Source organism: Muscardinus avellanarius (genome assembly GCF_963383645.1).
Source record: "Muscardinus avellanarius genome assembly, chromosome: 18".
NCBI lineage: Eukaryota > Metazoa > Chordata > Mammalia > Rodentia > Gliridae > Muscardinus > Muscardinus avellanarius.
The window spans coordinates 8,201,705-8,262,652 of NC_137804.1; the positions used below are offsets into that span (position 1 = coordinate 8,201,705).

A 60,948-nucleotide genomic window follows, 5' to 3' on the forward strand; every position below is an offset into this window, starting at 1 on the left:
GGTAACTGAGTTAAATAAATGCCTTACATACATTTAGCTCACTTCATCCTAAACCTATAAAGGGTATACTATTTTTATTGCCACTGTACAAATGAAGAAACCTAAGGTCACAGCTAGTGAAATTTCAAGTGTCAAAAGGCTAACAAAGCCCCTGCTTTTTAAATCAGATGTGTACAAGATACCACAAAGAACTCAGACCAAAGGATAAAAAGGTTGAGAAACAGATTTTGACTCAGTAAACTAGTAAGTGGATCTGCCTAGCAATAGATAGTGTTAGCAATGTGGGGGTGGAGCTACTCAAGAGTCCCGATGATTGCGTGTAAGCAGTACTCAAACTGGATACAAGAAATCACTGTTCTTTTGTGTTTTTCCCCTCCAGTTTTATTTTCTCCAATTTAGGACAGATTTCCAGTGTCTCCACCCCTTCAATATTAAGGACCAAACCCAGGGGCACTCTACAACCAAGCTACACTCAGCCCTTTTTATCTTTTTTTTGCGAGTATGGGGATAGAACCCGGGGGCATTTGACCTCCGAGCCACACCCCCTTGCCCTATTTTTTTTTGGGGGGGGTGGTAATGGGGTTTCTGGAAGCCCTTCTACCTCCAGGCTACTACACTCCCAGACCTATTTTATACTTTATTTGAAAACAGGGTCTCTTGAACCAGCGCGCTGGCTTCGAACCTGCACACGCTGGCTTCGAACCTGCGCGATCCTGTCTCTGCCTCCCAAGCACAAGCCTGCACAAGCCTGCGCCACCACGCCCCGCCCCTGCCCTCTTTTTATTCTTTTATTTTGAAACAGGGTCTCACTAAGTTGCAGAGGCCCTCACTAAGTAGCTGAGGCTGTCCTCGAACCACATCCTTCAGCCTCCCTCCAGAATGCTGGGATTACAGCATGCACCACCACGCCCAGCCTCAACCCTTTTTATCTGAAGACAGTGTCTGGCTAAATTCCCAAGACTGGTCTCAAACTTGCAATCCATCTGCCTTAACCTTCCAAGCTGCAGAGATCAGAGGTATGCACCACTGTGCCCAGCAAGACAGTTTTTTGTTTTTTGGTTTTTTTTGGTGGCACTGGTGATTAAAAAATTCTACCTCTAGGCTATCCTCCCAGCCCTATTTTATTTCCTAATTTGAAACATGGCTGTTTCACTAAATTGTAGAGGGTCTTGCTAAACCTGTAATCCTCTTGTCTCAGGCCCCTCAAGTGCTGGGATTAAAGGTGTGTATCACTATGATTGGCTTTAACTTTTTTTTTTTTTTTTTTTTTTTTGAGGTACTAGGGATGGAACCCAGGGGCATTCTACCTCCAAGCTATACACCCAGCCCTATTTTTTTATTCCTTATTTTGAAACTGTCTCACTGAGTTGCAAAGGGCCTCACTAAGTAGCTGAGGCTGTCCTTGAACCGAGATCCTCCTGTCTCAGCCTCCCGAATGCTAGGATTCCAAGTTTGTGCCCCCACACTGGCCAACTTTTTTTTTTTTTTTTTTTTTTTTTTGCAGGTCTGGGGATGGAACCCAGGGGCATTCTACCTTCCGAGCTACACCCCTGCCCTATTTTTTTTTTTTTTTTTTTGGCGGGTCTGGGGATGGAACCCAGGGGCATTCTACCTCCGAGCTATACCCCCTGTCCTATTTTTTATTCTTTATTTTGAAACCGGGTCTCACTGAGTTGCAGAGGGCCTCACTAAGTAGCTGAGGCTGTCCGCGAACTGCCATCCCTCCAGTCTCAGCCTCCCGAATGCTGGGATTACAAGCGTGAGCCACCACGCCCGGCTCCTATTTTTTATTCTTTATTTTGAGCCAGGGTCTGAGTTGTGGAGGGCCTAAGTACCTGAGGCTGCCCGCGAACCTCTGGTCTCAGCCTCCCGAATGCTGGGATTACAAGCATTTGCCATCACGCCCAGCTTCGGTCAGCTTTAACTTTTATGAATGTGGTTGTACTAATTGCCAACTTGTTATACAGTTTTAATAGTTTGATTACAATTTTTAGAAATTTTCACTTTTATTTTATTTTCTTTATTGTTTCAAAATAAAGAATATAAAATAGGGCTGGGGGTATAGTTCAGAGATAGAATACCCCTGGGTTCAATTCCAAGTATCACAAAATATAATAAATTTAAAGTGATTCCAAAATGTCTGCTCAAGACCAGAATAGATGGATTTCCACCAAAGGGTTTTTGCAGCTATTTATTTTATTTATTTATTTATTTTGTAGTACTGGGGATTGAATCCAGGGGCTTTCTACCTCCAAGCTACACTCCCAGCCCTATTTTTTATTTATTTTGAAACAAGGTCTCACCAAGATGGGGAGGGCCTCATTTAGTAGCTGAGGCTGCCTGCGAACTTTGCAATCCTGTCTCAGCCTCCCAAGTACTGGGATTACAAGCATGTGCCATCACACCTGGCTTCACAGTTATTCATTAAAAAAAATTTTTTTTCTTTTTTCTTTTTTTTGGTGGTACTGGGGATTGAACCCAGGGGCATTCTACCTCTGAGATATACCTCCAGCCCTATTTTTGTGGTACTGGGGGTGGAACCCAGAGTCTTTCTACCTCCGGGCTATACTTCCAGACCTATTTTTATATTTTATTTGGAAATAGGGTCTCACTAAATTGCTGAGAGCCTCACTAAGTAGCTGAGGCTGTCTTTGAACCTGTGCAATCCTCCTGTCTCAGCCTCCCAAGCACAGGGATTACAAACCTGTGCCAACACGCCCAGCTCCAGCCCTATTTTTTTTTTTTTTTTTTTTTTGGTGGGTCTGGGAATGGAACCCAGAGAGATTTGAATTCCGAGCTACACCCCCTGCCCAATTTTTTAAATTCTTTATTGATACAGGGTCTCACTAAGTTGCAGAGGGCCTCACTAAGTAGCTGAGGCTGTCCGCGAACTGCAATCCTCCTATCTCAGCCTCCCAAATGCTGGGATTACAAGTGTGTGCCACCACTCCTGGCTTCCAGCCCTGTTTTTTATTCTTTATTTTCAAACAGGATCTCACTAAGTTGCAGAGGACTTAAGTAGCTGAGGTTGGCCACAAACCTGCAATCCTCCTGTCTCAGCCTCCCAAGTACTGGGATTACAAGCAGGCACCATGCCTGGCTTATTTATAAAATTTATGAAAATAGCCAGGGCATTTGGGAGGTGGAGAAGGAGGATCGCACAGGTTCAAAGCCAGCCTTGCTGGCTTAAGAGATCTGGGAGTGTAGCCCAGAGGCAGAAGAAGGGCTTCCAGGAACCCCAATACTACCAAAAAAAAAAAAAAGAAAATATTTTTTGTACTTTACATCTACTCAAACCTCATAAAAATTTAAACCTGGCATCGACTTCCTACTCAAATAGAATATACAAGTAATAACTATTCACCAAGAGGCCAAAAATAAGACAAAAGGCTCAAAATATAATTTAGAGCTTGGGTTGACAAAAGCTAATCATGAAGCAAATGTTGGTGTTTACAATTTAGCCCTCCCTAATGAGGAAGTCCAACTGCACTTGGCAGGGTAGTAGGCAGTAGGAAGAGCTAGTCAGAAACCACCACTTGCTCACGGTTCTTACAGCCCACACTAGTGCTCCCAGAGTGAAACCTTCCAGCAGCCTGCCAGCACAACCACACGCTCAAGACCCACACCATCCTTCCCAAGAATCTTCACGAGCAAGATGTTAGCAGTTGCTGGGTGTGGTGGCACACACTTGTAATCCTAGTACTTTGGGAGGCAGAGACAAGAGGATGGCAGGTTCGCAGCCAGCCTCGGCTACTTAGTGAGGCCCTTTGCAACTTAGTGAGACCCTGTTTCAAAATTTAAAAATATAAAATTAAAAAAATAGGGTTGGGGTGTGACTTGGAGGTAGAATGCCCCTGGGTTCAGTCCATAGTACTAAAAAAAAAAAAAAAAAATGTTAGCAGCTGACAGAAAAAGCAACCTGCAGTGAAAGCATCAAGAGCAGCTCAGACAAACAGACCTTCATCTAAACCACCAATTATTTGCTCAATTGAAGAGACACTAAAGTAAACAGTAGCCTGGCCTAAATAGACTGCCAAACTAAACATAAAGAACATCATACACGAACTCCAAAGTTAGGGGACTCAATTAAAACATTTTGTTAACATATGATAACCAAAAATCACACATAGTAACTGCCTCTCATTTGAATCCAGAAAAGTAGAATTCCAAAACTAAGTCCCATTATGAAACAACAAACGTATTTAGCTTTTTTTTTTCCTTTGCTTTGTTGGCCAACTTTAAACCAACCATTTACAAGAGACTGCCTGCTTAAAACCTTCAGTTTTCCTTTTTTTTTGGAGTGGTACTGGAGATGGAACCCAGGGGCCTTCTATCTCTGGGCTACATTCCCAGACCTACTCTATATTTTACTTGGAAACAGGGTCTCACTAAGTAGCTGAGGCTGGCTTTGAACCTACATGATGCTCCTGTCTCAGCCTCCCAGCGCTGGGATTATAGCGTGCGCCACCACGCCCAGCTTCAGTTTTTCTTTTAAAACAAGAAAGTAATGAAAATAGGACAGAGCCAGGCGTGGTGCACACACTTGGTAATCCCAGCTCTCGGAGGCTAAGACAGGAGGATCTCACAGGTTCAAAGCCAGCCTCAGCTACTCAGTGAGGCTCTCAGCAATTTAGTGAGACCCTGTTTCCAAATAAAGTATAAACTAGGTCTGGGAGTATAGCTGGAGGTAGAAAAGCCCCCGAGTTCCACCCTCAGTACCAAGAGAGAAAGAGAGGAAGAAAGAGAGAGAGAGAGAGAGAGAGAGAGAGAGAGAGAGAGAAAGAAAACAGGACAGGAATAAAAGTTATCTATTTAGCCAGGCATGGTGGCACACTCTTGTAATCCCTGCGCTTGGGAAGCAGAGACAGGAGGATCATGCAGGTTCCAAGCCAGCCTCAGCTACTCAGTGAAACCCTGTTTCCAAATAAAGTATAAACTAGATCTGGGAATATAGCCTGGAGGTAGAAAAGCCCCTGGCTTCCACCCCCAGTACCACCAAAATAAACAAATAAATAAAATAAAAATAAAAATAAAAATAAAAAATTAAGTGCAGGGCGTGGTGGTGCACGCTTGTAATCCCCGCGCTTGGGAGGCAGAGACAGAAGGATCACGCAGGTTCGAAGCCAGCCTTGCTGGCTTAAGAGACCCTGTTTCCAAATAAAAATATAAAAATAGGTCTGGGAGTATAGCCCGGATGTAGAAGGGTTTCCAGGAACCCCAGCACCACCAAAAAAATAAATGAATAAAAATAAAATAAAAAATTAGGCCAGGCGTGGTGGCACATGGTTGTAATCCCAGCATTTGGGAGGGGAAATCAGAGGATTGCAGTTCATGGATAGCTCCAGCTATTTAGTGATGCCCTTTGCAACTCAGTAAGACCCTGTTTCAAAATTAAGAATAAAAAATAGGTCAGGGAGTGTAGCTCAGAGGTAAAATGCCCCTGGGTTCTATCTCCAGTGCCAAAAAATAACAAAACAAAAAACAAAAACAAAAAAACTAAAGGCCAGATGTGGTAGCACATGCTTTTAATTCCAGTACTTATGAAACAGATAGGAGAATCACAGGTTCACAGCCAGCCTCAGTTACTTAATGAGGCCCTCTGCAACTTAATGAGAACCTGTTTTAAAAAATAAAAAAGACTGGGAGATCCAGGTACTGGAGTGCATGCCTGTAATCCCAGTACTTGGGAGGCTGAGACAGAAGGATCACAGGTTTGAGACCAACCTCATCAACTTAGTGAGGCCCTGTAATTTAGTGAGACTGTTTCAAAATTAAAAGTAAGCCAGGCATGGGGACACATGTTTGTAATCCCAACATTTGGGAGGCTGAGACAGGAGGATCGCAGTTCAAGGACAGCCTCAACTACTTGTGAGGCCCTTTACAACTCGGTGAGACCCTGTTCCAAAATAAAAATTAAAAATTAGGGGTGGGAAGAGTGTAACTCAGGGGTAGAATGCCATAAAATATGGTTTGACTGGGCATGGTGGCTTGGGAAGCGGAGACAGGAAGAATACAGGTTTGTGGCTAGCCTCAGCAATTTAGTGAGGCTCTCTGAAACTTAATGATACTGTTTCAAAATAAAAATAAAAATAGGGTGGGGTGTGAAAGGCAAATGTCTCTGGGATTAATCCCCAGAGCCACAAAAAATAAAGTTAAAAAAAAATATATGGTCTGGTAATTTCTTAGAACACAACTGTATCAACAGTTGCTTGATACTTTTTTCTGTGTATGTGTGGTTTTGGGGATTAAATCCAGGCTTCTACTTCCAAACTATACCCCCAGCCCTATTTTTTATTTTGAAACAGAGTCTCACTAAGTTGCAGAGGCTGGCAGTGAACCTGCAATCCTCCTGTTTCAAACTCCCAAATACTAAGATTAAAAAAGTGGGCCACCACACCCAGTTTGCTTGATACTTTTCTAAAAACATAATGTATCAATAAAGGGGAAGTAGTCCATCAGAAATTTAGAAAAAGCAACAAAGAAGGCTGTGAACACTGAAGAGGTCTACCCTACCTTCTGCATCAGGATAGTCAGTAGACTTTCCAGACTTAGCAGGAAACCCTCCACAGACTACTTTGGCTTCCTATGTTACATCCTCAGTAGTCCTAAAGAGCACCTTTGGACCATGGAACCATACCTAACTTACCACAGACCTATTCACTCTCCCTTATAAAATATCAAGAATTCTAATTCATACATTGGCTACACAGCTATTAAAGATCCAAATTTTAGCTGGACGTGGTGGTAACACCTGTAATCCTAGTACTTGGGAGGCTGAGACAGGAGGATAGTAGGTTCAAGACAAGCCTCAGCAAGTCTGAGACTTTTAGCAACCTAGAAAGAGAACCTGTTTCAAAACAAAAAATAGAAAGAGCTGGAGGTATTGGCTCGGAGACAGAATGTCCCTGGGTTTCATCCCCAGTACCACAAAAAATAAAAATTTTAAAAATCCAGAATTTACACAAAATCTGGTAACCACATTGTGACACTTTGTTGGCTTCCTACAGTACCTCTATCTCTACTCTAAGGAAAATTACGATAATCTGACTAACTTAACTGCTTTATATTTTATTTAAACATGCGGAAGATAGGCATGCATGGTGGTACATACCTGTAATCCCAGTATTTGGGAGGCTAAAACAGAATGATTGCTGGTTCTCTAGACCAGTCTTAGCAACTTAGTGAGAACCTGTTTCAAAATAAAAAATACAAAGGAAGCCAGGCATGGTGGCACATGCTTGTAATCCCAGTATTCAGAAGGCTGAGACAGAAGGATCGTAGTTCGTGAACAGCCTCAGCTACTTAGCCAAGCACTTTGCAACTCAGTGAGACCCTGTTTCAAAAATAAAAAGACTAGGCCGGGCGTGGTGGCGCACGGTTGTAATCCCCACGCTTGGGAGGCTGAGACTGGAGGATCATACGGGTTTGAAGCCAGCCTCAGCTACTTAAGACTCTCAGTAACTTAGTGAGACCCTGTTTCCAAATAAAGTATAAAACTAGGTGTGGGAGGATAGCCCAGAGGTAGAAAAGTCCCTGGGTTCCACCCCCAGTACCACAAAAAAAAAAAAAAGAAATTTAAAAAAATAATAATACTAAAAACTAGGGCTGGGGATGTATTTTGGAGGTACAATGCCCCTGGGTTCCATCCCCAATACTGGGGAGATATATATATATATGAAGGGCTAGGGGTATAGCTCAGAGGCAGAATACCCCTGGGTTCAACCCCTGGGACAAAAACAAAAAAGTCGAGTCAGGTGCAGTGACACACACCTGTAATCCCAGTATTTGGGAGGCTGAGACAGGAGGATTGCAAGTTCAAAGCCAGGCAACTTAAGTGAGACCCTTAGCAATCTAACGAGACCTTGTTTCCAGTAAGAAATAAAATCAGGCTGGTGGTGTAGCCTGGAGAAAGAACGCCTCTGAGCTCAATCCCCTGTAAAACACACATACACACACACACACACACACACACACACACACACACACACACACATCTAGTGGTGGATCTTACAGTCACTGTAATTTTAATATAATGAACAATTTTTTGTGTGTGGTACTGAGGGTAAAACCCAGGGGCTTTTCTACCTACGGGCTATACTCCCAGACCTATTTTTTATACTTTATTGGGAAGTTGCTGAGAGCCTCACTGAGTAGCTGAGGCTGGCTTTGAACTTGTACGATCCTCCTGTCTCAGCCTCCCAAGTGCTGGGATTACAAGCGTGTGCCACCATGCCCGGCCTATGAACAAATATTTTGAGATATCTACAATGACCGTATTATTAAAATATCTGAGGTCTATATTGGTACCAAAACTACTGGTAAGATGAGTATTGTGGCACACACCTCTAATCACAGTATTTGGGAGACTGCAGTAGGAGTTTAAGGTCAACACATGGTAATTTAGGGAGACTGTTTCAAAATAAAAAATAAAATCACAGGTACTGTTAACTACTACCATAATGCATCATTTACATAAGTACCTAAAAAGAAATGTTAACTTCTAGTTAGAGGTTACTGAAGAAGTAAACCCCCAGGCTCATGGAGGTCATCCATGTTAAGAACTTGATACTGGACTTTCAAAGGACCATCCTTGGTCCTTTTCTCTTTCTACACTAGGTCCCTAGTAATCTCATCCAGTTTGATGGCTTTGCATACTATGTAAGTAGAGACTACAAAACTTATCTCCAGTCCAGCCCTTTCCTCTGAACTCTAGACTTAAATATCAACTCAACCCAAATGTCACATTTACCATGTGTAATTCTGAATCGTCATGGAAGCCCCCAGACTTGCTCTTTCCAGTTATCTCCATTTCAGTGGGTGGCAAATTTTTAAGTGCTCAGACCAAACCCTGGGATCATCCTTGGGTCCTCGCACACACCACATATCTATGCACAAATCGTACTGGGCTGATTCTCAGGATTTATCCAAATCTACCTCTCACCACTTTTCTTCTACCAGCTTGGTACACACTGCCAGCATCTCTTTTTCAGGATTCCTAGTTTCCTTCTAAGCCTCCAAGCTTCCACTGTTGTTCCTCTCTACAACATGAGTGATCCTTCTAAAGCTCAAAAAAGACCATTTCATTCTTTGGCTTAAAACTTCAGCAACCCAGAGCAGTATCAGAAACCAGAGAGGCTGAAGTAGGAGGATCACATGAGCCCAGCAGTGCAAGGCCAGCCTGGGCAACACAGAACCTAATGTTAAGAAAAAAAAAAAAAGAAAAAAAAAACACTGGGCGTGGTGTCACACACTTGTAATCCCTGCGCTTGGGAGGCTGAGACAGGAGGATCACACAGGTTCGAAGCCAGCCTCAGCTACTTAGTGAGGCTCTCAGAAACTTAGTGAGACCCTGTTTCCAAATAAAATAGAAAATAGGTCTGGGAGTATAGCCCAGAGGTAGAAAGCCCCTGGGTTCCACCCCAGTACCACCAAAAAAAAAGAAAAAAAAAAGAAAACACCAAAGCCAGTCGTAGTGGCACACGCTTGTAATGCCAGCACTCAGGAGGCTGAAACAGGAGGATCGCAGTTCGCAGACAGCCTCAGCTACTTAGTGAGGCCCTCTGCAACTCAGTGAGACCCTGTTTCAAAATAAAGAATAAAAACTAGGGCTAGGGGTGTAGCTCGAAGGTAGAATTCCCTTGAGTTCCATCCCTAGTAACACACACACAAGGCAGGCGTGGTGGCACATGCCTAAAATCCCACTACTTGTAAGGCTGAGACAAAGATCCCAGGTTTTAGGACAGCCTCAGCAAATAGAGTGAAGACTCATCAACCCAGAGACCTTGTTTCAAAATAAAAATAAAAGCTGGGCGTGGTGGCACAAACTTGTAATCCCAGCATTTGGGAGGCTGAGACAGGAGGATCCGGGTTCATGGACAGCCTCAGCTACTTAGTGAGGCCCTTGCAACCCAGTGAGACCCTGTTTCAAAATAAACAATAAGGCCGGGCGTGGTGGCACACTCTTGTAATCCCCATGCTTGAGAGGCAGAGAGACAGGAGGATCGCTCTGGCTTAAGAGACCCTGTTTCCAAATAAAAATGTATTTTTTTAAAAAGTATAAAAATAGGTCTGGGAAGCCAGGTGTAGTGACTCAAACTTGTAATCCCAGAATTTGGGAGGCTGAGACCGGAGGATTGCGGTTCGCGGACAGCCTCAGTTACTTAGTGAGGCCCTCCCGCAACTCAGTGAGACCCCGTTTCAAAATAAAGAGTAAAAAATTGGGCAGGGGGTGTAGCTCGGAGGCCAAATGCCCCTGGGTTCCATCCCCAGAACCGCAAAAAAAAAAAAAAAAAGTCTGGGAGTATAGCCCGGAGATAGAAGGGTTTTCAGGAACCCCAGTACCACCAAAATAAATAAAGAATAAAAAATAGGGCTGGAGGTATAGCTCAAAGGTAGAGTGCCCTCGGGTTCCCTCCCCACTGCCATAACAAAACAAAAACTTCCAGCCAAGTCTTTAAATGGCCCCACAAGGCTCTGAATTCTGTACCCTATCCTACTATGACCCAATATACTATTGCTCTTCTTTATTCATTCCATTCTAGGCAGACTAGAACTCACAAGTCGGCCTCAACACCTTGACACTGTTCCCTCGACTTGAACTGCCTCCCCCAGACAGTAAAATGGCCACCCCTACTTCTTTACCTACATGTTACTCTTTCAGAGGGTTCACCAGTCCACTCCACTTTACAGTGCAACCTCTTCCTCAACAACCCCAAACCCTTTATTCTGCTTCACTCTCAAACCTGTTCATCACCCCTCAGTGGGATATCAACTTGAGGTCAGACACTAATCTGCTCAGTGTGCCTACATTTGGAATAGACACGCATATGTCTATTCCAGACCACAGCTGTCTGCCACGCTCAAGTGCTCGCTCATCTCCCTCATTGGGAGTGGTCCTTGAAGACTGACTGGAGCTAACTTACAGTATTCTCAACACCTGTCCCTCTGCCCTAGCTGGGACACCCAATACACAGATACTTAAATAATTACAGCCCTTTTCACCTGAAAAACAATGTCCTTTGCTGCAGGAAAAGCTGGGACTACTCACGGCTGTATCTCATTAAGAGCAAAAGACAAAGACAGAACTTCAGGTCCCAACTAGAGCATCAAAGGCAACTTAGTTCCACGCCACCTTTTTTTTTTTTTTTTTTTTTGGCCGTACTGTGGTTGGAATCCTGGGCCATTCTACCTCTAAGCTATGCCCCAGCCCTATTCTAACTATTTTGAAACAGGGTTGCACTAAGTTGCAGAGGGCTTCACTAAGTAGCTAAGGCTGGCCCCTAACTTGTGATCTCCTGTCTCAGCCTCCCAAATACTTACTGTGATTATAAGCATGCACAACCACACCTGGCTTTTTTTTTTTTTTTTTTTTTTTCTGGTGGTACTGGGATTGAACCCAGGGGCATTCTATCTCTGAGCTACACCCCAGCCTTTTTGTTGTTGTTTTTAAAGTCTCGCTAAATTGCTGAGACTGGCTGCAAATCTGTGATCTGCCTGTCTCAGCCTCCCAAGTGCTGGGATTACAGGCGTGCACAACCGCATGGAGCTCACCTCAACTTCTTTACATGTCTAAGAACCATTTCCAACTACCTGAAGTCTGAAAGGACCACTTGGTCATTCTCTCTCCCAACTCTGCTGCCCCACTGCCTCCACACAATCCCCCTCACCTGTCATGCTCAACTCAAGCACCATCTATGAATGTCCGTGGCGACTGAGCACATTCAGCGGCAAGTGCTTTTCATGCATCATCTCGTTCTGTTCTCCCACGAGCCCCAGTAAATTGCCAACATTAGGATAACTACTTCAAAGGTGAGAAAACTCAAACTCAGATGTACTCACTTGCCCAAGTGTTCAAACCCAGGCCTGACTCTGGAATTCATTTATTTAACCCTTGTACTGTGCTTCCTCTCTCCAGCGTTAAAAAATACTAATAGCAATCAGGCGTGGTGGCGCACACTTGTAATCCCGGACTTGGGAGGTGGAGACAGGAGGATCCAGCAGGTTGGAAGCCAGTCTCTAAGAGACCCTGTTTCCAAACTTAAAAAAATATAAAATAGGTCTGGGAGTGTAGCCTGGAGGTAGAAGGGTTTCCAGGAAGCCCAGTACCACCAAAAAGATAAATAAATAAATAAATACTAATAGCAGCCAGGAGTGGCACACCTATAATCCCAGTATTTGGCAGGCTGAGACCGGAGGATCGCAGGTTCAAGGACAGCCTCAGCAACTTATATCAAAGCTCTCCTCAGACCGGTGATAATGTAAATAAAGTATAAAATAGGGTTCCGGGTGTAGCTTGGAGGTAGAATGCCCCTGGGTTCAGTCCCCAGTACCACCAAAACAAACAAACAAAACAAAAAAAAAGCTAAGTAGCTTATACTCTTCCTCCTATAGGTTTGCTGTCACTTCTCATTTTCTTGGCAAGGCTCCATTTTCTCCATCTGTAAATCAGGTGATATTGTTCAAAAAGCCTATCAAGATCTCCAGTCTGAGTGTTATGAAAGAAAACATAACTATAAGCAGGAAGAAGAAAAAAAAAAACGCGTGTGTGTAACACACTCAGTCTCTGTCAGAAATTCTGAGCAGCGGAGCCAGAAGGGAGGCAAAAATAAGAACGCCAAGCCCTCGCGCAAACCTGCATCCTCAGCTCCTCCCCACCGGTGTCCACCAAGGCCGCGCTCCGGAGCCCGGCTGCTGCAGCCCGCCAGCGCCGGCCGCCCCGCCAGCGAAGGGCTGGGATCCTCAAAGTTTCTGCGAGGAGGACCCGAGAGCGGCGGCGCGCCGGGCCGGCCCGCTGCCCCCCGGGCCGCAGCCTCCGCCGGGCCCGCAGCCCCAGGCCGGCCGGGCGGGACGCGGCGGCGCGGCGCGGCGCCGGCGCGGTTTTGTTCGAGCCGCGTCCCGGGCCGCCGAGGCCGCGCCGCCGCCCTTTGTGCCGGGCCGGGCCGGGCCGCGAGTTTGACAGCCCCGGGCCGCCGCGCCGCGGGCGGGGCCGAGACAAAGGTGCGGCGCCCAGGCCCGAGCGGCCCGCGCCAGGCCGCCCGCCGCCCGGCGCCGCCGCCACGCGAGCCCGGGGACGCGCGGCCTAGCGCCCGCGCCGCCGCCGCGGCCGCCGCGCACTTACTCGGGGGTCGGGTGCTCGGGGTCGTAGAAGTCCCCCATCGCGGGCTGCCTCCCGGGGCGGCGCGCGCCCGCAGCGGCGGAGGAGGCCGCGGTGCGACCGGGCGCGGGCTCGTGACGCTCGCCGCCGCCGCGCCTCGCCGCGCCGCCGCCGCGCACTCCCGAGCGACGCGCCCCGCCCCGCCGCCGCCGCCGCCGGCCCCTTAAAGAGACAGGCGCCGCCGCCTCCCCCCGCCCGGCCGGCCGCCGACCCCGTGCCCCGAGGACCGCGGTTCGAGGGCAGCCTCGGCTACTTAGGCCCTCCGCGACTCAGGGAGACCCTGTTTCAAAATGAAAAGAGTAAAAAAAAACAGGGCTGGGGGAGTGTGGATCGGAGGTAGAATGCCCCTGGGTTCCATCTCCGCAGGGAGAACGCCTCTGGATCCAATCCCCAGTACCAAAAATAAAAATAGGGGGGCGTGGTGTTGGGGCATGCTTGTCATCCCAGCTCCAGGTTGCTGAAACAGGAAGATCCCGGCTGGAGGGCAGCCTCAGCTGCTCGGTGAGGCCCTCTACAACTTAGTGAGGCCCGGTTTCAAAATAAAGAATAAAATATAAGCCGGGCGTGGTGGCGCACGCTTGTAATCCCCGCATTTGGGAGGCTGAGACAGGATGATCACACGGGTTCGAAGCCACCCTCAGCTACTTAGTGAGGCCCTTTGCAACTCAGTGAGACCCTGTTTCAAAATAAAGAATAAAAATGGGCCTGCGAGTGTCACTTGGAGGTAGGATGCCCCTAGCTTCAAGTCTCCAGTGCCTCAAAAACAAAACAAGTAAGTAGATATTAAAAATTTAAAAGTATGCCGGACGTGGTGGCACACACTTGTAATCCCTGCGCTTAGGAGGCTGAGACAGGAGGATTGCACAAGTTCGAAGCCAGCCTCAGCTACTTAGTGAGGCTCTCAGCAACTTAGTAAGACCCTGTTTTCAAAATTGGTCTGGGAGTATATAGCCCGGAGGTAGAAAGCCTCTGGGTTCCATACCCAGTACCAAAATTAATAATAATAAATAATAAAATAATAATAATAATAATAATAATAATAATAAAGCGGGGCATGTGTTTGCATGCTTGTAATCCCAGCATTCCAGAGGCTGAGACCGGAGGATGGCGGTTCATGGACAACCTAAGCTACTTAGTGAAGCCCTCTGCAACTTAGTGAGACCCTGTTTCAAAATACTCCGAGCAGGGGTATAGCTCGGAGGTCAAATACCCTTGGGTTTCATCCTCATACCCGCGAAAGAAAAAAAGAAAGAAGAAAAAAGAAAAGAAAAAACGGGGCTGGGGGTGTAGCTTGAAGGTAAAATGCCCCTGGGTTCAATCCCCAGCACCACCACCAGGAAAAAAAAACAAAGCCATAGCCCACTGGCATTGCGCCCTGGTGCACAGAGCCTCTCTCCAGACTCACCTGTAAATGGGCAGCCTCACTAAGTAGCTGAGGCAGGCCACAAAACTCTGATTCTATGTCTCAGCTTCCCCAAGTACTGGGATTACCACGCCTGGCCTTCTGTTTTTTGGGAGGATTTTTTGTTTTTTTTTGTGTGCGTGGGTTTTTGGGGGGTTTTTTTTTTGGGGGGGGGAGGTTTTGGTGGTATTGGGGGGTGGTATTGGGACATTCTACCTCGGGGCAACACTCCCAGACCCATTTTATATTTTATATTTTATTTGGACACAGGATCTCACTACACTGCAGAGAGCCTCACTCAGCTGAGTCTGGCTCCAACCTGCAGTCTGGTCTCAGCACCCCAAGCGCTAGAATTCCAGGCGCGCGCCCCCGTGCCTGGCTCAGGTGCAGTATCCAGCAGATGAGTCTGGGGACTGGCACGGCTGGGGTGGCGCTGGGTGGCGCCTTCTTCCCACGCGCCCAGGATAAAGTTGTGCAGACCCAAACGGGAATCTGGCAAAGGCTCAGCGCGGAGAGGAGCGCCCTGCCTCGCTCCGCGTCCACCGGGCGCTGGAGGGCTCGTCCCGCCCGGCCGCCCCGCCCCGGCAGGGCGTGTCCGGGGCTGGGGGCGCCGCCATGGGCCTGGGGACAGGTGAGGCCCGCCCTCACCCCGGGCTCCAGCAGTTTCCTGTGCGGCCGGAGGGAGGCGGGTAGGAACCTCGTGACCGAGGCCCTGGCTGTGCTTGGCAGTGGGAAGCCTGTGTATCTCACGGGCTGCCTCCGCCTGGGCAGCCGGAGCCTGCAGTTCCTAGTGGTGGCGGAGGCACGGGAGGGCGAGGTTAGGATCAGAGAGGCAGCTGGGAGTCTCCGTGAGTAGTACACAGGGATGGGTTGTGACAAGGTCAAATAAGGTCAAACGTCTCGGCCTCCCGAGGTCTGGGATACAGTGCGCTACCACCCAGCTAATGATTATTTTTTGAACATATAAAGTTAGAAAATGCTCCAGATATTCAAACGGAGATCAGTTGATTTATCCCAGCCAGGATGTCATGAGGATTCCTCAGCATAAATGTTGGGAGTTCAGCCGGGCGTGGTGGCGCACGCTTGTAATCCCTGCGCTTGATGGCACAGGTTCGAAGTCAGCCTCAGCTACTCAATGAGGCTCTCAGCAATTTAGTGAGACCCTGTTTCCAAATAAAGTATAAAATAGGTCTGGGAGTATAGCCCGGAGGTAGAAAAGCCCCTGGGTTGCCGGGGCGTGGTGACACATGATTGTAATCCCCGGGTTTGGGAGGCAGAGACAGGAGGTTTGAAGCAAGCTGAGCTGGCTTAAGAGACCCTGTTTCCAAATATAAAAAAAGTATAAAATAGGTCTGGGAGTGTAGCCCGGAGGTAGAAGGGCTTCCAAGAACCCCAGTACCACCAAAAAAAAAAAAAAAGCCCCTGGGTTCCACCCCAGTATCACAAAAATAAAATAAATGTTGGTGTTCTCATATACAGGTGACATTTAAAGTTTTAGGACCACTTGCAAAAGCAAGCATAACTAGAGAAAAGAACGGCCGGGCATGGTGGTACAAGTTTGTAACCCTAGGGCTTGGGAGGCTGAGACAGGAGGATGGCAGCTTAGAGGGCAGACTCAGCTACGCAATGAGGCCTTATATCAAAATAAAGAATAAAAATCGGGCTGTGGGTGTAGCTCGGAGGTAGAGTGTCCCTGGGTTTAATCCGCAGTACTGCGAAGGGGGGGGGGGAGCAGGCAAAAGAATCAAGCCTCTGGGACAGCAGTGTTCACTGGCTGTAAGGAATGATAAACTCGCAAGGGGGCAAAGGTAACATTAAAAACAAACAGGACTCTGCTCTGGGATGCCTGGAGAAGCTTTGACAGGAAAGAATAAGAGCCAGGCACAGGCATGATGGCACATACCTGTAATCCTGGGATGGGGAGGCCCAGGCAGGAGGGTCAAGGTTCAAGGCCATTTGCAAAACAGTGAGACCATGTTTCAAAATAAAGAATAAAGAATATAAGCCAGGTGTGGTGGCACACACTTGTAATCCCAGCACTTGGGAGGCTGAGACAGGAGGATTGCACAAGTTTGAAGTCAGCCTCAGCTACTTAGTGAGGCTCTTAGCAACTTAGTGAGACCCTGTTTCCAAATAAAATATAAAATAGGTCTGAGAGTATAGCCTAGAGGTAGAAAGCTCCTGGGTTCCACCCCCAGGATCACAAAAATAATAATAATAATAATAATAATAATAATAAAAAATAGGACTCAGGGTGTGTCTCAAAGGTAGAATGCCCCAGGGTTCCATACAAAACCTAGGGTTAGGAGCCAGGCATAGTGGCACACACTTGTAATCTCAGTACTTAGGAGGCTGAGACAGGAGGATGGCAGGTTCATGGCCAGCCTCAGCAACTTACTGAGGCCGTCTACAATTAAGTGAGGCAGATACTTTTTTTTTTTTTTTTTTTTTTTTTGGTGGTACTGGGGGTGGAACCCAGGGGCTTTCTTCTGGGCTATACTCCCAGACCTTTTTTTTTTTAAATATTTTATTTGGAGCCAGGCGTGGTGGCACACGCTTGTAATCCCAGCATTCGTGAGGCTGAGACCTGGAGGATCGCAGTTTGCCGACAGCCTCAGCTACTCAGTGAGGCCCTCTGCAACTCAGTGAGACCCGGTTTCAAAATAAAGAATAAAAAAAATAGGGCAAGGGGTGTAGCTCGGAGGTCAAATGCCCCTGGGTTCCATCCCCAGACCCGCAAAAAAAAAAAAAAATTTATTTGGAAACAGGGTCTCACTAAGTTGCTAAGAGCCTCACTAAGTAGCTGAGGCTGGCTTTGAACCTGTGTGATCCTCCTTCCTCAGCCTCACGCTTGTAATCCCCGCGCTTAGGAGGCGGAGACAGGAGAATTGCGCAGGTTCGAAGCCAGCCGTGCTGGCTTAAGAGACCCTGTTTCCAAAAATTAAAAAGTATAAAATAGGTCTAGGAGTGTAGCCCGGAGGTAGAAGGGCTTCCAGGAACCCCAGTACCACCAAAAAAATAAAAAATAAGGCAGGCATGGTAGTGCATGCTTGTAATCCCAGCATTCAGGAGGCTGAGACAGGAATATCACAGTTCGTGGACAGCCTCAGCTACTTACTGAGGCCTTGTGCAACTCAGTGAGACCCTGTTTCAAAATAAAGAATAAAAAATAGGGCTGGGGGTGTAGCTTGGAGGTAGAATGTCCCTGGGTTTCATCCCCATTACTGAATAAATAAATTAATTAAATAAAATAAAAAACAAGCCAGGCATGGTGGCACAAGCTTATAATGCCAGTACTATGGAGGCTAAAACAGGAAGATCACAGGTTCATTGCTAGCTACAACTACTGAGTGAGACCTCTGCAACTTAGTGAGACCCTGTTTCAAAATAAAGAATAAAAAATTAGGCCAGGTGTGGTGGCACACACTTGTAATCCCAGCCTTTGGGAGGTGGAGACCAGAGGATCGTGCTTCACAGACAGCCTTAGCTACTTAGCGAGGCCCTTCACAACTCAGTGAGACCCTGTTTCAAAAAATTAAAATATATCTGGGTGTGGTGGCGCACGCTTGTAATCCTCGTGCTTGGGAGGCTGAGACAGGAGGATCGCGTAGGTTCGAAGCCAGCCTCAGCTACTTAGTGAGGCTCTCAGCAACTTAGTGAGACTCTGTTTCCAAATAAAGTATAAAAAATAGGTCTGGAAGGATAGCCCAGAGGTAGAAAACCCCTGGATTCCCCCCCTAGTACCACCAAATAAATAAATAAATAAATAAATAAATAAAAATATTTTAAAAAGGAAGTCTGTATTAGACATTCATCAGGCTTGCTGAATTGCCTTGGCTTGGATATATCTGCACACAAGCTTTCAAATGAAATGTGCATTCTTGTTGCAAGGGCCTAATTTAAAACTGTCCCAAGGGACATTCTCTACAATTGCTGGGAAATTTGCCATCTCAGGTTGAGATTTAAAATGACTAAATTTAAACCGGGCGTAGTGGCCCACGATTGTAATCCTAGTACTTGAGAGGCTGAGACTGAAGATCACAAGTTCATGGCCAGCCTCAGCAACCTCATGAGGCCCTCTGCAACTTAGTGAGACCCTGTTTCAAATTACAAAGTAAAATATAGAACTGGGGATATAGCTCAGAGGTAGAATGTCCTTGGATTCAACACACACACACACACGCACACACACATACACGCACACACGCACACACACACACGACTAAATTCACCACTGAATTTTTTTAGGCAAAAACATCAGAAAAAGATGAGAGCATGAACTCTGGCAGTTGATCTGTGTTACTGTCATTGCAACACTTAAAAATTGTGCCAGAGTGAATAAAGATACCTGAGCTGAGCGTGGTGCCGCACGCTTGTAATCCCAGCATTCAGGAGGCTGAGACCGGAAGATCGTGGTTCGCGGACAGCCTCAGCTACTTAGTGAGGCCCTCTGCAACTCAGTAAGACCTGGTTTCAAAATAAAGAATAAAAATTTTAAAAAGAGGGCAGGGGGTGTATCTGGAGGTCAAATGCCCCTGGGTGAGTTCCATCCCCAAACCCGCAAAAAAAAAAAAAAACTGAGAGCCAGGTGTGGTGGTGCACGCTTGTAATCCCAGCATTTGGGAGGCTGAGACAGGAGGGTCACAGTTCGAGGACAGTCTCAGTAGTGAGGCTCTCATCAACTTAGTAAGATCCAAATATTAAAATACGGCCAGGCATTGGTGGCACACGCTTGTGATCCCCAGCATTCAGGAGGTGGAGACCAGAGGACTGCGGCTCGCGGCCAGCCTCAGCAAGGCCCTTTGCAACTCAGTGAGACCCTGTTGCAAAATAAAAAATAAAACACTGCTAGGGGTGCAGCTCGGAGGTAGAACGCCCCTGGGTTCCATCCCCAGTAACACACACACACACACACACACACACACACACACACACACATTTTAAAATAGTAAGGGCTGGGAGCTGGGCATGGTGGCGCACGCTTGTAATCCCCGCACTTGGGAGGCAGAGACAGGAGGATCGCACAAGTTCGAAGCCAGCCATGCGCGCTGGCTTAGGAGACCCTGTTTCCAAATAAAAAAAAACTAAAAATAGGTCTGGGAGTGTAGCCCGGAGGTAAAAGGGCTTCCAGGAACCCCAGTACCACCAAAAAAAAAAAAAAAAATAGTAAGGGCTGGGGATATAGCTCAGAGATAGGATGTCCTTGGGTTCAATCCCCAGTACCACACATACACTAAATAAATAAATAAATGAATAAATAATAGAGCTGGGGATAATCAGAAATAGAATGGCCCTGGGTGAAAGAAAGGAAAAAAAGAGAGAGGAGAAAGGAGAGAGGAGAAAGAGAGAGAGAGAGAGAGAGAGAGAGAGAGAGAGAGAGAGAGAGAGAGAAACGAGAACGGACACAGGATTTCAGCCAGAGCTGAGCCCGGGCTCCTCCGGGGCAAGGTGGACAGTGCCTTGTGCACTGTGGACAAACTGTCAGCCACTGAGCTACACCCCAGCCTGGGCATTTCAGTTTGAATTCGTTGGTTTGTAGATGTCTATTAGACCTTCAAGTGGAGGTACTGAGCTAACTATGTAGGTCTGGAGTTGAGGAGTGAGTTCTAGACTGTGTGTATAAAACTGGGAATGGATATTAGATGTTGAATGCCCTGAACCTGGATGAGATCACCAAGGAGTGATCTCCCTTGGCCTGGGATCTGTGACTGATACACACTGGCTCTTCTCACTCTGCCAGCTATATCATTTACACACGAGCGTGCGTGCATTACTGGGGATGGAACCTACATTCTAACTCTGAGCTACACCCCAGCACTGCTTTATTATTATTATTATTATTATTATTATTATTATTAATTTATTTATTTATTTTTGGTGGTGATGGGGTTCCTGGAAGCCCTTCTACCTCCGGGCTATACTCCCAGACCTACTTTTACATTTTTATTTGGAAACAGGGTCTCCTAAGCCAGCGCGCGCGGCCGGCTTTAAACCTGCGCGATCCTCCTGTCTCTGCCTCCCAAGCGCGGGGATTACAAGCGTGCGCCACCACGCCCGGCCATTTTATTATTTTTAAAATTGGAAACAGGGTCTTGCTAGGTTGATGAGAGTCTCACTACTTGCTGAGGCTGTCCTCAGACCTGAGATCCTCCTGTCTCTGCCTCCCAAGTATTAGGATTACAGGCATGTGCCACCATGCCCAGCCTTTTTTTTTTTTTTTTTTTTGTAGTGGGGATTGAACCCAGGGACATTCTACCTCTGATCCTCCACACCCCCCAGCCCTATCTTACTTTTTGTTTTGAAACAGGGTCTTGCTAGGTTGCTGAGAGTCTTACTAAGTTGCTGAAGCTAGCCTCAAACCTGCAATCCTCCTGTCAGCCTCCCAAGCACTGGGATTGCAGGAGTGCACCACCACACCTGGCTTTGTTTCCTCATTTTCCAGTGAGGAGTTTTTCGTGGCTTCCCTCTTCACTGAGGCCAAAGCTTCAGGATGCCCCACCTTTCTCACACTCGCTTGGACAGTCCATTCATGCACCTTCTCCTGGCCCTTGCAGCCACAGCCAGGGTGCACGCTGACCACCCTGGCCCTCCACCCCTTTATCTCCCTTCTTTATGGAAAAAAGAACTTTGCATTCACAGACATGTCATAGCCTTTACCCAGCTTTGCCGTGGGCTGCAGCTGATTGGTGAAGCTGGAGAACCCTCCAGGGCTGACTTGGGTGGCCAGGCAGACTCAGGAGGGACTGTCTGCAGAGGGCAGACTGTGCGCTGGCCCCTGGAAATGGCGGGCCTGTTGCATAGGCTTCTCTGGGGCTGTGGCGCATGGCTGACGCCTGCTTGACCGCGTAGCTCTGTCTACCCTGGTGACTACTTGCTTCTGTTTGTGCAGAGCTAACCAGGGAGCTCTGTGATGCTAAAGATCCAGAGACAACGTGACGACACCGGGGAGCCGCCACCAAGGCCCGGCTGGCTAGCCCGAGGCTGCAGGCCCGCTGCCCGAGGCCTTTGGTGGGCAGGATGTCCAGCAGGGCCATCTCAGACACTGACGGGACAGAGAGAGGAGAGATGGGGCTTCCTGCGGCCCATGAGATGTCCAATTTTCAGAGAAGCCTGAAGACCAAGGACCCTCACCCCAGTGGGCAGCCAGGAGGGGAGGAGTGGAACCCTGTGAGTCATTTGAAGACCCTGCAGCCATGACAGGAGGGTGAAGAAGAGCCAGGGCAGGGCTCAGGGAAGCCTTTCTGCCCCCCCCCAAGGTCATCAGGCCCTCTGCCCTCTGCTCACTGGTGGGCTAGGGAGCACAGTTGAGAGGCCGTGGAGTCAGTGCCTGGACGGACACCTCAGCCCTTCAGCCCCCTGCAGCTCCCTTAGATGGCTGGCTGCGTGGCCCTCACCACCAACTTCACGTAGGGCCTCACATGAAGCCGCTTCGTATTTTGAGACAACAGTCTGCCCTTCACTACTTCCACCTTCTGGAGCGCAGGCGCCTGCTCCCTTCCCCGGCCTCCGGCTTCCATCTAGGAACCATGCAAATCAACCCCTGCCCGTGGCAGCCCACCTGGACGGCAGTGCACCGCCCTTCTGCAGCTAAGACAACCCCCACCTCTCCTTACAGAGTGGTCCTAGCACCAGAGCTGGCCAGCAGCAGGCGGCGGGGCCCGGCCACCTTTGCCACTCCATCCCGTACCTTGCACCACAGAAGCAGGCACAGGCAGGAGGAGCCTGAGCAGACGCTGGGGAGTGACCGGCCTGCCCCTTCCTCCAGGGTCTTCTCCTGCCTCCCCTAGCTCAGGGACACAGCACTGTGCCCTGAGGGAGAGGGAGTGGTGAGGAGCTTCCCAGGCACCTCCAGGCAGCAGAGGAAGGCGACCAGCAGCCAAGCTGGAGGAGGAGCAGGCCGACCTGCACACAGGGAGGGGCGCTTCAGACAGGAAATAAAGGTCTCAGAGGAGCACTAGGCATCCCAAGTAGGAAGTGGCTTTATCTGGTCCCTGCGCACACAACAGTGAGTTAAAAGCAAAGGGCTCTGTGGAGGCGGGAGGGCGTCCTTTGCAGGACCCTCGTCCTGGCAGGCAGGCCTCTGTGTCCTCTGGGCTGGGTGGCAGCTTGGAGCAGTACTGCCGGAGCTCTGGGCAGGTGGCTTAGCGGCTGAGGCTGTGCTGGAGCAGGGTGGACCCACCAGGTACTGGGGAGGAGGCTATTTTCTAAGTGCGTGCTGGAGGCCCATCATGGCTTTCAAGTAATTGTGCTAGACAAAGAAAAGAAGGGAAAGCAGCAAGTGAGCAGGAGGTACGGAGGCAGCGGGCTCAGAGCATGTCTCTTAGGCGCTGCAGTTCCCTTCCCGCAGCATCACGGGTTTGGACAAAGTCCCTCTCGCCAATTGTGTGAGGGACGATGCCACACTCAAGGGTTGGCATTTTTTCATCCTATAGAAGGTGTGGACCGTGGCATGGGAGTAGTCTGTGCTTAGAAGGAGCACCCCGTCTCAAGGACTGATGTAAAAGCATCTGGCAGGGAATGGGTTCCAAAGGAAAGAGAGGGTTCACCTGAGGAGTCAGGACCCCTCCCACGCCCTCAGCTGAGGCACCACAGCTATCCCTCAGGGCAGGTGGGCTACAGCGAGCTACCCTCAAGGCAGGGTGGGAAGGTGCTGACAGCCTGGCTAGCTTGGAGTACAGAGTGAGCCCCAAGTCGCCACAGGGCTCAAGACAGCCCAGAGCGCTATAGGTCCTGGGGTGCTTGCTGATGGTTTATGAAACATCATTTTTTTGTTGTTGTTTTGTTTTTGGTACTGGGGGGTGGAACCCAGGGCTATACTCCACACTATACTCCCAGACCTATATTTTTATATTTTATTTGGAAACAGAGTCTCAATAAGTTGCTGAGAGCCTCACTAAGTAGCAGAGGCTGGCTTCAAACCTGCGCGATCCTCCTATCTCAGCCTTCCAAGCGCGGGGATTACAAGAATGTGCCCCCACGCCAAGCTATGAGGACATCTTTTAAGGAAGGAGCTTCCCTGGGCAGCCCACACACACCTCTCCCTATAGCATGCCCTCCTCTGGACACAGTGCAGACCCAGCCCAGCCTGCCAGGCAGCAGGACCACAGGCCAGACATGCGGCTGACACCCCATCTCTCTCTGCCTTAGATGGCTGAATATGGCCTCTGTCCCCTGCCCTAGACAGGCAGCGACCTCAGGGCTTCCTGGGCCTTGTCCTCAGCATGACTCTTCGATGGTCCCACCCCATTCCTGTCCAGAACAGGCAGAGGATACCCTGACTGGGCAATGGACCCCCTGGGCTGGCCCGTTTCTGCCTGCCTCTCTCAAGCACGGAGTGAGATTCTGAAAGTCCTGTGAGGTCCCTCCCTGAGGCATGGCTCCCTGTTACCTTCTGTTCTGTCTTGACTTTGGCATTGTAGAAGGAGATGGAATCAGGCCCCTCAGGCAGCACCGTGTGCTGAAGCTGGCTGAACTTGTCCTGGTCATCTTCTCCCTGGGTGAGGCCCAGCACAGACAGCACAGTCCTTTCAGCCTGGTACATCCAGGACCCCACCCTGGCAAGCCCACCCAGGGCATCTCCCCGCCCTACAGCCCTGTCGATCAGCAGACCCTGTGACCTTCCTGTCTCAGCCTCCCGAATGCTGGGATTATAAGTGTGTGCCACCACGCCCGGTTCTTGAGTGACGTTTCTTCTGTCCCCATCCCTGTGTCTGCCTCCAGGCTGGCCAAGGAAGAGGCTGCAGCAGCCCACATGGCCAGAGCAGGAGCAGGGGCCCCACCCTGCCCCACCCCGCCCCTCCTGTGCTCACCAGAGACACAATCCTGCTGATGGGCACCATGCCTGGCCGGATGCTGCCACCCAGCCTCAGTGCCACCTGCATGTCCTCGGGGATGACAAAGGACTCGTTGTACCAGATGTCAAATTCTGCAAGGAGACGAGGACAGGCCAGGTGTGAGGGGCCCAGGAGCAGACAAAAGTGCCTGCAGCCACCTGCCACCTCCTGCCCAGGGTCTCCCAGTCCTCATCTCCCATCCAGGCCCTGCAGCAGCCTGCTTCCAGGCCTGTGCGCACCCATGAGCAGGCGGTGGCGGCACTGGTCCACCAGGCGCTGGCAGTACTGGATCTCAGCCCTGAGGTCGCGCAGGTCCTGGTACTCGCTGCGGTACTGCTTCTTGAGGTCTTTGAGCTTCAGGATCAGCAGGAATTCCTCCTCGTCGATGATCATCAGCCCCTTGTTCTCATACTCACCTGCAGGGTAGGGGAGGAGGGCATTCCAGAAAGAGGGCGCAGTACTGAAATCATGGGTGAGGGAGGCCCAGGCGGGCTGGGCCTGGCAAGGAGGAGCACACAGCATAAGAGGTCAGAACAGCCACACCCCTGGGAGGGAGGGAGGGCAGAGACCCTGTGCTGTGCATATTTTTGGGGGGAGTACTGGGGACTTAACCCAGGGGTGTTCTATCTCTGAGCTACACCCCCAGCACCTTTTTACTGCTTTTATTTATTTATTTATATTTATTTTTATCTATTTTTTTTTTTTTGCAGGTTTGGGGGTGGAACCCAGGGGCATTCGACCTCCAAGCTACACCCCCTGCCCTATTTTTTATTCTTTATTTTTAAACAGGGTCTCACTGAGCAGCAAAGGGCCTCACTAAGTAGCTGAAGCTTTCTGTGAACCTGGATTCTCCTGTCTCAGCCTTCCAGATGCTGGGATTACAAGCATGTACCACCATGCCCAGCTTAATTTTTATTTAGAAACAGGGTCTCAACTAGGTTGATATGAGTCTCACTACCTGCTGAGGCTGTTTTCAAACCTACAATCCTCCTGTCTCAGCCGCCGTGCTCAGCTCCCTCCTCCACTTTTCACAGTTCCTGCCATCACCCTCATCCCAACCCTACCAGCTGGACCCAGGCCTGTAGACCAAGGAGCAGTTCTCCACTGAGAGGAGCACGTACCGGGGGTGGGGGGGGGCAGCATAGAGGTCTGAGATAACGCAGTCCTGGTGACACAGACAGAGGCTGCCTGACCAGGCCCCAGAGCCCAGTGACAGGAGCCGGGGTGAGGCTGCACCTGGTGCTTCCCGGGCTCTGTCCGCCCACCCTCAGCTGCCCCCAGCACAGGAGAGCTCCCTGGCCTCTCCCTGCAGGTCACCTTGCTTCTCCCGCAGTGACTTCTGGAGACTCAGCGCCTCCTTGGTCATGTCAATCTCCCGCTTGATGACATTGATGCGCTGTGTGGTCTCGCTGGCCCTTTTTCTCCGCTCGTTCAAGATGGACTTGTTTTCCTTGAAGATGCGGTTGATCTCGCTGCCTCGCTCATTCTTAAACTCCTCGAAGGCCACAGGCTTGGAGGGTGGGGTACTGGGTCTGGGGACAGAACAGGAGTCCGAGAAGAAAAACACAGGGTGAGGGCTGCCTCAGACGCCTGGCCTTCAGCTCTCTTTCCTGTGGCTTTCGTGGGCAGGGCAGAGGTGCTGGGCACCGTCCACCCCAGAGCCGAGCTGGACTGGGCTCTGTTTGACTCAGCCTTCATACAAGGATGCCCATGCAGAAGACAAGGAGAGCAAGGGTGTGGAACAGGAAATAAGCCAGGGGTTGTGGTGTTCACCGAGAGGCTGAGACAGGAGGACCCGGTTCACAGCCAGCCTCTGCAACTGAGTAAGTCTTTGCTTCTAAATAAAAAATAAAATAGGTCTAGGAGTGTAACACAGAGGTAGAAAACCCCTGGGTTCCATCTCCAGAACCACACACACATACACACACACACACACACAAGAAACAAGGCAAAACACACTACCTCTAGGCAACTGTACTTTGTTGTGTCTCCTTCTGGCTTTAGTATATTTTTATTATTTACTTATTTGGCACTGGCAATTTAACCTAGGGGCATTCTACTTTCAAACCACACCCCCAAGCACTTTATTTATTTATTTATTCATTTATTTTGTGTGGCACTGGGAAGTGAACCTAGGGGCATTCTACCTCTGAGTTATTACACTCCTAGCCCTATTTTTTGATTCTTTATTTTGAAAAAAGGTCTCACTAAGTTGTAGGGGACCTCACTAAGTAGCTGAGGCTGGCTATAAACCTGAGATCCTCCTGTCTCAGACACCCCAAGTACTGGTATTACAAGCATGCACCACCCACCTGGCTTGTTTTTTATTTTGAAACAGGGTCTTGCTAAGTTGCTGAAGCTGGCCTTGAACCTGTGATCCTACTGTATGGGCCTTCTTTTTGTGTGTGTGTGTGTGTGGATCTGGGGATGGAACCCAGGAGCATTTGACCTCCAAGCTACACCCCCTGCCCTACTTTTTATTCTTTATTTTGAAACAGGGTCTCACTAAGTTGCAGAGGGCCTCACTAAGTAGCTGAGGCTGTCTGCGAACCGTGATCCTCCAGTCTCAGTCTCCTGAATGCTAGGATTACAAGCTTTCACCACCACTCCGGGCTTTGTATGGGCCTTCTAAGTGCTGGGATTACAGGCATGCACCTCCATGCCTGGCCAGCTGCAGGCACTCTTTGTACTGAAGGTCAGGCTGGTTTGGGGTGGCCTCGTGTGGAGCTATCTTCAGGTGGTTACCTGGGTGGGCGCAATTCTTCCTTGGGGGAGTCGGAGGGAAGGGGCTCAATGCTGGAGGTTTCCCGGTCTCGGGAGAGCATGTCTTTGCCATCGCCATCCTTGGAAGATGGGGCCAGCTGGGTCTTGGAGATGGAGGCCAGATCCAGGTCCTTGCCGCTCACAGGGCTGCTGGCACCTTCCTTTCTTGCTGAGGAGCTGGAGGAAGAAGCGGGGAAGCCGAGGCTCAGTTGTGGGCAGCAGAGCACCGCAGACCTGGAGTTAACTGGCGCCCGCTCAGCTCAGCTCTTGGCTGGGGATGGACTCCAGGGGCTGCACTGCCAGGCAAGCCCCCAGCACTGCCAGCTCCTGTCCTGATTGTGCTCCTGGGACAGCGAGTGACCCTCAGCCATGTAGACCGGGAAGAAGAGCCTTTCTCTCCCTTCATCAGAACAAGGGCAGTCCCAGCCAGAGCCGATAAGAGGAAGGAGCACGCTGCTTGCTGCTTGCCCCAGGGCTCACCTGCTGAGGCTGGGTCTCAGAGCTGGGGCCTTGGGAGGACACTGGGCCCTGGGGGCTCTGACTCCTTAGTGGACGTATCTATGATGGTTCAGCTTAATGGGTAGCTGAGAGGTGCTGCAGCGGGGAGCTGGGCCTGGCTGGAGCAGCGCACTCCCTTAGAGCTGGTTTGTCCCTGGCCCCTCCCCTCTCTGGTCTCACTCTCTGGCTGGTGTCACTTGCATTCCCTGCGCATAGCCCCACCTCACCACAGCGCACAGAAGACACAGGCTTTCCCACTTCCCTGTGGTTTGTCATGGGACAGAAGCTGACAACTGACAGTCTGTGTGGCTTGAGAGTGCACAGCCTTGGGGCCGGCTGTGGGCTCTCAGAGCCTCTTGGCACGGAGGGCCCCGTTCCTCGCACAGGAACCCCTGGGAAGGACAGACATCGCTCTGCCAGGCCAGGTCTCTGGGCCATGATGCGTTGGGACTCGCGCCAGTCCCACCCCCACTCCCAGCAGAGTAGCTGGTCCCCGCAGCACGGGTCTTCAGTGTCTTCCGTTCCCCTTCCCTCCGCTTTCTCCATCCAGGGGTACTCTACCTCCAAGCTACACCCCCAGCCTGATCTTTTATTCTTTATTTTGAAACAGGGTGTCACTAAGTTGCAGAGGGCCTCACTAAAGTAGCTGAGGCTGGCCACAAACCCAGATCCTCCAGTCTCAGCCTCCCGAGTGCAGGGATTACAGGTGTGGCCACCACGCCCTTACTTTCTCCTTTCTTCTGCACACATGTGGCCCAGGGGACCAGCCCTGATCCTAAACAAGAGGGCGTGGCTGCGCCTCCCTGAGAAGGCACAGAGGCCGAGCATGAGCGTCCTCTACTGCCCGGCACCCACCCTGCGTGTGGCACTGGCCCTGTGCAGAGATGCCACTCACGCTCACCTCACCCTGATGGCATTAGCATTGTAGGGAGGGGAAACTGAGGCACAGGTTGGGTCTCGTGCCCCTGGCGTGAGATACAGGGGAAAGTGGGCCCAGCCTCAGCTGGGAGCTGACATCCTGCCCACCGGCATTGCACGCAGCCTGGGGCTCAAGTGGGCCCATAAGCTTCCCCCTTGTGCACACATGCCGGGGACTCAGGTGACCCGAGTGTCACTGTGGAAGGACCCTCAGCTGCCACCTGAGTGCCTCCGTGTGACCTTGAGCAGCGAGCTCCCCCACAGCCCCTCACCGGTGACACCCACCTCACGGGCTGCTACGAGGATGAGGTGACACCTGGTGATGGCTGATTCCAAGCCAGCGTACCTGAGCCCACAGGCTGGCCAGGGAGTGTCCACTGAGACCCCGGGCCATCCTTCCACCCCAGGAGGCCAGGCGAGCAGACAGGCAGGTGGGGCTCACTCACCTGAGCTGGTCTTTGAATGTCCTTTTGGTCTTGGCTTTCTTCCCAGGTTTGGTGGCGAAAGGGGCAACCCCCAGCCCAAAGCCCTGCCCGTCGGGCTCACCTACCAGGTGGCCATCAACATCCACCAGCCCTGCCTGGAGAGAGGGTAGCGAAGGTCGTGGGCTAGGGGAAGGACATGGTCCGAGGCTCTGGGTGGACATGTGCACCCCATGCACCATGATCTGGCTGCTGCCGATGCCAGCTTAGGCTGTGCTTGGCAGAGCCCTCCCTGGCCGTCCTGTCTTGGGTGCCCCTTGCCCTGGGTCATCATGGATGGAAAATCTGAGCTGAGTTCTGTTAGCAAGGGGCAGCCGTGCTCACCTTCTGGACTGCAGAGATGGCTGCAAAGTCATTCTTGTCTATGAGAGTGTACTTCCTGCGCAAGGCCAACTCCACTTCCTGTTCCTGTTGGCTTGGGAGGGGCAGCGAGAGAAAACCTTGCACCAGGGGTCCTGCTGCACCAGCTCCCGTGGGAATGGGTACTGGCCTGAGGAGCCCTTTGGGTGCAGCCCCTTGCGACAGACAGGACAACCCCAATTATCATGAGCCAGGAGGCAAAGCGGACAAAGAGCCCCCCACCTGGGTGACACTGCCCAGCCCCCAGCCCGCAGGGGCCACCCTATGCCAGGTCCATCGCTCCACGGTGACACCCAGGTGACACCCAGTACAGGCCCGGAGCTTGGCTGGGCCACTCCCACCTAGGTTCTGTCCCCAACAGGCTGCTCAGAATGCTGTGACCCACTCAGTGCACCAGCCTGCATGAGCCCAGACGAGCCAGGGAGGCCTCCTGAGGTCGGAGCCCCACTCTGGACACCTTCAGGACTGGCACACTACAGATTTCCTGTCCAGGTAACCCCACCCAGGCCTGTAGGCAGACTACGGGGAAAGCCTGAGCCAGGAATGGGAGGGGGACAAGCATCCCTCACCTCAGAACCACCCGGAACTGGTTGAACACCTCCTGGATCTGTCTGAGGTTGATGATCTGGAGGGAGAGCAAGGCCACGGTAGAGCCTGGTGCCCAGAGGCTAGGCTGTCTCCAGGGCCTTGCTGTCTCAGGCAGGTGGCCGTCAAGGCCTGACCAAGAGCAGAGAAACTCCTGATAGACAGCCAGAGTCAGTGTTGGCTAGAGCGGTCACAACCACTTTCCCTAGGTGAGATCGCCATGGAATCTAAGTGGGGAACTCTGGTGCTTAGCAACACTTTCTAAGAAAGAACTTTCAGCAAAATGCACTCAGTGGACTCCCTCCTGTTTCCAGGAGGTCAGCCTGCTGTCTTTGATGGAACCCATGCACAGATCCTTCTTTGCAGGCACAGACACATACCTCAGGGCTGGAGAAGGGTCCGTGGCCTCCCTTTGGGCCCATGGCTCACCAGCATCGCCCCAGACCCAGGGCAAGTGTGAGGACCCCTGATGGGGAAGCCGCAAAGCCCCCTCAGCAGCCTGGCCTGCCTCTAGCTGTTCGGAGCGGGTGGCCCCCGCGGCTTCTGGTGAAGGGAGGTGCTTTCCCCCAGGGCTCTTCCTCGTGGGACTGTGATCTCCCCACCTTGTCCCACTCCAACAAAGGCCCTCCTGGGTATCCCTGTGGCAGGCCAGCCTGACCACCGCCCCTTATGTTTCATTCTCAGGCCGGCTGGCACTCGAGGGCAGCAGCTCGCCTCCCTCTGTGCTGGATGGGGTTGCTGAAGTACCAGGCCTGTCACTAAGCTCCTGAGGAGGCAGCCTGGCTCCGGCCTGCTCGTGCCCGAAACAGGCCACCTCCTGCACGTGGCTGCTCCGCAGCCCAGCTGGGGCTATGGTGGGCAGGAGCCCTGATGCCATCCCACCACTTAGCGCGAGACTGTGAGCCTCACACCGGGCACACCGTCCTCGGAGGGGCTCCTTACGTCAATCTCGTCCAGCGTTCCCTCCAGGTACCTCCGCACCTGGGAGTTGATCTCTGCGATCTGGACTTCATCCATGGGTTCGTAGGTCACGAGGGTGCGGTTGGCCTTGAGGGAGGGTGAAGAGCACCGTAGACAGAGCCCAAGCAGGGCGCCAAGGCCCCTCTGAGATCAAGAAAAGCCTGGGCACAGCCCCTAGAGCCCTCGCTGGCCATTAGCCTCAACGCCTGGCCCTGGCAGGGGCTGGTCAGAGGGACGGCAGGTTGGGGAGGGAAGGAAAGGCCTCTGGAGGGGAGGCCAGTCACTCTAGTCCGAAAGGCTGGGCTGGCTGAGTCAGTGCAGACCCCCAAGGTGGGTTGCTGGTGCTGCCCTGAAGACCCTCAGGACCACGACCATCAGCCAGTCAGGACATTGGAGAACCCTGCCCACCCTTCTCTGTGGCCCTTCCCACCTCCCGGTGTCTCTCCCCAGCCTTAACACATGCCCCCTGCCCCCTGGCCCTACCAGGCTGTCATGGATGGCCAGCTCCTGCTTGAGCAGCACCAGCTCCTTCTCCAGGTTCTTGACCATCCGCTAACAGGGAAACAGAGAGGCCATCAGAGCTGCCTGCCTCTCCCCTGCCAAGCCCACAGCCCCTCCGCTGCACCCAGACATGTGGACAGGCCTGGGATGCACTGGCCACACTTGAGCTTCTGGGCCCTTCCTGCCCACCCACCTGCCCAGGTGAGCTAGGGCCTGAGAGGCCTCAGCATCCCCTGGCTTTGCCCCTCCCAGAAGGGGAAACTGAGGAGGGAGGAGCCCAGTCCCGGGTAAGGGCCCTTTCACTGCAGCAGTTGCCGGGGCTCTGGGCTCCTAGGCGCCCTCCAAGGGCCCTTCCCCTCCTCCTCTCCACCAACCTAGAGGCTGCCACCATGCCCAGTAATAATCACGCACGCACCTCTGATGTTCTGTCGCTATAGACGATGCCACAGAATGTCTTTGTACTGTATCTGCGTATCCTATAACTACCTGTAGGCTAACAGTGACCTCTGCCCTCATGGCCTCGATTTTACTGCCCCCCACTCCCACCAAATGGTACTCGCCTCTACCTGCCGGTCTCCTCCACCTGGGGACACTTCCTCCCACATGAATCCCGACTCGCTCCCAAACCTCCTTAAAGTCTTTATTCAAAATTCCCAACAGCCACATTGAGGAACCAACCTGGGTGTTCATCAATAGAGGAATGGACTTAAAAACACAGTGCTATATACACACAATGGAATTTCACTCAGGCATAAAGGAGAACAAAATTGTGTCATTTTCCAGAAAATGTATAAAACCAGAAAATATTACACTAAGTGAGATCAGCCGGGTCAGAAAGTCAAGGGTCCTGTGTTTTCTGTCCTGCGCGGAACTAGAACCAAAACAGGAGACAAAAGGAGACCCCGCCAGCTGGGGAGGAGCGTGGGGTCCTGGAGCGCTCCATGGATTCAGGTAGCTGGGTAAGCGGCGCGTCTCAGGAATTGCAGCCAGGCAGGGTCACAGTGGCACATGCCTGTAATCCCAGTAGTTGGGAGGCTGAGACAGGAGGATCGCAGGTTCAAGGGTAGCCTCAACAAGAAGTGAAACTCTCAGCAGAGCATGGTTGCTCACACTTGTAATCCCAGTTCTTGGGAGGCTGAGACAGGAGATTCACAGGTTCAAGGGCAGCTTCAGCTACTTGGTGAGGGCCTCTAAAATTCAGTGAGACCCTGTTTCAAAATAAAGAATTGCTGGACGTGGTGGCACACGCTTGTAATCCCCGCGCTTGGGAGGCAGAGATAGAAGGATCACGCAGGTTCGAAGCCAGCCTCGCTGTCTTAGGAGACCCTGTTTCCAAATAAAAATGTAAAAATAGGTCTGGGAGTGTAGCCCGGAGGTAGAAGGGCTTCCAGGAACCCCAGTACCACCAAAAAATAAAAAATAAAGAATTAAAAATGGGACTGGGGTGTAGCTCAGAGGTAGAATGCCCCTGGGTCCATTCCCAGCACCACAGCAAACAACAAGAAGTGAGACGTTCATCAGCTTAGTGAGACCCTGTTTCAAAAGTGAGAAAATTAGCCGGGCGTGGGCTTGTAATCTGAGTACATGGGAGGTTGAAACAAGAGGGTCACAGTTCACTGACAGCCTCCACTACCTAGGCCCTCCACAACTCAGTGAGACTCTGTTTTAAAATAAAGTATAGCTGGGCATGGTGGCACATGCTGGTAATCCCAACATTCAGGAGGCTGAGACCGCAGGATCATGGTTTGCCCTTAGTGAGGCCCTTCATAACTTAGTGAGACCTTGTTTTAAAATAAAGAATAAAAGTCGGACATGGTGGCGCACAGTTGTAATCCCCGCGCTTGGGAGGCGGAGACAGGAGGATCATGCAGGTTTGAAGCCAGCCTCACTGGCTTAAGAGACCCTGTTTCCAAATAAAAGTATAAAATAGGTCTGGGAGTGTAGAGATAGAAGGGATTCCAGGAACCCCTGTACCACCAAAAAATAATAAATAAATAAATAAATAAATAGAATTTAAAAAATAGGGCAGGGGGTATAGCTCAGTAGAATGCCCCTGGGTTCCATTTTCAGAACTGTAAAAAAATAAAAAAAATTAGCCGGGCGTGGTGGCACACGCTTGTAATCCCAGCATTCGGGAGGCTGAGACCTGGAGGATCGCGGTTCGCGGACAGCCTCAGCTACTTAGTGAGGCCCTCTGCAACTCAGTGAGACCCGGTTTCAAAATAAAGAATAAAAAATAGGGCAGAGGGTGTAGCTCAGAGGTCAAATGCCCCTGGGTTCCATCCCCAGACCCGCAAAAAAAAAAAAAAAAAATTAAAATTAAAATAAAAATTAAAAAAAATTTAAAAATTTAAAATAAAAAATAAAACAAAGTATAAAAAATAGATCCCAGGTGTGGTGGCGCACACTTGTAATCCCGTGCTTGGGAGGCTCAGACAGGAGAATCGCGCAGATTGGAAGCCAGCCTCAGCTACTTAGTGAGGCTCTCAGCAACTTAGTGAGACCCTGTTTCCAAATAAAATATAAAAAATAGGGCTGGGAGTATAGCCCGGAGGTAGAAAGCCTCTGGGTTCCAACCCCAGTACCACACACACAAAAGATAAAAGTATAAAAAATAGGCTGGGGCTGTAGCTTGGAGGTAGAATGCCCCTGAGTTCCATCCCTAGTATTGCAAAGAAGTAAAATAAAAATAAAATAGGGCTGGGGTATAGCTCAGAGGTAGACTGCCCCTGGTTCAGTCCTTATTATTCCTCCTCCCAAAAGAAGCAGAGCCAAGTGTGGTGGTGCACGATTGTAATCCCAGTACTTGGGAGGCTAGACAGGAGGAGGATCGTGTTTGTGAACAGCCTCAGCTACTTAGTGAGGCCCTCTGCAACTCACCGAGACCCTGTTTCAAAATAAAGAATAAAAAATAGGGCTGGGGGTGTAGCTCGGAGGTAGAATGCCCTGGGTTCTACTCCCCCCCAAAAAGCGAAGCAAAATTGCTAAGTCTTTTACCTTTTATAGGTATTGTATGAGTGAGTATACTGTCAAAAGTGGTCACTAGAGGGAGCCCTAATCCCTGGATCCAGGACTAGTGTACAAAGCCTGTGGGGTCTAAATTTCAAGACTTTAGGCTGCTAAACTCTAGCCCTTGCCAGCTAGATGGCCTGTGTTGTCAAGCCCTTGCTTATCCCTTTCGGAAGCCCCTCTAGGTCTCCTCCAGATGTGCAGTCCAGGGGAAAGGCTCATGGCGGCCTCAGCCATCCCCTCCTGTCCTTCCTGCAGCTTTAAAAGATGCATTGAGGGGGAGCCAGGCTTAGTGGTGCACACTTGTAATCCCAGTACTTTGGAGGCTGAGACAGTAGGATCACAGGTTCAAGGACAGCCTCAGCAACTCAGTGAGGCTCCCTTCAACTTAGTGAAATCTTGTTTCCAAATAAGATATAAAATAGGGCTGAGGGTTTAGCTCGGAGGTAAAATGTCTCTAGGTTCAATCCTCTGTTGCCACATACACACAAAAAATACCCCTGGGTTCAATTTCCAGTACCAATACATACATACATACATACATACCTAAAAGAGCTGCATCGTGCCCTGGCTAAGGAGCAGGCTGAGCTGCCAGGGCCTCAAGATGAGCAATTCTGCTCGGTATGGGAAGCCAGGCTTAGATCCCTTCTTGGGAAAGGGACCAGCTCCTCCCCGGGCAGCACGCCCAGCTCACACCCTGGGAGCTGGGAGCCACTTCTCCTAATGGCTGGAAATCTCCTAGTGCCTCTGGATGCCTCTCCCACTGCCTAGAAACAGGGTTTGCACAAGGGACTCCCAGATCAGCTTCTGGCTGTCCTTCTCCTTCATTAAATCAGAGCACAGTTGGGGGTAGACAAGGCCTTGGAAGCCGTGTGGAATTACACAGCTCCCTGGTGCCCACATGTCCTCATCACAGAGGGAACCAGTAGCTCAGCCCCGCCACAGTCCTGCAACGGCTCCTGGGCTGCTTCCGGCTCGGCCCTTCCCTATCTGACACACTGCTGCCCACAGGTGTGTTTGACTGGGTAGAGCGGGGTACTCTAGGACTGTCTCTGCTGTCTCTGCGGCCTGAGCCTCAGCAGAGGTCAATGGTCTAACCTGTGTTCACAGAGAAGACCTGAGGCTCAGGTAGTCTGAGCCGCCACACCTGGATAAACTTTCTAGATTCTAAATCCTGAAGGAGAGCCAAGTGTGGTATCGAACATTTGTAATCCCAGTACTTGGGAGGCTGTGGCAGGAGGAGAGCCTGTTTCAAAATAAAAATAAAGCCGGAAGTGGTGGCACATTTGATCCTCCTGAGACAGGAGGATCACGGTTCAAGGACAGCCTCAGCTACTTTGTGAGGCCCTCTGCAACTCAGTGAGACCTGTTTCAAAATAAAGAATAAAAAACAGGACTGGAAGTGTAGCTTGGAGGTAGAATGCCCTGGGTTCCATCCCCAGTACCACAAACAAACAAACAAAAAACGGGGCTGAGGGTGTAGCTTGGAGGTAGAATGCACCTGGGTTCAATCCCCAGTACCAAAAAAAAAAAAAAAAAAAAAAGAATTTGGAAAGTTTAGCTGGTTTGTGATGTTCTTAGGCACGCACCTGTCCCCTATCGCCAGTAACTATGGTTCCATAAGCATCTTTTTTTTTTTTTTTTTTTTTGTGGTACTGGGAGTGGAACCCAGAGGCTTTCTATCTCCGGGCTATACTCCCATACCTATTTTTTACTTTTATTTTTATTTATTTATTATTATTATTTTTACGGGTCTGGGGATGGAACCCAGGAGCATTTGACCTCCGAGCTACACCCCCTGCCCTGATTTTTATTCTTTATTTTGAAACCGGTCTCACTAAGTTGCAGAGAGCCTCACTAAGAAGCTGAGCTGTCTGCGAACCGCGATCCTCTGGTCTCAGCCTCCCAAATGCTGGGATTATAAGCGTGCACCACCATGCCCGGCCCTATTTTTTATTTTTTTTTGGAAACAGGGTCTCACTAAGTTGCTGAGAGCCTCACTAAGTAGCTGAGGCTGGGTTCAAAACTGTGCGATCCTCCTGTCTCAGCCTCCCAAGCGCGGGGATTACAAGCATGCGCCACCACGCCCGGCAACAGAATAGGACACTATTTTTTTTTTTTTTTTTTTTTTTGGCAGGACTAGGGTAGGGATGGAACCCATGGGCATTCTACCTCCAAGCTGCACCCCCAACCTTTTTTTTATTTTTTATTTTGAAACAAGGTCTCACTGAGTTGTACAGGGCCTTGCTAAGTAGCTGAGGCTGGCTGTGAACCCAGATCCTCCTGTCTCAGCCTCCCAAATGCTGGGATGACAAGCGTGCGCCACCACACCTGGTGATCCATAAGCACCTTAATGAGACAAATTATCAGCAGACATTCCTTTACTAGATGTTGCCAAGTGCTTCCTGAAATGGCTGCATCAGCAACACTCTGGCCAGATAGAGGTCAGTTCAATTCTTCACATTCTCATTAGGGATCAGCATTATCAGAAATTTTTTTTTGGGGGGGGGGAAATGGGGTGTGAAATGAGGAAGGGCTAAATAAGTGATGTGTGCGTGTATACCTCTACCATCTTAAGATGGATGACTGCAATGCACCAATTAAAAAAAAGAAAAGAAAAGAAAATTTCCTTTTGTAGTCTGAGGGCTGGGCTTTAATTTGCATTCTGCTAATGGCAATGCTGAGCAGTCCTGAGGGAGGGATGGCTCTGGCTGGGAGGCACAAGATTCTGTAGTGACAGGCCAGGCAGTTCTGAGAGCCGTCCACCTGATTTCACGCTGGAGCGGTCAGCTCTAGGGAAGCTTTGTGGAGAAGCCCAGGGCGCCCAGATCTCCTGCGGCCCATCCTGCGAACTTGCTGGAAGGCCGCCTGACTCTTTCACCTCTGTGGCAGCCCTTAGATCTGCAGGGACTCTCAGGACCCTGGCCTGTCTCCAAGTGGAAAGGGACTGACCCAGGGCCGCATAGTGCCTCTGGCTGAGTCCTGCCTCAGTCCAGACCCCACACAGTATCGGCCCCACAGCTGGTGCACACACCCCTTCCCGCCACAGGCGGCCACTGAGTACCTCGGCATCGTACTTTTCGTTGATGGCAGGCTCCGTTGTGACCAGCTTCATCCTGCTGGCAAACCGCAGGGAAGACAACTAAAAGGTAGAACAGGCAGGGTCAGAGGGCATTCCCACCAGCAGACCCCACAGGCTGGCCTGCCCCTCCTGGCTCTTCACTGTGTCAACCTTGCCTGGGGGGAGACTGGTCAGAGGGCGCCTAGGAGGCTGGGGATGCAGGGCAGTGTGGCAGAGGCTCTGGGTTCCATCCCCAGTACCACACACACAAAAAAAAAAAATTTTTTTTTTTTTTTTTTTTGCCCGTCTGAAGATGGAACCCAGGGGCATTCAACCTTTGAGCTACACCCCCTGTCCTATTTTTTATTCTTTATTTTCAAGGCCAGCCTCAGTGACTTAGTGAGTTCCTTGGCAATTTAGCAAGACCCTGTTTCAAAATAAAAAATGAAGCCAATTGTGGTACCACACACCTGTAACCTTAGTACGTGGGAGGCTAAGACAGGTTCGAGGACAGCCTTAGTGACTTAGTAAGACCCTGTTTACAAAAAAAAAAAAAAAAAAAGGCCAGGCGTGGTGACGCACACTTGTAATCTCAGCATTTGGGAGGCTGAGACAGGGGGATCTCAGTTTGTGGACAGTCTCAGCTACTTAGTGAGGCCCTTTGCAACTCAGTGAGACACTATTTCAAAATAAAAAATTGGGCCGGGGGTGCAGCTCAGAGGAAGAATGCCCCTGGGTTCCATTCCTAGTACTGTAAAAAAGAAAGAAAGAAAGAAAGAAAGAAAGAAAGAAAGAAAGAAAGAAAGAAAGAAAGGAAGAAAAATAAGCAGGTTCTCACTAGGTTGCTGGAGATCTCACTACTTGCTGAGGCTTTCCTTGAACCTGAAATCCTCCTCTCTCAGACTCCCAAATCCTGGGAGTACAGGTATGTGTTCCCATGCCAGGGCTTGGCAGACACCTTTCTTTTTCTTTTTTTTTTTTTTCCTGCAGGACCCACGGGGCATTCTATCTCGGAGCTACACCCCCAGCCCTGTTGTTTATTCTTTATTTTGAAACCAAGTCTCACTGAGTTGCAAAGGGCCTCACTAAGTAGCTGAGGCTGGCCACAAACCACGATCCTCCTGTCTCAACCTCCTGAATGCTGGGATCACAAGTGTGCGCCACCTCGCCCGGCTGCTGACGCCTTTGTTAACCAAGCAGCCAGGAAGCCTGTTTCTTGGGGCTCCTTTTGAGGCTCTGCTATGCTTTGTTAGGAGATGAGAACAAGAGACCTCGGGAGCCTTCCTTGGGGGACGTAGGCGGCTGGCGTCAGCGGGAGCTCCGCACTCCATCCCCAGGGCACTGGGTGTGTAGGAGAAGCTTCCCCCCCCCCCGGGGCACTAGCCAGTCCCTAAGCACACAGTGGGGGTGCCCTGCAGGTGTGTGTCACCCCACAGCATCCCTGGAAATGACCTGTTTCAGCTAAGTGATTCTCCAGGTGTCTGAAGTCTCCCGTAAGCAGCCACACTTGAGAGGTAAACTACTGACAGCTTTGCTACCCTGCCTTGTTTAAGGCGGGGGGTGCTTCAGAAGGAAGGAGCCACAGCCTGGGGCCGGCCGTGTAGAGGCCCTGTGTCACTCGAGGGGCCCTTGCTGCTGCCTCTGGTCCCATGAGCATCTCCCTCCCAGGCCACCTGCATCCTGCCATGGGGCTCATCTTCCTGACTCACACAGATGGCCAGAGCCTCCCTTACTCATGCCTAAGATGGCTCCAACCACCTGCAGCCAGGGCCCAGCATGGCCACCGGGCCTCCTCTCCATCCTGAGCGCACCCTGCAGCAGCCAGAGGTCCCTGGCATGGGTCCCACCTGCAGTCTCACCATTAGCTCTGCCAGGAACCTCTGCTCACCCCACCAGTCCCTACCCCGCCATTCGACCCATATCCCCCACTCCAGCTTCGGGAACGTCTCCTCCTTCTCCCTGGCCACCTCTGAAAGCCACCAGCACCTGTGCCTCTGAGGGCTGTGGCTTCTCTGCTTCCTGGGTGGGGAACTCAAGCCCACCCAAGCCATGTGGGACTTACCTGATCTCTACAGAGCAGCTCCCTGCCCACTCGGTGCCCGGGGCAGGTGCTTACTATCTGCTCATACCAGCCTTAGCGCCATGGGCAGAGCCACGGGTGCTCTCACAGTCTCAACATGTGCGATTGAGAGCGAGTGATCCAGTCCTCAGAGTCCCCACTTGCTGGCGCAGCACCACAGGAGGCAGGCTGCGGACCCCAAAGCCACTTTGGGTCCGCTCCTTGCCTGGTCCTCCTGCAGGCCGGCCCCTCCCCGCTCCCTCCTCCATGAAGCACATGCGGGGTCTGCACCCTGGCGGGCCACCCTCAGCCACCCATCCTTGGCAAGCCTGGTGCGGGGGCGCGGCTGGCCAGGCTGCCCTCCGCCTGGCCCCAGTTAGAAGGACTGATGGAGCCCACTGGGCCACGCAGCCTCTTTACCCACCGTCTCTTCTAACTGGGAGGCTTCCCCATAGATGTTTGTCACCAGCACCATGTTGCAGTTTCCCCCTGCAGAAAGAAAGCAGGACACGGAAGGGCCACCAGTCATGTGGGGCTCCTGCCAAGAGACTCCTCAGGGCTCTGGCATGCACTGAATGTGTGTGTCCCCACAAAATCCATGTGCTGCAGTCCTAAATCCCGAAGGCTCACCTCCAGAAGCCCCGGCTGGTGGCCCTGGGAGCTAAAGGGGTCTGTGGCCGCCATGTGAGGACGTGGCCACAGAGGCCATCTGCTAGTCGGGAAGACAGCCCTCGTGGGTTGTGAACCTGCTGGCCCTGGATTGTGGCCTTCCACCCCCCAGGTCCGTGAGAAGATCACCAGCTGTTGAAGCTCATCTGTGCTGTCTCAGCAGCCCTAGCTGACTAAGCAGGGACAGAGGGCCACGCGAGCCTGTGTGAGGCTGGGAGGCAGGGGAGGGGGAGAGGCTGCCATGTGTATCTGAGAAGAGCCGGGGAGCAGGGGCCAGAGAGACTGTGGAGTCACCCCACCAACAGACACCAGCATCGGGGCCTCAGACCCAGCACAGAGGCCTGGGGACACTGTGACAGGACACAGTCCCCACTCTGTCAAGGCTACAAGGGTAAGGGAGGCTGGATGGGAAGACTCCAGGCCATGAAGATTCTGCCTGCTGATGTAGGGACAGGGAAAGAGTCGTTCCTTGCAGGGGTGACGGCTTAAGCTCAGGTTCTGATCTGAGGAGGGACCAGCATGCGTCCCAGACACAGAGAACTTGATTCTGCCTCTTGAGCTGTGTTGAGGTTGCTGTGAAATGGCTGGGGGAGCCTTTGGCCCTGGGGTTCCGTGGTTCTACGACCTGGGCAGAGGTCGTAGGCGGGCCCACTACACCCTCACCTAAGGAGTCCTTCAGGGCGTGAGTGAGCTTGCACTGGCGGAAAGGGATGTGGCCCCGCTTCTGGTCCACCAGGGCAATTATGGCCTGCTCCAGGAAGGACAGCGACTTGTTGATGAAGGTGGCCTCCTTCAGGACTCGGCCCTCAGACTACAGACCAAAGCACAGTTCTGGAGGAAACGGAATGAGGAGGTGGCCCCGCTGGGAGTGGCCACCCTCCAGGCTTGAGTGAGGCTACAGTGTGCTGGAGCCTGCTTCCAGGATGGGGTCTGCCCTCAGTGTCCTGGGGCTGTGTTTCATCTCGGGGCACCAATGGTACTACTACAACTCATGGAAACACTTGAGAGAACACACACGTGAAGGTTCATTACGTGACTACTCACATGAACACTCAGAGATGCACGCTGATATAAATGTATTCTGGGGATACCTGTACAGACCCCTGAGCCAGTCACCCTGTGGGCTGTCACCCGCCACACATGCCAGGGAGTGCTCAGCTGAATGTCCCTGCACTAACATACTCATTTTTTTTTTTTTTTTTTTTGCAGGTCTGGGGATGGAACCCAGGGGCATTTGACCTCTGAGCTACACCCCCTTCCCTATTTTTTTTTTTTTGGTGGTACTGGGGGTGGAACCCAAAGGCTTTCTACCTCCAGGCTATAATCCCAGACCTATTTTATGTTTTTTTATTTGGAAACAGGTCTCACTAAGTTGCTAAGATCCTCACTAAGTAGCTGAGGCTGGCTTCAAACCCGTGCAATCCTCCTGTCTCAGCCTCCCAAGTGCGGGGATTACAAGGGTGTGCCACCACGCCCAGCCCCTGCCCTATATTTTATTCTTCATTTAAAACAGGGTCTCACTAAGTTGCAGAGGCCCTCACTAAGTAGCTGAGGCTGTCCGCAAACCTCGATCCTCCGGTCTCAGCCTCCCAAATGCTGGGATTACAAACATGCGCCACCACGCCCAACTAACACACTCATCTTTACCTGAAGTGACACACACGTGCAGAGAGGCACGAGAGCACTCATGTTCACAGAGAGACGTTCTGGGAGCACTGAGCAATCACCCAGCACTCACAGAGAGCCCGGCACCTGGCTAGGAACTTAGGGGGCGTCCTTTCATTCAATGTTTAGGAAAATCCTGTGGCACAGGAACTGTCCGTTTCACCTGGGGTTCTACTTTGTGCTGACTTTGTCCCTCCAGCAAGCTCACAGGCTCCATCCACCTCACCCCGCTCAGGACTGTGCTTCCAAACACGCAGTCCCTGTGTACAGGCGCCCTGCAGGCAGGACCACTCCCTGAGAAGGGACCACCTGCCCTCACTTACCCCAGACTTCCCCAGCCTCTCTGAGCCGGCCAGATCCACCAGGTTGATTTTGGAAGTAATGTACTTTTCTTCCGATAGGGTCCGGGAGTGGGCCTAGGAAATGTCCAAGCAGAGGTCAGACTGTCACAGGGAAGAGCTTCTGACCAGGCGTCCCTGCCACTGTCCTGCCCAGGCCACGAGGAGCTGGCGCCTACCTCCACGTAGATGGTGAAAATACAGTGCGACCTGGACGAGCTTTTGTTCATCGTGTGGGAGGCTATGATCCTGTTGGTCTCTCCCTGAAGAGGGAAGGAAATATGTACATTTTGAAAATTTAAAATAACAAGACAAATAGGTCATTTTTCAATGGCAGCAACAGTTACACGAGTGACTTCATATTACTGCCATCAGAGGGGCCTTCTAGGAGACTTCTTCTGTAGGCCGGTGGGAGGGAGACAGTGAACCGGGCACCGTGGGCACCTGTCATCCCAGTACTCGGGAGGCTGAGACAGGAGGATCTCAGGTTTGAGGACAGCTTCAGCAACTTAGCCAGACCCTCGGCAACTTAGTGAGATCCTCTTTCTTTTGTGGTACTGGGGATGGAATCCAGAGGCTTCCTACCTCCAGGCTATACTCCCAGACCTATTTTTTATATTTTATTTGGAAACAGGGTCTCATTAAGTTGCTGAGATCCTCATTAAGTGGCTAACGCTGGCTTCAAACCTGCGTGATCCTCCTGTCTCAGCCTCCCAAATACTGGGATTACAAGCATGCACTACCATGCCCTGCTTGAGAACTCTTTAAAAAAAAATAGGCTGGGCATGGTGGCATATGCTTGTAATCCGAGTGCTTGGGAGGCTGAGACCCTGTTTCAAAATAAAGTATAAAATAGGTCTGGGAATGCCGGGCGTGGTGGCGCATGCTTGTAATCCCTGCACTTGGGAGTCAGAGACAGGAGGATCGCACAGTTTCAAAGCCAGCTGCGCTGACTTAAGAGACCCTGTTTCCAAATAAAAATATAAAAATAGGTCTGGGAGTGTAACCCGGATGTAGAAGGGTTTCCAGGAGCCCCAGTACTACCAAAAAAAAAAAAAAAAAAAGAAAAGAAAAGTCTGGGAATATAGCCCAGAGGTAGAAAAGACCCTTGGTTCCACCCCCAGTACCACCAATAAATAAATAAATAAATAAATAATAAAATTAAATTAAATTAAAAAAGTAAAGGTCTGGAAGCCGGGCGTGGTGGCACACGCTTGTAATCCCCGCGCTTGGGAGGCTGAGACAGGAGGATTGCACAGGTTCGAAGCCAGCCTCAGCTACTTAGTGAGGCTCTCAGCAACTTAGTGAGACCCTGTTTCCAAATAAAGTATAAATAGGTCTGGGAGTATAGCCTGGAGGTAGAAAGCCTCTGGGTTCCACCCCCAGGACCACCAGAAAAAAAAAAAAAAAGCAAAGGTCTAGAGGTATAGCTTGGATGTAGTATGCTCCTGGGTTCAGTCCCCACTACAGAAAAGAAAGAACAAAAGAAAGGAGAAAGAAAGAGACAGAGACAGGGACAGGGAGAAGCTGAGATGCTGGCACATATCTGTAATGCCAGAACTTAGGAGGCTGAGATAGAAGAATCACAGGTTCAAAACCAGCCACAGTAAGTAGTGACACTCTCAGCAACCTAGCAAGACACTGTTTCAAAACAAAATTAAAGAACCGGGCAGGTGTGATGGCGCACACTTGTAATCCCAGTTGTTGAGAGGCTAAGAGAGAAGTATCACAGGTTCAAAGCCAGCCTCGACAATTTAGCAAGGCTCTCAGCAATCTAGTGAGACTCTGTTTCCAAATAAGATATAAAAAATCAGAGCCAGGCATGGTGGCACATGCTTGTAATCCCAATACTTGGGAGATTGAGACAGGAGGATAGCAGGTTCTCATCCAGCCTCAGCTATTTAGTGAGGCCCTCTGCAACTCAGTGAGACCCTGTTTCAAATTAAAGAATAAAAAATAGGGCTGGGGGTGTAGCTCAGAGGTCAAATGTCTCTGGGTTCCATCTCTAGACCCACACACAAAAAAAAATAGATAAAATGGTAGAAAAAATGGAAAAGGGCTGGGCGTGGTGGCCCATGCTTGTAATCCCAGCATTCGGGAAGCTGAGACCTGGAGGATCGCGGTTCGTGGACAGCCTCAGCTACTTAGTGAGGCCCTCTGCAACTCAGTGAGACCCGGTTTCAAAATAAAGAATAAAAAATAGGGCAGGGGTGTAGCTTGGAGGTCAAATGAGCCTGGGTTCCATCCCCAGACCCGAAAAAAAATAAAATAAAATAAAATAAAAATAAAATAAAATAAAATAAAATGGAAAAGGGGCGAGAGGCATGGAGGTAGGTGAGAGAGCGGTCTCATATTAGATAAGAAGATAAGCAAGAGAGTGAAAAAGATACCATTGAAGAGATAATGGCTGAAAAAATTCCCCAAAATGGTGAAAATGAGCAATCCTGAGGTTTAAGAGTCCAATAAGTTCCTAACATGACACATAAAAGAAGTCTTCACATAGTCACATTCATAGTGAGGCTGCATTAAACAAAACCCTACGCTCTTTAAAAGACACCACACACAAAAGCCACTTTTCTGGTGGTCACAGAGCCCACGCCCAGCTCCGCTTCCTCGAGAGCAGGACTGGCAGGGCCTCAGCGTGGTGTTGTAGATCCGACACGGCCTCCACGAAGCCCCGGCGCCTCCAGCTGCCCATGCCCTCTTCTCTAGCCCTCTCTCCGGGATGGTGGTCCAGTAGGCACTTCTCAGAAACGGGAAGACTTAGTGAGGCAGAAGGAGACTCTCCTGGGCGGGCGAGCCCTTCGCCCTCCACAGACTTCTTTTATGTGTCATATTAGGAACTTATTGGACCTCTTAAACCTCAGGATTGCTAATTTTACCACAGACATTCTGCTGTGGACCTTGAAGTGAGGTGCTGTGTGAGGCCCAGGGCAGCCCCAGCTGACAATGGGATCTCAGTTCCAGAACCACATGGAGCTGAATGCTGCCCACCACTGTGTGTGTGGCAGGACCCAAAGCTATAGAAGCAGAGCCCGGCCCGCTCCTCCACTGCAGCCTCCCTGACCCGGCCTTTGCAACCCAGCATGGGAGCCCACACATCTAATCCTCGTACCTAGGAGGCTGAGCGAAAAGGACTGGGGTTCAAGACCAGCCACAGCAGTGCAGCAAGACTCTTAGCAATCTAGCGAGACCGTGTTTCCAAACAAAAAATTAAGCCGGGCTTGGTGGCGCATGCTTGTAATCCCCGTGCTTGGGAGGCAGAGACAGGAGGATCGCGCAGGTTCGAAGCCAGCCGCACGTGCTGGCTTAGGAGACCCTGTTTCCAAATAAAAATGTAAAAATAGGTCTGGGAGTGTAGTCTGTAGGTAGAAGGGCTTCCAGGAACCCCAGTACCACCAAAAAAAAAAAAAAAAAAAAAAAAAAAAAAAATTAAAAGGGCTAGGGAGCTGGGCGTGGTGGTACATGTTGCAGGGGATAGGTTGGGGGGAAAGGTGTGTGGTGTGAAATAATCCCCCCCCACCACCATTCACACAGAGACAAACAGAAAAACCCTGGATTCTTGTCCTAAGCTAAGAATAAGTATTCATCGCTTGGACAGCTGCTGCAGATTTATTAAAAGATAGAAATATAGAGATAGTCACAGCCCTGTGCCGGAGCAGACACAGGGGGGCAATTCGAACGAAAATGCCAACAAATTCCAGTTTCCTGAATTTTTATATTGTCTAAGTCCAGCAGGTCCCTTTGATTTTTGGAGATCATGTTACACCTTATCGCCAGCCCCGGCTCTGCTTCTGTTATCTCTCCAGCTGGGTTTATGGCCTGAAAGGGGGAGACATCTCTGTCTCCAAACACAGGCCCAGATTTATGGCCTGAAAGGGGGAGACATCTCTGTCTCCAAATACAGGCCCAGATTTATGGCCTGAGAGGGGGAGACATCTCTATCTTCAAACACAGGCTTTTACATTTCGTCTTTTCCCCCACAATGTGTTAAATTGTTCTTAGGAATGCAAGGACATGTTGGCTAACCCTGTCTTTCTTAGTAAAGACGATATGTTTCAAGGTTGGACATCTTTCCCAGGACTGATACATTAATACTTTTTTTAACTCTCTTCCCAATACCAGTACATTACACACTTGTAATCCCAGCATTTGGGAGGCTGAGACCAGAGGATAACAGTTTGCGGACAGCCTCAGCTACTTAGTGAGGCCCTCTGCAACTTAGTGAGACCCTGTTTCAAAAATAAAAAATAAAAAATAGGGCAGGGGGTATAGCTTGGAGATCCGACACCGTCTCCACGAAGCCCCAGGCACCTTCAGTGGCCCATGCCCTCTTCTCTAGCCCTCTCTTCTGGATGGTGGTCCAGTAGCCACCATAGGTCTGCAGAATGCCCCTGGGTTCCATCCCCAGATCCAGAAAAATAAATAAATAATAAAAATTAAAAAACAAAAGGGGTAGGAATGTAGCACAGAGGTAGAATGTCCCTGGGTTAAATTCCCAGTACCAGTGGGTGTGGTGGCACATGCCTATAATCCCAGTACTTCAGAGGCTGAGACAGGAGGATTGTTAGCAATTTAGTGAGCCTTAGCAATTTAGTGAGACTCTGTTTAAAAGGTCTAGGAGAGCTGGGCCTGGTGGCACATGCTTGTAATCCCCGTGCTTGGGAGGCTGAGACAGGAGGATCGCACAGGTTCGAAGCCAGCCTCAGCTACTTAGTGAGGCTCTCAGCAACTTAATGAGACCCTGTTTCCAAATAAAATATAAAAAAGGTCTAGGAGTATAGCCCGGATGTAGAAAGCCTCTGGGTTCCACCCCTAGTACCACCAAAAATAAATAAATAAATAAATAAATAAATAAATAAAGTGAAATAAAAGGTCTGGGAGTATAGAGCAGAGATAGAATGCTCTTGGGTTCAATCCCCAATATGAGAAAAAAAAAAAAAAAAAAAAAACAAAGGGACTGGGCCTTGCCGTGCCAGGACTGTGGCCATCCACTCTGTGCACCAGAACTCGGTGTGAACAGTGGACCTAACCTGCCCACGCGCCAGGCTTTTTTTGGAACCAACTTGGTTCAAGGCCTCCCAATAGCTTTCCAAAAACTTCTACTTTTTTAATTTTTAAATTTTTTTTATTTTCAGTACTGGGGATGGAACCCAGGGGCATTCTTCAGACCTATTTTTTTGTCTTTTATTTTTGAAACTGGGTCTCTCTGAGTTGTGAAGGGCCTCACTAAGTAGCTGAGACTGTCTGTGTCTCTACCTCCCGAATGCTGGGATACAAGCGTGTGCCACCACGTCCGCTTCCAGAAGCTTCTTTATACTACATGGTAGTCCAGGGTTTTTCACTAAACTTTTCTGCCCTTCATGTGCAAAGATTTGAGCTAGATCTGCTGTCCCTCTACACCTACCCCGTTCCCTTACTTCCTTTACACAGGTATTTCCCAAGTTGGAGTCTTACACATTTAATCCCATCTTTTTTTTTTTGTTTGTTTTTGTTTTTTTTTGTGGTACTGGGGGTGGAACCCAGGGGCTTTTCTACCTCCAGGCTACACTCCCAGACCTATTTTATGTTTTATTTGGAAACAGGGTCTCACTAAGTTGCTGAGAGCCTCACTCAGTAGCTGAGGCTGGCTTCGAACCTGTGCGATTCTCCTGTCTCAGCCTCCCAAGAACTGGGATTACAAGTGTGTGCCACCATGCCCAGCTAATTTAATCCCATCTTGACATCTGTTTCTTAGAGGATACAGCCAACATACATTTTTTTTTTTTTTTTTTTGGTACTGGAAGTTAAACCCAGGAGCCTTCTACCTTTGAGCTACATTCTCAGCCCTATTTTATTTTTTGTTTGAAACAGGGTCTCACTAGCCCACTTACTGGTATTACAGGCACATGACACCATCCCTGGCTTTGTTCAGATTTTTTTTTTTTTTTCATTCTGGGGATGGAACCCAGGGACCTCTACCTCTGGGCTACATCTCTGACCTATTTTATATTTTATTTCGTTTTATTTATTTATTTATTTATTTATTTATTTATTTATTGTATTTGGAAACAGGGTCTCACTAAGTTGCTGAAAGCCTCACTAAGTAGCTGAGGCTGGCTTCGAATCCGTGCAATCCTCCCGTCTCAGCCTCCCAAGCGCGGGGATTACAAGCGTGCACCACCACGCCCGGCCTATATTTTATTTTGAAAAAGGGTCTTACCAAGTTGTTGAGGGCCTCACTAAGTAGTTGAGGCTGGCTTCGAACCTGTGCGATTGAGCCTGTGCGATCTTCCTGTCTCAACCTCCCAACTACTGGGATTACAAGTGTGCGCCACCACGCCTGGCCTTGTTCACATTTTTTTAGTTCTATCCGAACTTGCTAAATGACCAGACACAAATGTTCATTCTGATCATTAATGTAAGCAAAAACCTAAGAAAGGAGAGGAGAGGGAGGAGGGGGAAAGGGAGAGAGCCCTTGACTTGACCATCTCACCTCAAAAAGGAGGCTGAAGGCGTCCTCCTCCTGGCTGGTGAGGTGGACTGACAAGCCCTTAATGAAGACCCCCTGAGGGTTTTCCACAATAGTCATTGGTGTGACCGAGGGTCCAACGTAGGGCAGGGTGGAGAGCAGGTCAAACAGGCTCTCGTTATAGATTTCCAAGTAGGACACACGCACGGTGACGGCTTGAGTGGGGCGCGCCTCAATCATCCTGAAGACCTGGAGGAGACTGGGCGTCACCAGGGCGTCGCCTCGGGGCGCAGCCCGAGGGCGAGGTGGGCCTGCCACCAGAAGCGCGCGGCCCAGCCAGCCAGCTGGTGGCCATCACCACCGGTCACTGCTGCCAGTCACCCGGTGCCATTAGGCACGACGTCCCAAGAAACAGAAGGCCGTGAGGTGAAGCCGCTCTGTGGGTCTCACCACATACATGTCTCCCATTTTTTTGTTTTTGTGGTTCTGGGGATAGAACCTAGGGACTTTCTACCACCGGGCTACTCCCAGACCTATTTTATATTTTATTTGAAAACAGTATTTCACTACTAGAACTACTAGAAAACTGAAGTTGTGTGTGCCACTTACATGAAATTTCCATTAGGTGGCACCAAACTACATTATTGAAGTTTAGGACTTAAAGTCTTAAACTTCAATAATGTAGTCTGAGCTGCTGAAGATTGGACAATGAAATATTAAGGATGTTGCTTCAAAAACTGGAGCTTGATGTTTATATACTAGAAGATATCTATACTTTTTTTGTGTTGTGGTACTGGGGATTGAACCCAGGGGTATTCTACCTCTAAGCTACACCCCTAGCCGTAGATTTTATCCTTCCTTCCTTCCTTCCTTCCTTCCTTCCTTCCTTCCTTCCTTCATTTCTTGCGGTACTGGGGATGGACCCGGGGCATTCTACACTGCCAGTCCTGTTTTTTATTCTTTATTTTGAAACAGGGACTCACTGAGTTGCAAAGGGCCTAAGTAGTAACTGAAGCTGTCTGTGAACTGCGATCCTCCTGTCTCAGCCTCCCAAGTGTGCACCACCATGCCCGGGTTATTTTTTATTTATTTTTATTTATTTATTTTTTGGTGGTACTGGGAATGGAACCCAGGGGCCTTCTGCCTCTGGGGTACACTTCCAGACCTATTTTATTTTTTATTTGGAAACAGGGTCTCTTAAACCAGCTGAGGCTGGCTTTGAACCTGCGCGATCCTCCTGTCTCAGCCTCCCAAGCGCGGGGATTACAAGCGTGCGCCACCACGCCTGGCTCTATTTTTTATTTTGAAACAGGGTCTTACTAAGTTGTGGAGGGGCCTCACTAAGTAGTTGAGGCTGGCGGTGAACTTACAATCCTCCTGTCTCAGTCTCCCAACTACTGGGATTAGAAGTGTGCACCACTACAACAGCTAAGATCTCGCAATTTCTTATAGGACAACCTGTCCTACACAAAGTATAAACTGGGCATGGTGGCACACACTTGTGATCCCAGCACTTGGGAGGCCGAGACAGGAGGATCGTGGTTCATGGCCAGCCTCAGCTACTTCTTGAGGCCTCCCACAACTTAGTGAGACCCTGTTTCAAATAAAGAATAAAAAGGCCGAGTGTGGTGGTGCACGCTTGTAATCCTAGCATTTGGGAGGCTGAGACAGGAGGATCGCATTCGAGGACAGCCTCAGCTATTTAGTGAGGCCCTTTGTAACTCTCTGAGACCCTGTTTCAAAATAAAGAACGAAGCCAGGCGTGATGGCGCACGCTTGTAATCCCCGCGCTTGGGAGGCTGAGACAGGAGGATCGCGCAGGTTCGAAGCCAGCCTCAGCTACTTAGTGAGGCTTTCGGCAACTTAGTGAGACCCTGTTTCCAAATAAAATATAAAAAAGGTCTGGGAGTATAGCCCGGAGGTAGAAAGCCTCTGGGTTCCACCCCTAGTACCACCAAAAAATAACTAAATAAATAAACAAACAAAATAAAGAATGAAAAACAGAGCTGGGGTGTAGTTTGGAGGTAGAATGCCTCTGGGTTTCATCCCCAGTACTGCAAATAAATAAATAAATAAATAAATAAATAAATAAATAAATAAAATAGGGTTGAGGGTGTAGCTTAGAGGTAGAATGTCCCTGGGTTCCATCCCCAGTACTACAAGGAAAGAAAGAGAGGAAGAAAAGAAAGAAAAAAAAGAAAGGACAAAAGAAAGAAAGAAAGAAAGAAAGAAAGAAAGAAAGAAAGAAAGAAAAGAAATTGCAAGATCTTATAGGAAAAAGCCTTCTACCTCTTCTCCCTAGCCAGAGGGTCTTCCCAGGACCCAGGCTAGCAGTCCCCAAAGGGGCCTGTCTCCAGCCACACTTCCCAGAGGAAGCTGGCACGTCCTGGAAGCTCAGGTCCCACCCTCCCTGTTGCTCTTGCTCTTTCGGGGGCTGTGGGGTGAGCAGGCTGATGAGGAAGCTCTGCAAGCACCACATTACACCCATTAACCTCAGGAAGGAGGGTGGGTAGGACTCCAATCCTGAACCACAGGCTCACAGACCCCGCGAGCCCAGGGCGCTGTGCAGGCTGCTCCCTCTTTCACGAGGACAAAAACTTGGTGTGGGTGCAGGTCAGAGTCTGAAGCCTGAGCGCCGTCCTGAAGCCCAGTCCCTCGGTCATGTGTTTTCCTTCTGTGGCACTGGTGCCCACGCTGGCTGCAGTCCTCAGTGAGCTGGATCCCATTGCCTCTGGTAGCTGGTCTGGGGTGGGTGGCACCCCCTCCCCGGGCCCACACTCTACCTGCTGCAGGGCACGAGGGAGGATCCCCCGGTGCTGGTAATTCTCAGTTGCCCCCGTCATGGTGTATGTCTTTCCCGCTCCCGTCTGCCCATAACACATGATGGTTCCTGCAAACATTTCAAAACACGTCCGTGACATCCAGGAAAGAGCTCTAGGGACAGCTCTCCCACTGCAGCGTGCCTTGGCGTGAAGGCCAGTGGAAGCAGCCAAGGGCGTCAGGAAGTCCACCGTGGAGGAGGGAGGGTGAGCAAGGGCACAGGGACGCCATCGGACAGAGTGCTGGCATCTGCCCTGGATCTGTGCTCTGCGTGGTGCAATACCGTTCCCTGCACCAAGATGTGACCTGGTCCTACCGCTTCTCAGACGGGGTCTCAGGGAACTGAGGGGCTGGAGCTCTTCCTGAAGAGATGAGGATGCCAGCCTTCTCTCACGAGAGCATGAACTACCTGAGTCTCAGGGCTGGCAAGAGCCATCAACTCGCACATCGAGGCAACAAGGCTTCTAAAATCTCCAGGAAAAAGCCTGGTGCGGTGGCGAATACTTGTGATCCCAGAGCTTGGGAGGCTGAGACAGGAGGATTGCATAGGTTCGAAGCCAGTCTTGGCTACTTACTGAGGCTCTCAGCAATTCAGTGAGACCCTGTTTCCAACTAAAGAATAAAAAATAGGGCTGGGGGTGTAGCTCAGAGGTAGAATGCCCTGGGTTCCATTCCCAGTACTGCAATAAATAAATAAGCAAGTCAGGCATGGTGACACATGCTTGTAATCTCAGCATTTGGGAGGCTGAGACCGGAGGATCATGGTTTGCAGACAGTCTCAGCTACTTAGTAATGCCCTCTGCAACCCAGTGAGACCCTGTTTCAAAGTAAAGAATAAAAAATAGGGCAGGGGGTGTAGCTCAGAGGTCAAATGCTCCTGGGTTCCATCCCCAGACCCACAAAAATAAATAAATATATAAGTAAATAAATTTTAAAAATAGGGCTTGAAGCCGGGCGTGGTGGCGCATGCCTGTAATCCCTGCGCTTGGGAGGCTGAGACAGGAGGATCGCACAGGTTCGAAGGCAGCCTCAGCTACTTAGTGAGGCTAACAGCAACTTTGTGAGACTCTGTTTCCAAATAAAATATTAAAAAGGGCTGGGAGTATAACCCAGAGGTGGAAAGCCCCTGGGTTCCACCCCCAGTACCATAAAAAAAAAATAGGTCTGGAGGTAGCTTGGAGTTAGAATGCTCCTGGGTTCCATCCCCAGTACCGTGTGCGCAGACAGACACACACACACACACACACACACACACACACACACACACACACACACTAATGAATGGCTGGAGGTAGCTTGGAGTTAGAATGCTCCTGGGTTCCATCCCCAGTACCGTGTGTGCAGACACACACACACACACACACTAATGAATAAAGGTCTCTAGGAAGAAGCTGGGTATGGTGGTGTACACCTGTAATCTCAATACTTGGGAGGCTGAGACAGGAGGAACACAGGTTCAAGTCCATTTTCAGCTACTTAGTGAGGCCTTATGCAACTTAGTGAGATCCTGTTTCAAAATAAAGAACAAAAAAATAGGGCTGGGGGTGTATCTTGGAGTTAGAATGCCTCTGGCTTCCATCCTCGGTACAGCCAAAAAAAAAAAAAAAAAAAAAAAAATCTCAGGAAGAGATGGAATGAGAAGGGTATTTCCTGTCAATGGCGAGAATTCTTTGTAGATGGCAAATTCCCATGGAACCAAAAGGCCATGTCAGCCATGTCACTTGCAGAGATGGAACACCATGACTGCCCTCCTCTCAGCACCCCAGGCTCAGTCACCTGGGGCCTGTACTTCCTCTTGGCTTCAGCCAGACCCGGTCCCAAAGGCTGCACTGGGTGGGTGTTCATGCAGCAGACCTGCCAGGGCCGCACGGGACGGCGGTGATTGTGTGCGTTATCTCGCACAGGCTCTAGTTCCTGGGACTAGAGGCAGCCTTTACACAAGGGGCTCTAATTCTGCATGTGAGCTGATCCAGAAACCACGTCTGATAGCCCACCCACCGCAAATGAGCAGGAAGCAGCACTGCAGCTGCAACCTGCAGCCCACGCCTAGTTCCACCGCACAAGTGCCCAAGCTCAGCCTCTCTGCGCCGAGTTCCTCAGTCTCTCCCTTCTCAGGGCCCCCCCTCCCAAGGCTGCCACGAGGACATCTTCAGGTGAGTGGGGATCACAGCTGTGTGTCATGTGCAGAACATACCACAATGTCCAGGCATCCACACTCAGTGGATTTTGGTTTTCTTTGTGGTACCTGGGACATTCTATCTCCAAGATACACCTCCAGCTTTTCTTATTTTGAAACAGGGTCTCACTATATACTGGCTTCGAACCTGCAATATTCCTGTTTCAGCTTTCCAAGTACTGGGATTACAGGTGTGTGCCACTATGCCTGGCCGCACTCGAGAGATTTTTATATAGCAAGGCTAAGACTTACAAAACTGGGAATAAGGGTGTAACTCACTGGTAGAGTACATGCTTGGCATTCACAAGGCCCTGGCTCAGTCCTGAGCATGTACACACATACACATACAAAAGAAAACCGTGACTTTCAAAATTTACTTTTTTGTGTATAGTACTAGGGATTAAATGCAGGGGCATTCTACCTCCAATGTACATTCCCAGCCCTATTTTATTTTTTATTTGGAAACTAGATCTTACTCAGATGCTAGTGCTGGCTTTGAACCTGCGATCCTCCTGTCATAGTCTCCTGAGTACTGAGATTACAAAGCATGTGCCATCACTTCCAGCTATTATTATTATTATTATTATTATTATTATTATTATTATTATTTGCAGTACTGGGAACAGAAGCCAGAGACATTCTATGTCTGAGCTATACCCCCAGCCCTATTTTTTAAATTTTTAATTAATTAATTAATTTACGGGTCTGGGGATGGAACCCAGGGCATATGACCTCCGAGCTACACCCCCTGCCCTATTTTTTATTCTTTATTTTGAAACAGGGTCTCACTGAGTTGAAGAGGGCCTCACTAAGTAGTTGAGGCTGTCCACGAACCGTGATCCTCTGGTCTCAGCCTCCCGAATGCTGGGATTGCAAGTGTGCACCACCACGCCGAGCTCTATTTTTTTTTTTTTATTTTTGAAACAGAGTCTCACTGAGTTGCAAAGGGACTCACTAAGTAACTGAAGCTGTTTGCGAACTGTGATCCTCCTGTCTCAGCCTCCTGAATGCTGATGGATTCCAAGCGTGTGCCACCACGCCCGGCATTTATTTATTTATTTATTTATTTATTTATTTATTTATTTATTTATTTTTGTGGTACTGGGGTTCCTGGAAGCCCTTCTACCTCCGGGCTACACTCCCAGACCTATTTTTACATTTTTATTTGGAAACAGGGTCTCCTAAGCCAGCGCGCGCGGCTGGCTTCGAACCTGCGCGATCCTCCTGTCTCTGCCTCCCAAGCGCGGGGATGACAAGCGTGCGCCACCACGCCCGGCTTTTAATTTTTGTTTTAAAAAAGGATCTTGCTAGGTTGCTGGGAGTCTCGCCACGTTGCTGAGGCTGTTCTCAAACCTGCATTTCTCCTGTTTCAGTCTCCCAAGTACTGGGATTATAGGCATATGATACCACATCCAGCTATTTATTTTGTGTGTGTGTGTGTGTGTGTGTGTGTGTGTGTTTTGCTGGGGATTGAACCCAGGGACAACATCCCTCCGAGCTACACTTTCAGCCCTATTTTTTTGTTCTTTATTTTATTTATTTTATTAATTAATTTATTTATTTTTTGGTGGTACTGGGATTCCTGGAAGCCCTTCTACCTCCGGGCTACACTCTGACCTATTTTTTTACATTTTTATTTGGAAACAGGGTCTCCTAAGTCAGTGTGCGCGGCTGGCTTCGAACCTGTGCGATCCTCCTGTCTCTGCCTCCCAAGCGCGGGGATGACAAGCGTGCGCCACCACGCCCGGCCTGTTCTTTATTTTAAAGCAGGGTCTAAGTTGTGGAGGGCCTCACAATGTAGCTGAGGCTGGCTGTTAACCTACAATCCTCCAGTTTCAGCCTCAGGTTTGTAATCAATCCTGGAATTACACCACACCCAGCCTAAAGATGTATCTTCAAAACTAATTTTTTTTTTGTGGTATTGTGGGTGGTACCCAGTGGCATTCTATTTGAGTTACACCCCACCATTTTTTAATTTGAAACAGAGTTTCACTAAGTTACACTAAATACGAGGTTGCCACGAACCTGTTATCCTTCTGTCTCAGCTTCCCAAGTACTGGGATCACCAAACTCAGCTCCAAAACTAATTTTTGAGAACTCTGCGGCAGGTAAGAGTTGGACCTCTGTAACCTATAAAAAGCCAGGGTCTTCTGGTCGTCCCATGAAGGCAGGGTCCTGGGACAGTGGACGGAGACAAGCCCACCATGCCAACAGGAAATAGTGAGTTTTCACCATTAAGACATGGAGACAAATAAGCATACAAATGTTAGGAAGGGGGGTTATATTTTATTTTATTCATCATAAGACACTTGTACCTGTTCCTCTAGGAGGGGCGCTTCAGGTCCTTAGGAAAGTAAGGCAGCAATCAATTAACCAAATTACCATTATAGCCATCGAGAGCCTGAGAAACGACATCCTTCGCCACAGTCTCGTACACCAAGTCCTGCGAGGCGTCGTGGAGAACTCCGTCCAGCTTGAACGACCAGTCTGTCTGCTGGTTATTGACAATTCCTTTCCGGATGTCTTTTTTAAAGTGAATATCAATGCTCTAGGTAAGACAGAGAGACGGACAGACAGACAATGTGTTAGGAAACTGGTACAAAAAAAAAAATCACTGATAGCCAGGGCCTGACCTGGAGAAAATAGGAAGTATTGAACATAACAGCATTCTACCCTTGAGCAACACACCCAGATGATCTTATTTCGTTATTTATTTTTGCAGTACTGGGGATGGAACCCAGGGGCATTTTACTTCTGAGCTATAGTCCCATTCCTAGCTAAGGCTGTCCACAAACTGTGATCCTCCTTCCTGTCTCAGCCTCCCAAATGGTGGGATTACAAGCGTACGCCACCACACCCAGAAAATTTTGAGAGTGAACAAATGTAAAGTTGCAACAGTAAAATTATTAAATGCAATTAAGCCGGGAGTGGTGGTGCAAGCTTGTAATCCCTGTGCTTGGGAGGCTGAGACAGGAGGATTGTGCAGGTTCAAAGCCAGCCTCAGCTGACTTAAGAGACCCTGTTTCCAAATAAAATATAAAAATAGATCTGGGAGTGTAGCCTGGAGGTAGAAGGCCCCTGGGTTCCATCCCCAGTACCACCAAAAAAAAAAAAAAAAATGCAATTAAGAGTTGGGTGTGGATTGCAGGTTTAAAGACAGCCTCAGCAATTTAGGGAGAGTGTTAGTAACCTAGCAAGATGCTGTTTCAAACCAATACAATAAAAAAAGGGCTGGGGGATGGCTTGGAGGTAGAATGCCACAGTGTCCAACCACCAATACCACCTAAAAACCAAAACAAACAAAACAAAGGCAACCAAAAGCCCGGCGTGGTGGCACAGGCTTATAATCCCAGCATTTGGAGGCTGAGACAGGAGGATCCCAGGTTCTTGGCCAGCCTCAGCTACTTAGTGAGGCCCTCTGCAACTCAGTGAAATCTTGTTTCAAAATAAAGAATAAAAAATAGGGCTGGGGGTGTAGCTTGAAGAATGCATTGTAGAATGCCTCTGGGTTCAATCCCCAGTACCGCAAAAAAAAAAAAAAAAAAAAGGCAACTAAAGATGGGGCGTCATGAACCTTCTCATTAACAGCACTGTGAGGGCGTGGCCTGCACCTGATGGACTCAGCGCCCATCTGAACCTCACCAGCCCTGTCTTGGTCCTTCAGTGACTGTCTGGAAATGGAGTTGTGCTGTAGGGAGGTAGGACGGAGGAGGGGTGAAGGCAAACACCGTACTTACTTTGTTATCATCTCCATATTTGATCATTTCATGAGCAAAGTCATCAGTGGGCTTGACCCGGACGTACGCATGAACCTTTTTCCTAGAACCCATTCTAGCTGAAGAGAACAAGGAGATTTTCAGTATCACCATCGAGTGACAACTAGAACGGAGAGGGGACTCCGGAGAGGAACAGACACGGGCGACATGCAGTCCATTTCCTGCCCTCTGATGGCCAGCCTTCCTTTTGCTTCACGGGCACACCTAGCAGCACCCTCCTCTACACACATCAGACCACTGGGTCGGAAACAGATGCCCGGGGAGTACACTTACCCTAGTCTGTACCCCACCCGTCCTCCCTCCCTCCACTGAGTGCAACACCACAGCCGGCTCCTCTGCCTTTCCTAAAGGCTAATTGGTATTCTCACCAATTTCTTTCAGGTAGCCACATACACCCTCATTTATAATGGTCTTCCATTATAAATAAAGATCTTCCTTTATTTATACTACAAAATAAAGGTCTTCCCTCATTTATACTATCAGAAAGAATTGCCATATGTACAAGTAGAGCAAATTGTTAAACACTGATGTGGCTTTGTGGAATAGGGTGGAAGCTTAGACGCTATACAGAGGCAGATTCATGCAAGCGGCTTTTCTGCTGTGTGGCGCTGTCCCATGATGGACAGTGCTTCTCAAGGTAGGGGCCAAAAGCACCATAAAAGTCAAGATACTAACTAGCAGAGGAGCCACAAAAGGAGCTGTTGCACGAGTGAAGGGTCAACTGGTTCCTAAGATCCTGCTGAGGCTGGCCTCGAATCTCTGATGCTCCTCCTCAGCCACCATGCCCAGAGTGGAATTATATTAACTACCATCGAGTGGCACTTAATGTACTTAAATTTTCGCAGTTTAAGTCCTGAGAGGTGCTGCTCTTCCCTTCTGCTGTCAAATCAGGGAAGCAAACACTCACTTGCACATCTCCCACTGCAGAGCCTGTGCACACTTCTACCTTCCCCAAGCACGTTTCCTCGCCACCATGGGACACATCCTGATCCTTAGAAAATTAATCTGGGCCGGGCGTGGTGGCGCGCGCTTGTAATCCCCGCGCTTGGGAGGTGGAGACAGGAGGATCGCGCAGGTTCGAAGCCAGCCTTCGCTGGCTTAAGAGATCCTGTTTCCAAATAAAATATAAAATAGGTCTGGGAGTGTAGCCCGGAGGTAGAAGGCCCCTGGGTTCCATCCCCAGCACCACCAAAAAAAAAAAAAAATAATAATAATAATCTGGCATATACTGGGGTTAGCAAAGAGAACGATTTAAATCGTAACATTTTTGTCTGCAAAGTTGAGCTCTAGGAATAAAATACCACAAACGGTTCTAAACCTAACCCAACTGAGGAAACGGAAGTGACAATCTCATCTCCAACTTCACTTTGATCTACACCACTGGGACGCTGGGAGTAGAAGATACTGTTTTCATTTCTTTGTGGTCCTGGGGATTGAAACCAGGGAGTATTCTACCTGTGAGCTATGCCCCCTGCTCTATTTTATTTTTTATTTGAAAATGGGAGGGTCTTACTAAGTTGCTGAGGGTCTTGCTAAATTGGTAAGGCTAGCTTTAAACTCATGATCCTCCTGTCTTGGCCTCCCAAGTACTGGGATTTACAGGCCTATGGCACCACACACCTGGCTAGGATTTTTTTTTTTTTCTTCTGATACTGGGGATGGAACCCAAGGGCATTCTACCTCCAAGCTACACCCCTGGCCTTATTTTTTATTCCCTATTATTATATTATTATTATTATTATTATTATTATTATTATTATTATTATTTTGGTGGTACTGGGGGTGAAACTCAGGGGCTTTCTACCTCCGGGCTATACTCCCAGACCTATTTTATACTTTATTTTGAAACAGGGTCTCACTAAGTTGCTGAGAGCCTCACTCAGTAGCTGAGGCTGGCTTCGAACCTGTGCGATCCTCCTGTCTCAGTCTCCCAAGCACGGGGATTACAAGCGTGCGCCACCATGCCCGGCTTATTCCTTATTTTTGAAACAGGGTCTCACTGAGTTGTGGAAGGCCTCACTAAGTAGCTCAGGCTGTCCAAGAATCCGCTTGTCTCAGCCTCCCAAGTACTGGGGTTAAGGAAATATGTTTTGACACAAACAGCTATAAACAGTTTCTAAAACTCTGGGAACTACTCTCCACACAAGACTCAAGGGCCCATCCTCTTGCCTAGGGAAGTTCAGACACCATCCAGAGTCCCTCTGCCAGGGACCATAACACAGCAGCAGTGCTCTGGAGCAGGTGCCAGGCCTCTCTCCCAGAATCTCCTGCCTACCAACAAACAGCACGAGGGTAGCACACACCAGCGCAAAGCATCTCCTGCACCCTGCTCCTTCTCTGCCCCAGCTGCCATCACACACATGCACATGCAATCCACCAGCCGTCCACTTCCCCAGGCCTCCCAGGAGCCACAGCCATCTGCAACAAGCCTGCCAATGACCTATACCCTGCTGGTGGGCCTGCGCCTGGCGGCCCCTCAAGGCCCAGGCACTCGGAGACCCCATGCCATGATGTACTTACTGAGAGACTGCTTGTTACTGTCCTTACGCCGCTTCATTTGTGCAGGTCTCAGTTCCCCGCTTAGTGTATGAGCTGCTTGCGGGCAAGGGCTGTGCCTTCTCTTTTTTGAGTCCCCCCACAATACGCCCAGCACAATCAGGTGCTCAAGGAAGGGTGGTGGATGGTGGCGGTCATGGCTGGAGGTCAGAGGGGAGCTGGATCTCCACATGTGGGTCCATCTTCAGTCACTACTGAGAAAGTCCCAGGCGCTGTAGTCACTCCCCTCCCACACCAACCAGGGCCCACAGCCCTTCCTTTTGTTTTATTTTGTGGTACTAGGGATGAACTATTCTATCTCCAAGCTAAACCTCCAGTCCTATTTTTTATTCTTTATTAAAATATTTTTTTGGGTCCTGGGGATGGAACCCAGGGGCATTCTACCTCCAAGCTACACCCCCAGCCCTATTTTTTATTCTTTATTTTGAAACAGAGTCTCACTGAGTTGCAAAGTAGTTGAGGCTGACCCTAACCACGATCCTCCTGTCTCAGCCTCCCAAATGCTGGGATTACAAGCGTGCGCCAAATGCCCAGCTCCACAAAGCCCTTCAGAGAAAACTCTGGGTTGCTAGGTACAAGAAGTCCTTACTATCCCATCTTATTATAGTGTCCTTTCCCCTCAGGGCCTTGGGGGAACACCCCTCTCTTTTGGGCGTCATCCTTAGATATTTCTGGTGTAATAAAGCAAGTCTGCATGGCCACCAGGAGACCTCACCAGCTTCTCATTTGTTTAGGTTTTTACTTGTTTTTCTTTTTGCTTGTGTTATTTGGGGGTTGAGTCCAGGGCATTCTACCCCCAGGCTACACCCCCAGCCGATTTTATTATTATTATTATTATTATTATTATTATTATTATTATTACTATGATTTTGGTGGTACTGGGGTTCCTGGAAACCCTTCTACCTCCAGGCTA

General features: G+C 49.9%; 1 protein-coding gene across 4 annotated transcripts; it reads right to left on the minus strand.

Moving 5' to 3' along the window:
* Nucleotides 1-22,752: 22,752 nt before the first annotated feature.
* Nucleotides 22,753-60,036, minus strand: KIF9 (kinesin family member 9; the record flags this gene model as incomplete). 4 transcript variants are annotated; one of them, XM_080715658.1, is made up of 21 exons in its annotated part: nt 22,753-22,803; nt 23,944-24,048; nt 24,365-24,480; nt 24,628-24,804; nt 25,706-25,920; nt 27,134-27,328; nt 29,014-29,147; nt 29,374-29,464; nt 29,979-30,034; nt 30,937-31,041; nt 31,438-31,506; nt 37,529-37,606; nt 40,009-40,073; nt 40,917-41,064; nt 42,242-42,334; nt 42,436-42,519; nt 48,732-48,956; nt 51,491-51,597; nt 56,086-56,251; nt 57,441-57,538; nt 60,000-60,036. In XM_080715658.1, the coding sequence occupies 21 exons, from the start codon at nt 60,034-60,036 to the stop codon at nt 22,753-22,755; spliced, it is 2,415 nt and encodes an 804-aa protein (XP_080571784.1). The 4 variants fall into 4 exon arrangements, with proteins under 4 accessions (XP_080571784.1, XP_080571786.1, XP_080571785.1 ...); XM_080715660.1 differs by lacking the exons at nt 48,732-48,956; nt 60,000-60,036 and having other exon boundaries at nt 57,441-57,533; XM_080715659.1 differs by lacking the exons at nt 27,134-27,328; nt 60,000-60,036 and having other exon boundaries at nt 57,441-57,533.
* Between the last annotated feature and the right edge of the window lie 912 nt (nt 60,037-60,948).